The 71,010-nt window shown below is 42.0% G+C and overlaps 5 protein-coding genes across 5 annotated transcripts; all 5 read right to left on the bottom strand.

The window, feature by feature from the left end:
• Window positions 1–15,479: 15,479 nt before the first annotated feature.
• On the bottom strand, window positions 15,480–21,628 carry LOC119649454 (1,5-anhydro-D-fructose reductase). Its single transcript, XM_038051608.1, has 6 exons — window positions 21,436–21,628; window positions 21,113–21,280; window positions 17,505–17,677; window positions 17,294–17,438; window positions 17,043–17,240; window positions 15,480–15,700 (listed from the first exon to the last, which is right to left on the bottom strand). Exons 1-6 carry the CDS (start codon window positions 21,511–21,513, stop codon window positions 15,509–15,511), a joined length of 954 nt encoding a protein of 317 aa, XP_037907536.1. The 5' UTR covers window positions 21,514–21,628; the 3' UTR covers window positions 15,480–15,508.
• A 9,617-nt stretch (window positions 21,629–31,245) lies between these two features.
• Window positions 31,246–46,797, bottom strand: LOC119648600 (neurofilament heavy polypeptide-like). Its single transcript, XM_038050370.1, has 6 exons — window positions 45,027–46,797; window positions 44,736–44,972; window positions 32,632–32,759; window positions 32,217–32,574; window positions 31,862–32,162; window positions 31,246–31,802 (listed from the first exon to the last, which is right to left on the bottom strand). Exons 1-6 carry the CDS (start codon window positions 46,795–46,797, stop codon window positions 31,622–31,624), a joined length of 2,976 nt encoding a protein of 991 aa, XP_037906298.1. The 3' UTR covers window positions 31,246–31,621.
• LOC119649392 lies at window positions 46,770–49,777 on the bottom strand. The gene is made up of 2 exons (XM_038051514.1): window positions 46,944–49,777; window positions 46,770–46,891 (listed from the first exon to the last, which is right to left on the bottom strand). The coding sequence occupies exon 1, from the start codon at window positions 49,739–49,741 to the stop codon at window positions 46,982–46,984; it is 2,760 nt and encodes a 919-aa protein (XP_037907442.1). The 5' UTR covers window positions 49,742–49,777; the 3' UTR covers window positions 46,770–46,891; window positions 46,944–46,981.
• A 29-nt stretch (window positions 49,778–49,806) lies between these two features.
• Window positions 49,807–51,845, bottom strand: LOC119648601. Its single transcript, XM_038050371.1, has 3 exons — window positions 51,659–51,845; window positions 49,891–51,589; window positions 49,807–49,826 (listed from the first exon to the last, which is right to left on the bottom strand). The coding sequence occupies exons 1-3, from the start codon at window positions 51,692–51,694 to the stop codon at window positions 49,807–49,809; spliced, it is 1,755 nt and encodes a 584-aa protein (XP_037906299.1). The 5' UTR covers window positions 51,695–51,845.
• An 8,693-nt stretch (window positions 51,846–60,538) lies between these two features.
• LOC119649822 (serine/threonine-protein kinase rio2) lies at window positions 60,539–62,616 on the bottom strand. The gene is made up of 6 exons (XM_038052157.1): window positions 62,551–62,616; window positions 62,341–62,482; window positions 61,832–62,210; window positions 61,581–61,772; window positions 61,352–61,523; window positions 60,539–61,281 (listed from the first exon to the last, which is right to left on the bottom strand). The coding sequence occupies exons 1-6, from the start codon at window positions 62,614–62,616 to the stop codon at window positions 60,598–60,600; spliced, it is 1,635 nt and encodes a 544-aa protein (XP_037908085.1). The 3' UTR covers window positions 60,539–60,597.
• Between the last annotated feature and the right edge of the window lie 8,394 nt (window positions 62,617–71,010).

Here is a 71,010-nt window from a genome sequence, read left to right on the forward strand (position 1 = left end):
TAATCATTGTACACTTCACACTTGAAACATTCAAAAAAGTTAGAAGCAAAGTTAAATTTTTTAATTAATTCTACGATTTTAATTAACTGCATGTGGAGGTGTCTAAAGTTCTGAGGAATCCTGCAAGTTTGTTTTATTCATTATGTTTCCTGCAATCAAATCACTACAAATGGAAGTTCAGTGTAAAATGCAAGATAAGCATACAAGTATAATAAAGGCTGACAATCCTATGAAAGTCTGAACTGGTAGGAATGCTTGAATTCTATGCAGATTTGGGAGCCCACTAAGTATACATGTTCTAGCTGAGTGTCGAGCAGTTTGCCTTTCATATTTGGGATTCCTCGTGTTCACATTGTATGCAAACTTTCCACGATAACGAACATATGCATGTGTGAATATATGTCAAAGTTCCTTTGCATATTTTCCAGCATTTCATATTTTTCCAACAAAATAGAATGAATTCCGTACAGAGTTCGTTACTTTAATCCTTGCCCTGTTTAGAATATACTCGTATATAAGCCGATAGTAATAGGGAACTTTGTGTTCAAATTGTGTAAGGCTGTATACGGAGCAGAAAAGGTTACATCATAACATAGAATAGCGTATAGCAGTAGTAGTACTCAGTATTCCTAAATCCTGTGGGAACATGACATTATCTGGTCTAAATTAAGGGCAATATTGAGCTTTTAGCGACATTTGCATTTTGCTATTCAGTTAGTTTGTACGATTGTGACCTAGTTGTTGGTTTTTCTATAATAATTATGCCAATTAAATTGGATTTTATGAAAAGGTTGGTTTTGCCAGTTACCATTTGAATCTTCTGTTGATATCTAAGTATGTCTTTTTTTGGTCAAACGTTTCTTCCAGGATTCCATATAATAAACAGAGTGTAGTTGCAGTGATGTGTTGATTTTGCGGAAAGAGCTCGCGTCCTTCGGGCCTTAGATGAAGTTCAAGTTTTTGCCCTCCCGGTGTGTGGTCGATGGCTTGGTTACATGTTAAGAGAGTGAGGATGAGATCTCAGTTGATTTCAGCCCCAATGACGAAATTGGCTTTTTCGGGAGCTGAACTTACCATGCTTCCACGAGCCAATTGCACATCGAATTCAAGATGACAGGCCGCAGGTCGTAAGGAAAAGCATCTGGAGATTGGAAAAAGCATTGAACAGGCTAGTGAGGAAAAAAAAATCAAGAGTGCAATCCAAGTGATTTCTGGTGATGTTAAATTGAAGAGCGAAAAAGGTTTTCATGAAGATGCATAACGTACGAGAAAGGCAAGAGGAAGGGGTGGAGAGTCAGGTGAACATAGGTCATATTCTCATAAGATGCCGACATTTTATCACCGTCATTGACTGCAACGACTTTCCTTCAATATCGGCCTGAATTGCGGTCTCGCGAATCAAGCCATCGATAAAACAGGCACTGGCACGCCGCGTATTACATTTTGGTCATTTCGTGGGAAAAAGGAGAAATATTCTCACTTACGCGATTACTAACCATTACGAATGTCGAAAATCGGGGAACGAAGGTGAAAATTCGATTCATATACCCTCGGGGTCACCAAACCAGGTAAGCAGTTCATCAATCCATACCCTTGGCTTTGGAATGACAAATGAAGGTTCGCCAAAAGAAACCCCTCTATCATAAATTTCTCGAGGATAAAACGCTGGCCAATTGACAAATTTATAAGAATGCTAATTCTGAAGCAAAGAACGCGATTGTTGTTACCCGAGCGGTTCATTAAGAAGATCTTTACGATAAACTGGACACTCGGAACAGCGAGAGAGATCGGTACCCACTTACCGTTTGATTTGGTTGCTGATCCACACCGTGAACATTTTTGAACGCATTCTTGACAACCGTATTCGCAACATTGTTGAAATAACGTTAATCAAGCCGGGTTTGTCAAGAACTGTGAACCTACTGACGCAATACAATCTGCGTGGTTACTTATGGAGAAACACTGTGAGAAGCATTGCCCACTGCATATTACATTTTTGGATTTGAAGAAAGCGTTTGACCGTGTGCCATACGAACTTATCTGGTAATTTCTACGACAACACTTAGTGCCAGAAGAACTCGTACGATGGGTTCAATTGTTCTACCACGATCTGAAAAGTAAAACTCGAAGTGTGGTGGGTGAACCTAAACTGCTTCGTGTCTCTGTTGGTGTTCAATAAGGAAGCGCCCTCTCAGCACTCCTCTTTGTTCTTCTTATGGACACTGTTACACGGAACATCCAACGTCCACTGCTTTATGTAGATAATGATTTCCTAGCGGCTCAAAGCAAAACTGATCACAACTGGTGGTTTTGACATATTAACGAGCGTCTCAAATCTAAAATTTACCGCAATTTCATTCGCCCAGTCGACCTCTTTGGTTCTGAGTTTTGGCCGACTTTAAAAGTGAATGGACGGCGCCTTCCAATAATAGAAACGAAAATGTTGCGTTGAACCAGTGACGTGACATGTCATGATCACATCCGAATTGAGGATATCCGCGATCGATATGGGATTGCACCGATCGGGAAAAAAATGAGAGAGGCATCTTCGATGATATGGTCAAGTAATTCGCGGTAATGAGAATTCACTTAGCAAGATTCATTTGAACATCAAAGTCGATGGTAAGCGACGGCTGGTCAGTCGAAGCAACGGTGGATGGTGATTTGAAAGCCTCATGACTTTAGATCAGGGAAATGACAGAGTAAAATGAAGCAACCGATCAAGACGAACCAACTCGACTTCTGAAAGGAACAAAGGCTGAAAAAGGAGAAGAAGATTGGTCTGCAATATCTAGGTGTTGAGGGTGTTGGGTTTTGCTAAATCACTTTCTTATCATCTTCACCACAATGTACTCCAAGTGGTACAAACGAGGTCAGAAATATGAGTGTATCAGAGGCAGTCCCATTGTCAAATTTTTGTTTATATTTGGCTTGCTAGGGTCTGCCACCGCCCCCTTTTGCAGATAATTTTCCAAGAATTTCTTTCTTTGTCTTTAGAGAATGAAGGATTTCTAATTCTAGTGTCTTTTAAACTTTGTAGACTGTTTTGTGCGCAGGTGGTTGTCCCCTTCACACAATATTTGGAGAGGAGGATATCATTCTTTTTTCATTTAACGATAGTTCGCTGCAGGGTAAAAGGATTTACTAGTACTCCTAATAATTACATATTGCCATGCTTGCAACGGTGTAGAAGAAAAGAAGATCTGTTCTAGAACAGATTTTTCTGTGGTTTTTTTCTGTATCTCTCTACGAGAGTTGAAGATTTTCTTCTTATATTTCGTGAGCATCCTTTTTATTTTGAGCCGGCAGTGTTGTTTGCGGTGTATGCACGATTAATTCGTCACCCAGTAAAGAACAGATTTCTCTTGTTTTTCTTCTTTGGCCCTCTCACTGGAATTGGAAAGTTGACTTTCCTTCTAACCAGACTGCATTACTTTATTAACAGTATTCCCTGTTTTTTTTTCTATGGGTTCTAGCCTATTTTTCTTTTAGAGAATAAATCGTTGTTTCAAACTGCTTGAATTATTTGGGGTATTATCGTAACAGAACAGCAAATGATTTTCCAGATATTCAGGTTTTTCCTCAAAACTAGTCAAGTCTTGCTCGTGCATTAAAGTTAGAATACAAAATCATATTTTATTCACATGTTATGAAATTCACACAATTAAATGCCACTAAGAATGCACATACCTCCGGTTTAAATTCAATTTTTAAGGTTTTGTGTAAACACAAAAAAAAGTGTAAAATCTTTTTCGTCAAATATAGTCATGTGGGGTATCAAACTGAAGGTCTCGATTAGTACTTTTCAAAGTTTTTTTTAGTTTTGACATTGGTTGGAAGGGTGGGGAACGCGGGGGGTTGAAAATGATTGCTTTTTTAAGGGGGCCATTCTCAGAAACTACCAAACCGAAAAATCTGAAAAAAATCAGGAGGCTGCCACTATATGGTGCCTGGGCTCCGAAATACCTTTCATGCCGATATCTATTTAAATAAAGTTAATAATAGTATATTACTACAATTTTTTGTAATTGGTTAGAAACCCCCCTTAAGTTCATCCTAGTACCATGAAATGCAGTGATATAGGCTATAATATAGAGCATGATCTTACCAAGTTTGGTGAAAATCGCACTATTACTAACAAAGTTATAATACATCAAATTTGTTGCTTCGTTGAAAATTGAAGACTATGAGTGTCAATATCACTCGAAAGTGGATACTCTCACATAATGTATGGATATATTACGTGCTACGTACTAAGAAATACACAAAACCTTTCGTACCTGAAGCGTGACTTGTTCTATAATAATTATGCCAAGCAAATTGGATTTTATGAGAAAGGCTGTTTCTGCCTGTTACCACTTGAATCTTCTGTCGATATCTAAGTCTGTCTTTTTTTTGGTTAAACGTTTCTTCCAGGATTTCATATAATAAACAGAGTGTAGTTGCAGTGATGTGTTGATTTTGCGAAAGAGCTTGCGTCCTTCGGGCCTTAGATGAAGTTCAAGTTTTTGCGCTTCCGGTGTGTGGTCGATGGCTTGGTTACATGTTAAGAGAGTGAGGATGAGATCTCAGTTGATTTCAGCCCCAATAACGAAATTGACTTTTCGGGAGCTGAACTTACCATGCTTCCACGAGCCAATTGCGCATCGAATTCAAGATGATAGGCCGCAGGTCCTAAGGAATAGCATCTTCAGATTGGGCAAAGCATTGAACAGTTTAGTGAGGAAAAAAAATCAAGAGTGCAATCCAAGTGATTTCTGAAGATGTTAAATTGGAGAGCGAAATAGGTTTTCATGAATGTGCATAACGTACGAGAAAGGCCTGAGGAAGGGGTGGAGAGTCAGGTGAACATAAGTTCATTTAAGTCACCACTAGAATTAAACAAACGAGAAGAGAAAATTACAGCTAACATTTTTGACGAAAAAAAAACAAATGGACTGGCGTTTTGGGGTAAAATAAGATCTCGATGTCAAAAGCATATTGTTAGTAGTTGGCACTATTTCTTTTAGGGTGATTCTGCCAGCCTGTAATTCCTCAGTGAGTCTCCTCTTATCCGAATTTCATGTCGACGCCTTCTAGAACGATTTTATATCATTTCCGGGCAGTTCACCATAAGAAAATCTACTTACATATGTATGTTGCTCACAATGAAGGCAACTTCAAATTCCTTACTTCCAGTGTTTTTTTGGCTGGTGAAAAAATATGCGATCCCCCGTAACTTTAAAACCGTTTCATTTCTTGGGTTGCCATACTAGAATGTTAATGATATATTCCGAGATTAGTCGCAGAAATTTCTGAATTGCTCCCGTGTGGTTTAGCCACCTCCCGATCCATGTTTGTGGTAGGTCCGTAGTCTCTGATCTATGTCTGAAATATCGGATTTGTTATTTGGGTCAGCTGGAAGTAACATTGATTGATCCTTTTCTCTCTTTGCTTCATGTTACTCCAAAGCGGATCTAAACTTAAAAATAAATTGCATACATCAAGATTACATTCGTTTTGCACCATGCCATCGACCACCGTCATCTTAAAGACAGGTTCAAAAAAGAATGTTCTCCCATATAAAACTACTTCAGTAGGTCTTACCTCCTTGACAGACTTTTCAAAGCGACTACTTTCGTATCATGCTGAAAACAAACCCAGATAAAGGAAGAGGGTTTGGGGCAACATACTTCATACTATCCTCAGTAAAACAAAACTAAAATGCTGAAGGGAAAGTAATAAATAAAGTATAATTGGAGCTCCTCCACTACGCTGAATCCTATCTGACCTCACTAAAGTAATTAAAAACCAAAAATGATCGCTTTGATTAAAAAGCCTCGGAAAAAATCCTAGAGTGAGGTGAGTGAACCACCTCACTCGACGCGATTGGATGGGCCCCGGGGATGTCGAAAAATGGAAAAGAGTTCTTGACGCATGGACGGCGTCAAGACGTAAGTAAAATAGTCTGAGCTAAATAAATACCTTTCTGCACGCTAAATATTGGTACCCTTACCGGAAAGACAGAGGAACACGTAAGAGTCTTTCGGAAAAAGCACATTAATATTTGCGCTGGATGGTGTGGTGCCAAAAACTGCGACGTAGAACGCAAAAGCGGTAAAAATGACTACAAACTTCTTTATTGTGGTAGTGGTAGCCCGGGTATTAAATATGGTGTGGGCATTGCCGTCTCTGAGCTCATGACCTTGTACTTATGAGTGTATGATTCATCAAACGATTGTCTCATCTTCCTTAGTGAGAATAGTAAAACGCAAATTGACTATATTCTCATAAGACGCCGACATTTTATTACCGTCACTGACTGCAAAGACTTTCCCTCAACATTGGTCCTAATTGCTGTCTTACGAACACCGATAAAACAGCAACTGGCACGCCTATTAAATAGTGGTGATTCTGTGAAAAAAAAGGAGAAATGATCTGACTTACGCGATTACCCACCATTACGAATGTTGAAACTGGGAGAACCAAGGTGAAAACCCGATTCGTAAAGTGTCCTCTGCAACCCTCGGGATCACCAAACCAGGTAAGCAATTCATCAACCGATACACTTGATTTTTTTCATTTTTTTTTATGTTGGACCGGACCAAATGGAGAGCAACTTGCTCCCACTCTTTATGCTCTATGGACTCTTCTTTTTGGGTTTAATACTCAAAGTTCAAAAATTAAAAAAGGGATGAAGATGGCTACGGTTTCTTACCAGGGCAAAGGCCTCATCTCCGCCGTAGGGGCAGCGTGACCGAAGCGGTTCACAGATGTTACACGCTCGCTTTTATAATTCGCAAAACACGATAAGGGTGCGAATTATATATACTTGGCTTTTGGACAACAAGTGAAGGTCCGTGAAAAGAAACGCCTCTACCATAAGTTTCTCGAGGATAAAACAATGGCTAATTGGCAAATTTTAAGAATGCCAATCGTGAAGCAAAGAAAGCAATCGTTATTATCCGAGCGATTCATTGTGAAGAACTTTACGATAAACTGGACACACGCATACAGGATATTGAGTACTTTGTTCGAATCACGTCGAATAGATGGCAAGAATATTTTGAGCAGCTCAATTGCTCTACCTCGATCCGAAAAGTAAAATTCGAAATGTGGCGAGTGTAACAAAACCGCTTCCTGCCTTTGATGGTGTTCATCCAGGAAGCGCCCTCTTACCACTCCTTTTTGTTTTTATTATGGACACTGTCACATGGGACATCCAAATCCAAATCCAAATGTCACTAAGAATGCATACCTTCGGCTTATATTCAATTTTTATGAATGGAAGTGACGGGACTAATGCAAGTGACATTAATAATTAGCACTTGCAACGCAAATAGTGCCTTCCCAAGTTCTCAAAACGAATTCATTCAAATTAATTACATTCAAAAGTAACAGCCGAAAACGAAAAGCGCCGCCATATTGTAAATGACGTGTACTGTCAACAAATGTATTATCGTTAGCGTTATCCAGACAGTTTTTTTTTATAAAAAAGGGATCGAATTTGAATGCAACCTAGTTTATAGCAGTTAAACAAACCCGAAATTTACGAATTGGCAGTCGTAATATAGAAGGGGCAAAGATTGCTTGCTGACTACTCAAGCAAACATCTTTTTAAATTTAATATTGCCATTACCATTCACCACCACGGTTCCGAAATAACTTAACTGTCTTCCTTCCAATTCGTTTTTCCTCTTAACGACTTTAGTGTTATTTTCTCTCAGTCCGGAAGATATATTATAACGAAATGAAAACCATCTTTTTAATTTTTAAAACGGTCTTTTAGAAAATCATGGACTCGAATATTGGTCCATGATTTTCCAAGACATTCTTTATGGATTCCCTGGAAAGTGACCATTCAGAAAATTGCTCCTTCGCACGAGAAATTGCGGACTGAAAGGCATACATAGAGAAAATGGAAGAAAACTAAACAGGACAGCGGTTGTATAGTTCCCTTTTTTTCAAAGTGCATCCTTTGCTCAATTTAATAGAAGCTCAGCAATAAAATTGCATAGGGTGAGATGCCCCTTGGTCATGTAATCTTGCTTAAGATTCATCTCCTTTCGCTGTTATTTATTAGCAGCACATATTATACTCGTAGCGCGGTATATTGAATCCGGAAGGACTACTTTTGTACTATTATATAAGAAAAATGGTTTCAGCTGTGGGAGAAGAAGTGCTGTTTAAAATGGTGTCGTTTAACAGATGATGGATCTGGTAATATTGCTGGAAAAGATGATTGCTCTATCCACGTAAAAGAAAATTGGAAAGAAATTTATTTTGAAGGGTGAAAATTATAAGATAAAGTTTCAATCGAAAATATTACTTTGGAAATTATATTCTTTTTAGAAATCAGCAAAATTATTTCTGAGTCCCTGAAGATTAAACCATTCTTATAGAATTAATTAGAATAGCCGGTCAGGGGGATATGATCTCCTTTCACCTATAATATTCGGAACAGGCTATTAGTCTCCCTTAATTTCATTTTAGTATATACGAGCGTTACTGAGTACCATCTATAAGATATTCTCCGCTATCTTGCTAGACCGGATAGCCCCATACGCCCAGAACATCATTGGCCCATACCAAAGAGGCTTCACTCCAGGCAAATCAGCAATAGATCAGATTTTCTCTCTGCGGCAAGCGATGGAAAAACTGTTGGAATATGGCCATCAGTTGCACCATCTCTTCATCGACTTTAAAGCCGCCTATGATAGCACAGCCAGGGTAAAACTGTACACGGCCATGAGAGAATTCGGTATCCCGACTAAATTAATAAGACTGACTAGGCTGACCCTGACCAATGTGCGAGACCAGATAAAAGCAGCAGCATCACTCTCAAGACCATTCGACATCAACAACGGTCTACGACAAGGGGATGCTCTATCATGCGTCCTCTTTACCCTGGCCCTCGAGAAAGTAATCCGTGATGTTGAGGTAAAAGCCAGAGGTACCATCCTCTTTAAGTCCACCCAACTACTGGACTATGCTGACGATATCGACATCATGGGAAGAACCACCCGAGACTTGCAAACTGCCTTCATCCAGATCGAGCAGGCGGCGCGAGATCTCGGGCGGCACATCAATGAAGGCAAAACAAAATATATAGTGGCAACGTCAGCACCGAAAACGAACCAATCAACAACATCAAACCGCACTGGTCAAATGGGAAGAATAAGGATAGGAGAATACAACTTTGAGACCGTTGATAATTTCTCCTATCTAGGGTTGAAAATCACAACCGATAACAACTACGATGAGGAAATCCGCACACGGTTGTTGGCAGCCAACAGAGCCTATTTCAGCTTCCAAAACCTATTCCGCTCGAAACGTCTCACCATAGGGTCAAAGCTCTTACTGTACAAGACTATGATTCTGCCAGTCTCATGCATTCCTCGGAAACTTCTTATCAAGAAAAATTGCGAACTCTTGGCCGCGTTCGAGAGAAGAATCCTCGGAAGAATTTTTGGCCCCCTACATGAGGATGGACAATTCCGTAGCCTACATAACGACGAAATCTATGAGCGATACCATGACCGTCAGATTGTGGATGAAATCCGGCTCAATAGTTTACGGTGGACGGGTCACTTAATCCGTATGGATGAGGATGATCCAGCCCGGAAAGTCTATAAGGGCAATATCTATGATAGAAAAAGAAGACGAGGCAGACCCTGCCTAAGATGGAGCGATGGCGTAGGCCAGGACGCCAGACAGCTTTTAGGGATATCGAATTGGTGGACCTCGGGGCAAAACCGATACCCGTTGTTGCGCCGTTGATGATGATGATGATGATATACGAGCGCAAGCATAAAATTAATTCACAACCAATTTCCAGCAGAATGAAAACAATCACGTCTGAGTTGCTCGTCTCACTCGTAATTGTTGAACTTTTTCAATTATTTCCCACCTTAAACATTTCAAGACTATAAAAGATATTCCTCGCCAAACAGACAACATTATCCTTTTAAATTTGTGCTAATGAATTCCAAAGAGTGAGACGAAAAACAAAAACAATTTGAGGACGAGTATTCTTCCATGCCCCAGGAAAATAGTCGTAATTTTTGGTGGTTTTCTCCAGATGTATCTTTTTTGGTTAGAATTTTCCTGTATTTCAACGTGCTTGGAGTGTTGCAATACCAAAAAGCGTTCGTAATTGTGCCGCACAAAACCTGCAAGGCATAAACTTTACGAATAACCAACCTCGCAAAGGATAGAGGCTGTATGTAGTCTCTTTCAGGAGTAATAGGAAGTAGCTAGTTTCCTTCCTCGCGAGCTATTGCAGTGTTCATGGAATGCACCTTGGTTCGATAGAAATGCTACATGAATTTACGTTGTGTGTTTCAAGAATGCTTTCAAAGGTTGATTGTTAATTTCGCCATGTACCGAGTAGGCTTGCGGTTATTTAACTCTTTTGTCATTCAAATTGATAGATTTGGAACCAGCGGAAATTCTTCTAAAATGAGCGTGAAGCGAAAAGTTCTGGAGGACAAACGAGTTTAAACATTTTTGAGTATCTCAATTTTATATCGGCCATTTTTGGCTAAAAAATTGTAGGTTTGTTTATATGTTATGCATTATTCGTATGAGCAAGGATACTTTTTTTCACTGATTCTGTACTGCAAATGCTGGGGATATAAATATCCTTGTAAAACAAGAACATATTTTACCAGTGTCGGGAAAGCCCCATGATTTAGCCTTTTCCCCAGCGTTATCCTAGGACTGTGCACAGTGGTATGTCGGCAATGCATGCCTCTTTTCGGTCTAGTTTGTAGGATGTTACTTTGATGGAGGAAAACTATGTAAGTGCATGTTACATGTGTAGAGCATTATATTATAAACTAGAAAATTCCCTGAATTTATGTTATCATTATTATAAACCCTACAGTAGGTGCAGTGCTTTCAACAAGACAGTTCAGAAATGTGTTGAAATAAATTTGTTCTTTTAACGAGTAGACATACATATATATGTATTCCTGTTATGCCCACCTACCATGTAGCTCGTGACAATGATAACATACATATATTTCAAAATAATGAGAAATGGGAAACACACACTTGTTGATAGTGGATGGAATGAACTACTCTGCATTAGATACATTCCAATAATAGGAAATAACAGACTATTTAAAGTTTCTTAATAATTATTGGAATATTTCTTTTGGAAGATAAAGCAAAAGCAGTATGTCTCCGATTCTTTCAATATTTTAGTTACGGTAATGATAGATGATGAACACTCGGAATGGAAGTCCGACGGGATTCCCACAAGACCTTTGGCCAAAATTTGGCTACCGGGCGTCAATGTTCAGAGAACTAAGTTCATTCAATGTCTTCTTATTTTCTCGGGAGATTAGACAGTCGTCAAGAAGAGAAGCTCCGAGTAAATAATGTAACTTCCCTCATTTGCATTGGAGGGGAGTACCTATGATCTTTGGGAAAAGGCGAATTATACCAGTAAACCAAGGTTCGTCATTAGGCATGCTAAAGTCAAGATATTCTGACTATAAAACTCCGCCGATGACGTGATTGACTTTTTGGAAGAGATGTCGATAAGGGAAGACGTTCCGACGAGAAGGTTAGCCCTTCCTGCAGAAACAACAGCTCAAGCATTCAAAGGTTTCATTTTAAATTTAATTTATGCATTCATCGGTATAACACAGGTAGGAAGGACATGCATTCTAGCGAGGGAGCACTTAAAGTTTATTTCCGTAATTTGATCGTTTCACTGTTGACGACCAAACCCCGATGCTATCAAGCTAGAATCCGATTCTTGGAAAGTCTGGTGACTTGTCCTCTACCTGCAGAAGGAGGGCCAACTTTCTAGTTGTTCAGTGCAAGGGGTACGTTACGGTCGAGTTTCAAATATAATGAACGAGGTGAATCTCTTTTAAATCTAATTATTATTGGTAATTTTCCATTCTGTTGAACCGGCTGGGGTTCTGCCTTTCATTTATTAAGGTTTTGTGTATAACAAAACCTTATTAAAATCAGTTTACTGTCTGTCTGTCTGTCACACGTATTTTTCTCGGAAACGGTTGTAACAATTCGGAACGGTGGGAACTGTGAACGCCTACGCATACAGTGAATTATAATACATAGTTCTAGGTCGAAATTAAAGGGGGTCTCCATATATGTACAAGGGGGTGCAAACTTTTTTTTTATCAGATATGGTCATGCGGGGTATCAAATAAAAGGTCTCGATTAGTATTTTTCAAAGCCTAGCATCTCCAAATTTTGTAACTGTTTGGAAGTTTGGTGGAAATCGCACTATTATTAACAAAGTTATAATAGCCAAAGTGGTCGCTTCTGTGCAAATTTGGCTTTGAATGTCAGTATCAGTAGGTATTTTCACATAATATGTGTATATATTACGTGCTAGGTTCTAATGGGGCAAATGTCCATTCAAATATATTTATATAAGAAATACACAAAACCTTTCATGCCTGAAACTTCTGCTTCCCGGTATAAGTTTAGACTGATGTAATCGTGGTCAGAGGGTAGTATAGGTCCCAGAGCGAAACGTGGATTGGTACTCACGATGGAGCTTAAAACCCTGGAACTGTCTGCTGAATCAATACCAACTACCCTATCTCTACCTCCGCGTGGTAAGCGCTGGGAGTTCTTTCTTAATGGAAAGCTGTAGACGGAGAACGATGAAGGCGAGTCTCCCGCGCCTAAAAGCGGGACGAATTGTACCAACTAGTATTCCAGGTTGCAAGTTGAGTAGGACTGAAAACTTGACACGCGAACAACTTGATACGAAGCCATAAAAGGAGCCTTGGACTAGATGACACACAACGATGAACTCGGTAACGAAAACGGACGAACGCTGCCCAGCAACTAGCCGATACCCTGTTCCAATATAAGGCTGATGTAACTGTGTTACAAGAGATGCGTTTGGCAGGCTCCGTTTTCAAGAAGAAGAGCCACTACACCATATATTACAGTGGTCATCCAGTAAACCATGCGTCCGGGGTAGTACAGGAGTAGAGTTTCTTAGTCAGCCAAAAATGAAACCTGCTGTTAGCGGTTTTGAAAATATAAGCGAAAGGTTATACACTCTGCGCTTGCGAGGCAAATTTAGAAATATAAATCTCATTAACGTTCACGGCCTCACAGAGGAGACAGCAGAGTCGGAGAAGGATATCTTCTACGAGGTAGTAGAACGAACCCTCAAAGCCTGCCCGAGATAGGATATCAAAATCATACTTGGAGATTTTAACAATCAAGTAGGAACGGAACTCATATTCAAGTCATTCGTTGGCTTCCATAGCTTACATAAAGATACTAATGCAATTAGCTGTGCCGCATGAAATGTTTGTTGGAAGTACCTGGTTTGCGTGAAAAGCTGTTCACAAACATACGTCGGCCTCTCCAGATGGAACTACTTTCAACCAAATTGAGCACGTGTTGATTGTACGCCGTCACCTTTCAGCCTTGATGAATGTCCAAACCAAGAAGAATATACACAGGGGGTGCAACTTGTCAAAAAAAAACGGAAGAAAAAATGCGTTCTGCGCAAATGCCTAGGCAATTTCACCTTCTGTGTATAGTTTTCTTGGTCCAAACATATTGAGGGGACAATATAGGCTCGAATCAATATCTCGTTGATATGGTGCGTCGGGCTCGAATAACAACACCACCCAAAATCCCCTCCCACAATCAGGCGAGAGTTAACACTGAAGTCATCTACAAGACAACCTTCTGCAACATCTATAAGGGGAAATGGGTCCCGCAACAACCGCAGTCAAAGATGAAAAATCGACAAATGATCTTCACAACCACCTGAAGAACGTTATCGTTGATACGGCCGCAAACCTACTTGGTCCCAGTCGCAAAAAAAGTCGGAACGACTGGTTCGACGATGAGTGTAAGCTAGCAATGGAACGAAAGAATGCTGCTACTGAGTAATGTTACGTAAAGGAAAGCTTGAGGAGGGGAAGATGAGTTTGAGTAACTCAATTCCTCCTCGGAGACTTGGGTTCTTTTCAAGAAAAATTGCGAACTCTTGGCCGCGTTCGAGAGAAGAATCCTCCGATGAATTTTCGGCGCACTACAAAAGGATGGATGATTCCGTAGCCTAAATAACGACGAAATCTATGAGCAATACCATGACCGTCTGGTTGTGGATAAAATCCGTATGGATGAGGATGATCCAGCCGGGAAAGTTTAAAAGTGCAATATCTATGGTAGAACATGAAGACGAGGCAGACCCTGGGTAAGATGGAGCGATGGCGTAGGCTAGGACACCAGACAGCTGGTGGAGATATCGAATTGGTGAACCTCGGCGCAAAATCGGGATGTTGGGAGTTCCTAATTAAGGCAGGCCTAGACGGGTTACCGGTTGTTGCACTGTTGATGATAATGATGACAGATGCAATCGCTTGGAGGATTTCCTATACGCTACTCTTATAACACGTGGCATGAATTACATAACGGAGGTTTCAAAGCTTTTCAGGAGTTCTAGAAGTATCGACAAGACCAGATTTAACCAGATCTTTACATCAAAATTAGGTCTAGGTTCCCTAATGGGAGGAAGTTGGGCGGGGGACACGAAGAACAATACAATTCAAAAGGAAAGCTTAAGGAGGAGAAGATGTTGGCGCCGATGGACTTTCGAGATGCATCCCGGTCGCTATCACAGCAGAAAGTGGAGTATCCATCGGGGAACTTGGAGTTTAATATGGCATCGTCCGGCTAGCTTTCAGAGATATAGATGCCATGGTGTTGCTTCTTCACGAACATTGAAATGCTTGCGCTATCACAGTATTGTGACGGCAAAACTAAGCCGGGGTGTTGGATTTTAGCTCTTTACTTTCTAGAGTTGAACTACAACAATTTAGGGTGCGTTCTTCGAAGAATCTGTAGAAGCAGCGTTTTCATCCGTAGTTTGGTGGGCAGGGCAGTAATAAATGGTGTTGTCGATGGTGATGAGAATTTACCGGCATCCGATGAGAATATAACAGAAACGCGTCCTTGAGTTATCGCCAGAAGATTGCAGACAGAAAATTCTTCTCTCGGCGCATTGCTTGAATTTGTATGGTGAAAGAAAAGTATCGCACATGTACGACGTTCTTCAATACAGGAAAAAATCATCTAGACGCTATTGACCAATACATCAAAAACATGCACACAACCCAGTTTACAGAGTATTTCTAACTACTCTGTGCCGCCTGAAAACTCGATTTGTTTTTTCTGTATATAGTCCCCTTGGGTTACCGTCATAAGGTGGAAGAAGACGTGATAACAGTTTAATAAATGATGCATAAACAAGTACAAGGCACGCATTGCAGCAAATCGATGTTACGCTTGTTGCCTTCGTTACATAGCCCCTTTATCCCCAAAACCTCCGATATGTCAAGGGGACATATGGTAAGGACTCCTTCGTGAATGAAATGAAAAAAAAATAAATTATGTCACATATGTACATATATATATATATAAACACATTTTTATTTCAATAAAAAAATAGCAATATTGAATTCGAAATATGCATTCGAGCAAGACCATCGCAAAGAAGATTTTGTTTTTAATATTCTGCCTTGAAAGGGTAATACTTGTGATCCTGCATCAGCGGGAATTGATATAATCTGTTCCCCGTATTTAGGCTGTCTATAAGTTCGATTTCGTCATTGTTCAACTTGAAATCAAAAAGCTTAATATTTTCTTCTATCCTTTCCGGGTTGGTGGATTTGGGTATTGGAATCGTGTTTATGTCAATCTAAAATACAAATTAATATATGAAATTATTACAAAATAGTTATTATATGTATATATAATTAACAGCTGCTCAAGGTTGAAGGGTCATATAAATTGAATATGGCGCAATAATACAATTTTTATTTTTGGAAAGTGTAGCACCAAAACAAATTCATGGACGATTGTCAAAAGTTTATTTATGTACCTTTATTTAGAACAGTGGTAAAATGGGTTTCTGAGCGTAGTTGTATGAGTGTCAAAGGTTGATCTACATGAAGGACATCCAGAAAGTGCATTAACACCAGCAATCATAGTAAAAATGCAGGATATAGTTTTGTAAGGTTGTGAGAGATTATTTTGTTTGAAGCTTGAAGGAGTCCTAAGTCCGCATTCAATTGATGTCGGACCGGACCAATTGGGGAGAAACTTTCTTTCTCTTCTACTTTGTGGTCCACGTACCCCTCTTTTTTGAGCTAATTATCCAAATTTTCAAAAACAGTGACTGAAGGTCTTTCCAAACGCTGCCTCTGCCCTGGGAACAGTGTTGTGAGTATTTAGCTCCAAAAACAGGGCCCCGTGGACCACAAATGTGGGAAGCTACCTCAATTAAAAAAAAACCTATTTCAGCTTCAGCTAGCTTAGGCGTTTTCTCCTATGGATCGCAACCATGACGTGTTTCTGGATTATTAAAACGAAGCGAACAACATCTGATAACCACTTCGGTGACGCTGTTCCCAGGGCAGAGGCAGAGACAGCGTCTGAGGATGGCTCTACCTTAGACGAAAATGTAGTCATCTATCAATTTTTTTTTGAACTTTGGGTGTTAGCCCAAAAAGAGGAGGTTCCCTTAATTCCAAGCAAATGTTATGTGTCGTCATCATTATGAATGAGACTTCGGTTTATTACCGCATTCAATTTAAGGCAAGCAATAACGTGCAAGCAATTGCACCAAAGAAGAATATAGAAATTCTGAAAAAATACATCCTGAACCAAATTTTACAATTTTTTTACTTTTGTAAAAATACCTCAAATTTTGGGCGTGCAAAACGGAATTAAGGCTACAACTTATCATTGAGGAACCTTTAGCCATCATCACCGCCAAGCTTGCCAAACAAAACTGGCCGTGGTTGGTTGTATAATTCGACGTCAATCACATGACAATTGGTAAGAATTTCGAGGAAAAAAAACTCAAATATCGTGGGAAGAAAGGACCTCCAACTACTACCAAAAATTATATGATTTCAGGAACCTTATCTTATTCAAAATAGGTCCTCAAACCTTCTTACATTCGCTCGTTTTTGGTACATTTTTTTGCATGCTACCCTACCGTAATGTAAAATGTATTGTCACACACGCCTACATACCAGATATCGCAGAATGACTTGAGCCGGTGTTTTCTTATGTTTGTTTGCAATTGAAAGGATTATGTCGTCAAATAGAAATGTTGGAATTTTTTCTTTAGCAATAGGTCGTCCCAAAGGTGCATAGGCAGTCACAGTTATTCCGTGATCTCTGCAGTATTTGATTAATTTCTTTTGGTTTATTCCAGGATTGCATTCTACCTGAAAAAAGATTGACGAACAATTTTTAAAAAAATCTATAATGAAGTCTATACCTGATTTGTTACTGGTCGTATTTTGCAAAACTGTATAATCCTTTCGAGCTGTTCCTTATTGAAATTCGAAACGCCAATACTTTTGGTTAAACCCTTTTTGACGAGTTTCTCCATGGCTTTGTATGTGTCTAAATAGTCCACATCGCTAGATTGTATTTGATAACCATAGTAAAGTTGGAAGTTGCAACAAGAGCTTATCCAATCAACTTACTTTAGCATGAGTTTCTCATCACTGTACGTGGGTCGTAAGTTGTTATCGTCTACATAAATATATCCAACTGGATGATGCATAAGGTACAAATCTATGTAATCAAGTCCTAAATTTTCTAATGACTTACGGCATGCGTATTCAACCCTTTCTGGGTCATGGTAACTGTTCCAAAGCTGAAATGAAAAGAGATGGGCTCAGCGGCGTACAAATTAAAATTTTTAAAGAGGAGAAGGAAAGACTAATTCCTCCCGGGGTAGGAGTTTTCTCGGAGGACCGAAACAGAGTGTGTGTCTTTGGGGTGGTGGAGGGACATAGTCTCCGAACATTCAAACCGTAGTCAACCCGAAATTGATAGACCAGGAGCTTCCTCCAAACTACGATAGTTTTGTACTGATGAAGGGGGTAAGTTGCTCCCGAAATATATATCTACATTCAAAAATAAAAATTGTAGTTTGGAGGAAGGTACTGGTCTATCAATTTTAGGTTAGACTACAAATAGCAGATAATATCTAATCCGGTAGTCAACCATTGTACTCGACTTCCCCGTCTAACGAAATATTCCAGATACGAATATCTATATTGCATGATTTCCGCTAGTGCAACTGGAGCGCATCAGCACCAAAAATATGATATCTGGTGCGCTTATAGGCGAGCCATTCGCAAAGGAAATGTTCCGTAAGTCCCGCTTGCTCATTACAGGATGGACACGTATCATATTGGAGAATCCTTATTTTGAACATATGTAGAGCTAATAAAAGATAGTCCATCGAATGCAAACAGAAATTCTACAAGTCTTTTTGCTTTTCGACACCAAAAACTTTAAAGTATGTTTGTTAGGTTCTGACAGGAAACCTTTAGTGTATTTAACATCATCAGGACTTTGCCACCTACTTTTATGGGAACAACTTTTCCTAGTTTTTGATAGCACAATTAACTAGTGCTAGTACGAGCAACATTCCAATCGTTGGTTCCGGGTTGGATGTGGGGGAAATCGGACCCTCTTTTGCTAAGGCATCCGAGATTTCATGTCCTTTTCTATACCACGGTGACCAGGTATCTAGAGTAGTTTCACCGTACTCAATATAGCAATAGAGTTCAATTAAAAGATTAAAGGATTATTTAATGCTCTCAGTGCAGCCTGAGTATCGCTGCACCCAGGTTGCTGCCCTTAGGATCGCATACACTGCAGCTTGAAATAACATTGCATATTGTCTCACTGGAAAGACGTACTTCTCGTTTTTACCAGAGAATTTGATTTCTATTTCAGAAACCTGTTCTGCTTTTGGGCCATCGGTGTTACTTCTTTATGGTTTAACATAAGTACCTGCCTCGAAGACTTAATCCCACGGTCTTCTTAAGACGCGGCTTGATTTTGTGACCGCAATCAGAGCCCGGCTCAGTTTATTTATATTGGTGGATGCAAGTCCTACCTAAATCTCCAACGAACTTTGGAGTACTGCAGCCGCGTTGAAACGCAATACCACATTTGAGTTTTGGAGGTCTTGTAAGTAACCACAACCCTCATGAAACTCTTACTAGGGGGCCAATTGAGCTGAACGCACATGAGACAGAAATTTCCTGAAACATGTGAATTCAGGAGATATCCCGGTTCCCATGGTTCCAGTATAACCCTGGTAAGCTTTTTTGACCTACTGTTATTTCAGATGGTTCCCAGTGCAGACTCTAGTCTGATCGCCCTTTTAAGTCTTTGGAGCATTCACAAACCAAAGTGAATGCAACGTTTCCCGATGCCAGCACTGTAGAGGTTCCGGGGGTCCCTTAAAAAATGATCACTTTCGACCTCTCGCACTCCCCACCTTTTCACTAAATGTTAAAACTAAGACTGGCTTCGGAACGACTAACCGAGATTTTTTGCTTGTATGGGGACCTCCTCCCCCTTAAATTCGACATAGAATGATATAATTCACTGTATGCATGAGGGTTCACAGTTCCCACCTTTAAACCAAATTTGATGTCAATCACCATAACTGTTTCCGAGAAAAATACGTGTAACGGACAGACGGACGGTCTGTTCTGGGTTCTCTGCTATGCAGCTTAATGTATGGTGGCGTTTTACGGCCCCCAGTAGTTAAGCAAGCCTTTGTCGTCGGATTCGCAGATGATGTTGGAGTGGTCATAAGATCCAATTACCCCGACGAAGTAGAGATATATGCGAACGAAACTATACGGACGATCAAGTCCTGGCTTAAAGGCTACGGGCTGGAGCTTGCCGAATACAAGACGGAGTTGGTGCTCTTTACAAAGCGGCGGAAACAGAAGACTGTTGAAATTTGCATCGGGGCGCATGTTGGAGGGAAAATTGCTTCAACCTACATATGGGCTAAGAGTTCACCGAACATGTTGCGCCTATCGAAGAACATCTCATTAGGCAGCATGCGTGATTGCGGAGATGATCCCAGTGGATAGTGTAGCCGATTAAGCGCTCTCCGAACATGTTGCGCCTACCGAACAACATCTTATGAGGCGGCATGCGTGATTGCGGGCATGATCCCGGTAGATATTCTAACCGATGAGGCAAGTTGTCTGTACGAGAATCAGGAATCGAGTCTAAACAAGCAAAGTAAGCGTATGAGGTCATTGCCTTTATGACAAACAGCATGGAACCAGACGAAGAACGGCCGGTTGGCACACAGGCTTATCTCAAACATAAGTATGTGGATTATGCCAAACCACGGTGAAATTAGGTACGATCTGACTCAGTTCTTAACCGGACACGGTAGGCACAAGAAATATTTGGATCGCCTGATTGTTCTACATGTGAAGGGGCAGCCGAAGATGCAGAACAAGTTGTTTTCGCCTGGCCAATTGTCTCTATAACAAACTGTGATTTCCAGCACGGAATGGGTGTGAGTTTAGTTTCTTTCAAGACATAAGTAACTAGCCAGGCGCCGGGTTACCTCTTCCTTGGGAACAGCGTAACTGTAAGTGGTAGCCACGTGCTAGTGGCTCCTTTATTATCAACTCACAAGCATCACTCTTCGGAATTTCTTTGAATGAATTCCCTGCTTCGGGGCCTAAACACACTCAATTTCTTTCTATTAATAAGCGAATGAAAGGCAACATATGATATGTTCTTTTGGAAGAAACAATAATCAGTATTTTGAATCTTTCCAAAATTAATTATTAGGAATTTGTTTTGCAAATATTACTTTTATTAGTACAGTCCGAATCAGTTGCATAGGGATTGAGGTATCCGTCTTCCATTAGAATGACATAGCTTGCTATAAGAAAGAAACACTCCTGTTATTTTTTAGACAAAAGTTAAGCATATCCCAAGAATATAATAATTTTTATCGTGTTCTAAGTCAAACTTAGCTGGAAGCTGGGTTACATAGCTTAGGTGGCAAATACAGGGAAGGTCAGGTGCATTATCACGATCACATTCGGAAGATGCTATCTAGCAACAACTTTCCAGTTTCTTCCATCACATTTTGTTTTTAAACACCCTCACAACAGGTACGACTTTTTACAATTAATATACATAACTTTAACATCAATTTTAGTGCTGCACTAGAACTTACTCAAGAGTTATCTGTATACCGCTTTTCAAGCCCTCATTTTAAAAATAAGAGAAAGCCTTCACTTACTTTCGTCACAATGAAAAGATCCTCCCGCTTTACAACCCCCTGTTTTATCTTCTCTCTAATAACCTCGCCGATATCGGCTTCATTCCGATAATACAATGCGGTGTCTATATGACGATACCCAACATCAATAGCATGGCTTACAGCTTTCTGAACCTCATCGTCCTTTGCCTACAATAAAATAAAAGGCATTTTTACTATTTCAACTACATATCTTCAGATAGATGATTGTGTAACGAATTAAATCATTAAATTTGAATAAGAAACCTTTGATGAATTTACATTTCTGTATTTGAATAGTCCTGAACTGGAAGCTGAGTACTTACCAAGTATGTTCCTAGTCCCAAGACTGGCATCTCGGATCCATCGTTGAGTTTAACTTTTGGAACTACGGCTAGAACCATATTTCGTACTTATCAATTCAAATTGCGAATAAAACTAAAGCAATTAATTGAGCTTTTATCTTTGTTATTGTTCTAAAGAGATTTTTGGATATCATCCAATAGTTCTTGCGCGGTATTGATTATGTCAAATTGTACTAAAGTTTTATTTAAAATCACGGCCTTGTTATCTAAAACATGTGATTAAGAATGAAAGTGAAAGTACGGGTATATATTGAGAAATACAGTGAATTTATGTGCTGAAACGTGGTGCACTCGTAGATGAATGTATTATGTGAATCTAGAATATTTTAGAGCATATACTGAGCATATTCCATTATTGCAACTTTATTTTTATTTATTTATTTCTAATAAATTCATTTAAAGGTTCTAAGTAGGTTTATTGGTTCTCCAATGTTATTGGCGTTGTATATTTAGCGATTAAGGAGTTCTAAGTCCGACTCCAGCGGATGTCTCGAACCGGACTAATTGGAGAGCAATTTATTCCCAAGTTCGTGGTCGACAGATCGTTCTTTTTAGGATAAATACCCAGGTTTTCCAAATAAAGTGAAGGCAACTTGAGGTCTTATGCAGATCAGAGGCAACTCATCAGGCGCTGTGTCACTTCTGTCCTTGGAGCACCGTCAAGGACGTGGTCTCCAAATGTAGATCGCTCCTTTATATAGATTTTTAAACTCAACATGGTCCTGAGCCGTATCCACTGGATATAGCTATTATTAGAGGTATTAAAATGTAATAGCAAACATCTACCTACCACTTGGCATTATGGTTAACATATGTATGTAGATTGCCGGATTACTTTCTAGTTTGGTACATTGTTGAGGTGGAGTGGATAGAGTGTCATCAGCAGTGCTTACTGTAACTTTATCACTAGAACCCTATTTCTTTTACATAGGTTGCTGTACTATACAGATCGAGTTATGCCCAGATTCTTGATAATTTCATGCGTCCACTACGCTTGACTGTTTTTTAATAACAAACTTGCCGGTAAAAGTTAGTTACTGGACTCTTGGACTATTTTTGTCTCCTAAAATTGCAATGCTGCGACAAGGGCAGAGAAAGGAGTTAATTAAACGGTAATTATACCGAACTAAAAATTTATTTAGAGGTCAATGGGAAGCAACTGGTGGTGCATAGAGATTGGGTACCATTGTTTTGAAAAGAGACCAATCGTGCGATCGTGCCTCTATTTGGAAATATATGAACAAGCATGTCTGCAGAGACCAGACGCTTCAAATATGGAAAGTTTTGTGTATTTCTTTTATAAAAATATTTGTGGGGACATTTGCCCCATTAGTACCTAGCACGTAATATATGAATATATTATATGAGAATATCCACTTTCGCGTGATAATGACAGTTAAAGTTTCAACTTTGCACAGAAGTGCCAACTTTGACCTATTATAACTTCAAAGAAGTTTGCTGTGTGCGATCAAAAGAATTTTGTAACTTAACGTGAACACATTATCGCCTACGTCATTTTTCAAAAACAAATATCGAAGATATTCCAATCATTTCCTAGCATCGCTTGATGTTAGAAATGGTATGGGCCCAGTATCCTCAACATCGTCTTCCTCATTTTCTTTAGCGCCGGCCAATATGTCGGTATCAGACAATAAGCCGCAAACGGTCGCATCATCGTAAAAGGTATGTACTCATCGAAAGTCAAATCCGTGGGTAGGCCGGCTGTTACGCCGACATATTTTTTCTGGCCGCTTCCGAAGTTTGAGTATTCCAATTTGGGAATCCAACACCACTTCTGCCAAGTCGGCTTTACCTTTTGCCAGAAATGGTGAAGGCTGCTGGCGAGTTGAAGTCGCGGTTCGCGGCCCTTGGAGACTGCGTACACAGCGCCCCAGTCAATATCATGGTATTTCTCGTCGCTTAGCTACTTGCTTTTGTCGAGTTTGGTTGGTTTGTCGGCCGCCGCCAGTGGTAGCGTCAACGCGTTGCTGCTTGAAGCCACCTAAGTGGGACGCAACCATTTGGTGGAATAATTATTAATCAAGAATCTCAAAATGCAGCTTTAACACCGATCAGTTACTTGTGGGGTATCAAATGAAAGATCTTAATTAGTACTTTTCGAAGCCGGTCTTAGTTTTGAGATTTGTTAAAAAGGCGGGGAGTGGGAGGGGTGGAAAGTGATGATTTCTTTAACGGACCCATTCTCAGAAACTATCTAACCGAAAAATCTGAAAAAAAAATCATGAAGCTGCCTTTATATGGTGCCCAGGCCTCAAAATACTCTCCATATCGATATCTGTTCATATTAAGTTAATAATAGTATATTACCATATTTTTGGGAAAATTGAGTAAAACCCCCCTTAAGTTTATGTCAGAGTTATAAAAGTTGGTAGTAGTATAAAATATAATATGAAGCATATTATCTCCAAGTTTGATCGAAATCATACTATTAGTAACAAATTTACAGTAGCTCAAAGTAGTCTTTACCGTGTAAATTTACAATCCGAAGTACTAAATCTGACATACTAAATGCATATTCTTAACGGGCTACGTAAAAATGGGTTTCCCGACTTGTTTGAATAAAGTGGGCGCTTAACTCAAAAAGAGAGGTCTGTTGACTACAACCGTGGAAGTAAGTTACTCCCCAATCAGTCCGGTGCGTCATCAAGTCCAGGACTCTCTCAATCCTCCAAAAATGACGCTTAAATTTCGAGAGATTTTTAGTAACACTCGCCGGTAATATTTCAATCAAGATATTATATTGTAAGTATTTTCCAAATTTACTAGAAAGCTGAAGTAGATCAGACTATTCAAGGATATGATGAAGTTAAATTTGAATTCTATTAGTAATTATACAAATACACCGAATTTTCTGCACCAGAAATGAAGGAATAAGACATAATTATCTCAAACTATTTAGACTTTCTTCTTCTCTTTTACGAAACAATCTTTGACAACCGCTACTCCTCTAAAGCTTACAAAGGAGTCGCGATATTAAGATAATAGATGATTCATTAAAGCTGATAGTATCTACTTATTATAAAGAGCTAAGATGCTTAGATCCTCCTCAACGATTCAATGCAGCTTGGAATCATTTCTGGTAGAGTTCATAATAAAAGATAAACGTCAGGATATAGAGGTTTTAAATAAAATTCACCTCATTTTCAGTAGAAAACGCTATACATAGTGTTGATGTTAAAGCAAACTTTGTCTGGTTTCCATTGTTTACCCTGAAAACTTTCTCTTTTTCAATTACCTCTACTTTTTCTGAATTTTAATAAATTATACCGAAGTTTTCACCTCTGTTGGAGTGAAAATTGTATAAAGTTTATATTATATGGAAAATATGCAAATTTTAGCGGAATCGTTGCATAAACACTTTCAACACTTTCCCCACTATACAAAGTCTTCTCTGATGAGGAAAGTATAATACATGATTTTATGAAAACTGAGTGAACAATGAAGTTTATAGGAATAACTAGTGGGTGTTTATATTGAAATTGAATTTCTTTAATCAATTCTCTCCTTTTTGCGTTTATTTATTGGCGTTATAATCATGAAATTATCAAAATATTTAATTAAGAAGATGGTATACTGAAATTGACAAGTTTCACACTTCAGCGTTTCTGACATTTTGAATTATACCCTTTACGGGTTTTTTTTCTTAATTTGTAAAACAACCAGGACTCGGGACTCGAAAAATATCTCCCGAATGAGGCTTCCATGATATCTGGTCCGCTATGCTACGGCAGACTCTTTGACTCTCGCTGTCGTGGAATTTAAGCGAATACCACAAACAACGACAGAAATAACAACGACAAATAAGAGGTACATCAACCTTGATGCAACATGTGGGGCTATTATGTGCTTTTCCAGAATATTATAATCGGATGCCAGCATTAAAAAAGGAGAAGTTATGAAATCAGCCAGCGGAGTCACCGCCAACATTGCCTTGCTGCGAAGATCGCAATCAACAAAGATCAATGATCAGAAGGTTGAAACCAGCAGAGATCCTCAGTAGATGACACGACGGAATGTCGCGAGACCATAGTCAATGAATTGCTAAACAGGAAAGAAGCAGATCTATTCACACCTGTTGGGAATGGTACCCCAAGGGCATACATATTGACAGTCCACCTTACCGAAACTACAACATTCCAATCTCTAAACGCTCAAAATGAGGGCTTCTATGAACGGAGGCAGTTCGGAGGGAAATTGCATATGACCGGGATGGATGACCAATTTCTGGAAGCAATCAAGACCAACAAATGCTGTATCAATTACAGATTCGGCAATATGCCGTTGCAAGTGTAAATGGACAAACCGAAGAATCTACTTAGATTCTTCAAGTAATCGTGAAGATAATGGAAGTCGAAAGGGTAGGTAGATTTGCTGCCTGTTGACGAGGAGAGGCTGGACGATCTCGCCTTGGATTTGCTAAGACCCAGGAGGAGAAGCACTCTCTGACAGTGGAAACAGCTCCAATTGTTAATGGAGTGAATGGATAGTACTCAGATGGTCTAGGTAAACCTCTACCATGCAAAAGCTGCATCTACAATAATTACGACAACAATTTGCATGAATGACATTAGAATAGAATTTGTTTAAGAACCCTGGGTGTACTGGGAGCAGATCCATGACTCGCAAGAAAGAGATATGCAGGGTATTCGGGGCGCTTCTTGTGGAAAACCAACAGTTTCTATACTTGTTTTCAGTTCACTTTTTTGTATGAGGATGCTGGCGCCCAGCAGTCTATTCGTTGTTTTTTTTGTTATTTTTTCCACATTTTATTCTCAATGAGACTGTGCTTCAGTTTCATTATCATCACACTTAATGCTATGTAAGTGATTATTACAGAAACGAAGCCAAACACAAAGACAAATACAACACATCCATAATGACTGGGATCCGAACCTGTAGCAACGAGATCGAAAGGCTCACACTCTGCCGTCTCAATCATCGCGTCATACTTTTAAAAGTTCCCTCTCTACTTGAAATCTCGTGACTATTTAACTCGTAAGGCAATCGGGTTGAGGTTACTTCACAGCAGACGATCCTCGAAATTCACTGGAACAGGTCGTTAGATTGCCAAATTATGCTTCTGGGATGTGAGGAGGGGGGGGGGGGGGGATTTGAGGAAGCGAAGACTCCCATCGAAAAGGTGAATAGCTTCTTTTTTCTACACAATTACATAATCGAGAACTACGTCAACATTTATCACTAGCACCAAGTAAAGGGTCCTAAACGTGACCCTAGGAAATACTCCTATGATTCAGCTAGTTAAACCTGGATAGTTTGGAAGAACCGTCTACGCCAGATCACAGCATAATCAGATTTGGTATGAGAAACAAATTCTTAACTGGATCGAATAAAAAAGAATTCCAGGAGAACAGTTTGGGGTGCCTATGTAAGACACTAGAGCAATGATACTGCTCATTTAAAGGTGGGGGGAAATGGAATTGGAAACAGTAATGGAAGACTTCAACAGAGGAAATGAGCCAGAGTGAGAACAACAGTCCGAAAAATCTACAACGGGGCACAGCAAATCGGGAACTGGCTAAAATACGAAAACTCATTGACAATGTAAGGCAATGGAATCAGAAAAGCAAAGCGAATTAACTTTGGCAGACTTTGGGAAGGATTCGAACAAATCACAAAAGAATCCAAGCTATACCAATATTTTAGTTGAGTATAGAGAAATATGTGGCATATTTCTGTTTAAAAAATGAAGAGGACGAGGGAAACAGGATGTACCTATTTCTCAAATTCATTTCCCGAAATCACATTCCACAGTGGAGGGCACTGTGCTTTGTTTAACTATCGACATAGGAAAGTATAAAGTGCACAGGGGACTTTTGAACCATTAGAATTATCCGGAGCGGAGGATACCTTGCAAGCAACACTCCAATGGGGCCTAAAAGCGGCTCTGGGTTCCTTCCTGAGGGAGAGAAAAGAAGCCTTAGAACTAATAACAAAGCAATGAAAGTAGTCAAACGTAGGTTTGGATCCGTCCTCCTCTGAAGTCTGGGTGTCTGGTCATTGAAGTCTCCTCTAACCAATATCCGTTGATCCGTAGGATGCAGATCTTGTTAGCCGCGTCGTAGATCTTTCCAATTCTGCTTTCAAGAGTGGGCAATGTCTAGAGCCCCCAATATATGTACCGCTTTCCTCAGACGCGCCACGATCCCTACATAGAACGCAACTCTCCTTTTCGTTGCAGGTGTTTGCCTGCCACACCTGCGACATGTTTCCCTCCTGTCAGGTTCCCCGGCAGGTTGCAGACGTTTACCCATAATCTAAGCATATCTAATACTAGGTGGGGACGGTCCGAATTCGTATCCTACATACTACTAATCAATGCTGATTTTCCCGCTGTTAGGAAACTTCCTCGCGTATACTTTTATTGGAATGGAGACTATTGAAACATTTATTAAAATGTCATCGGAATGTAGCCATGAGCTGACTGTAGTTCTCTTGAGGAATTGGATATGAGTGCTGTAAAGGACCAGGAGAGCTGCATCCATAATTTTAGGTCTCCACTTCTCGTATTTGAATCTTATAGTGTTGGATTTATTACACAAACCTACAAGTTGAATAGTTTTTGTTGTTATCTGTTAATTGTAGTGTAGCAATCTGTGGGAAGTTTATGCAAATCCAAGTAGCCTTTTAGATAGTTCAAGTAACCTATTCATAGGATAGGCTGGGCGAGAGGCAAATGGCTGCTACATGAAACTTTTAATATTTCTTGGAAACATAAATGTACTTCCTCTAAGCATAGCTTTATTTTGGAAAACATCCAGAATCCGCTAGGAAATGGTGAAGGCAGTCTTTGAGTATTATCTTAAGGGTTTTGGCCGATATGTTAAGCAGAGAGTGATTATCATTCCTTTTGGAGACCGGTACTATATGAATGGTCCTTCATCCTGGCGTCGCCAGCTTCCGCACAAATAGGGGTTTTTACCATTGAGCTCTTGCTGAGGCATTGTACCAGGTCGTAGGTGTTGTCATCAAACCTAGGGTAATTGGTTTGGAGTTGGGCTCGACAAGAGAGGTATTGGAGGTATTTAGGCTCGAGAATATCAAGGAATCGAACGTTATACTCATCATTCCAGGAGAATCTTGGCTGAGTTTCCTGCGAAGAGTTTCGATTTGGATTTATGGAAGTCCAGTAGTTGAAGAAATTGGAAGAACCGTGCATATCCTCAATTTTGCAACTCCAGTGCTAGTCCTTGTTTTCATGGAATTATTGATGATATCAGAGTTGCTTTATATAATCCAAAGCGGTGGTTGTTGAGATGGTACAAGAAGTTTTGTAGAAACGCCGCTTTTCAACAAAAACTGGGGTCAAGGTAGATTCCACCAACCTTTTGGTTTCCAGGAGTTATTGTTTGTACGAAAAGTGGGTTTCGGTACTTCTGCCAGGAGGCATTGATTTAGTCAATTTGAGTGACGATTGTTATGTTCTGTACGTTTATTTTAACTTCGCGTCAAAAAAGACAGTTCTTTGGATTAAATAAGAAGCGGCAATTAGGATTTTATTTTGTGGCTTTTGCTGTCTCACAACTGTCCTTTGTTTGTGCCCTTTATAATGGTTAAATGTGGGACTGAGATTAGGGTTCATGTATTGTCGGTGAGGTTGTCATTAAGTTCAGTAAAGTTCGAAATGTGGCGGGGGTGTGTATCAGGACCGCTTCGTTTCTCAGTTCGTGTTCATCAAGGAAGCGCCCTCTCACCACTCCTCTTTGTTCTTCTTATAGACATTGTCACACAGGACATCCACTGTCCAGCGCCCTATACACTGCTTCATGCGATGATTTTTCCTAGCGCCTAATAGCAAAAATGATTTCGGGCAACTTGTCCAAAAATGGAATGATCGCCTCATGAAACACGGTCTCAGATTGAATCTGAATAAAACTTTTTGACGACCGATCCCTATGAAACGGGCACAATCACTGTCAGCGGCAGTGACCTGCTCAGAATTAAACGATTTAAATATCTCGGGTCAATGCAATCAGTCAATTGAGAACTGCGTTATGAAATTGCTTCACGCATTAATGAAAGCTGGCGTTCCACAACTGGTGCTATGTGATGGACGTTGGCCGACCATAAAAGACAATGAACGACGTCTTGCGGTAATGGAGATGAAGATTTTGCATTAGACCAGTGGCGTGGAGGTGATTATGATCCAATGATTGGGGGGCGGAAACATTCTATTTTGTATCTGACAGGTAGTATGCCTTCCATACAGGTAGGTCTACCATTAACACCTTAATGGATATGAAAAACTTTGTTGATCATTGTGATAGCGAATATATCATTTGAATCTTGATCATCTGTATTGTCGAAACTTCGTAATTGTGGCTGCCACTAATTAACTCTGTGCAAGAGTTTTTTCCTATCGTCCAAAGTGTGAACGAGTGTGGTTGGGTGTATGTGGAGCCAGGCTTTATCGCTGGTCTATTTACACGGAACCTGATGGAGAGGTTACGTGGGTGGTTGGGTGCGTTGCATACGCGGATGATTTCTTCATTTCTGTCGACATTTCAACGGATAAAACCATCGTGATGCTAATATGTAGGACTCTTTGCTGCGAGTTTTACCTGTGTGTCCCCTGTGTTGTATGACTTTGCGTTGACAGTGCAGGGCAAGAAACTGCTCTCCGCTTGTCTGCGGGTGGCATTGTTAACCTGTCCTCTTGTGTGTCGCACAGTTTCGATCGCCGCAATGTAGCTTTTGCAGGATGTTCCTGCTCTTGATTTTGAGGTAGCCTGGCGTGCCACGGTGTAGGCGGTCATGAGGGGTGTACCTTAGTTGCAACCGGATTTTGTGAAGATACAGTGATGCAGAGGGTATAGGGGAGGAGTACGTAAAATGTCAGTCTACCAGAGGGAGCTTCATTGTGGACTTTGGGCCTGATTAGGTTTCCTGAGTGAATGAGTTTTTCTTCTCGAAGAACTTTGCCTCCAGTCGGGGTGGTATTCTTTGTGGAACAGATTCAGGGGGCTGATTTCATGTCCTCTGTATCTATCCAGCGTGCTGTAATATCCATAATTTGGATGACACGGGCATCCACGTAGTGAACGGTATCTACGGTTTTGTTCAGTGCCTTGCTAGCAGTAATACGCTTCGATGTGCTTATGTATACGCGCGTGCTGCCTTCCCACGACGGAGGGAGGTCCTCGACGATGCTTCATTTGCATTATGAGAGGGGAATGGCTATAGTATGTTTCCTGTTAGTGTTATCCTGTGATGTCCTATATGTTGTGTTGAACGCAGAGCGGTAGTTAACAAGTGGAAAGTTCTCGTTGCGATTCTCCCCACCGAGCTGATTGCAGTCAACCCATAGGGGAGTGATACCCCACGTACTCGAGAAGGGTGATTAAATTGGAATCTGCAAGGACCATCAAGCCTCACCGCATTATCTGGTACCATGGGGCCAGGAGTTCCTCCTAGACTCGGCTATACAAATCGAGCACCGCACCCCTTTGTTGTGGCAGAGGTGTTAGATCTCATCCACTGGTACGAATGCTGAGTATAAACCAGTACCACTGTGACAATCATGGCGGGGCTCTGATTGTGGTCTCCTTGGACCATTTGATTATATCTACACGGCAGGTACACCCGTCACCCCCAAGACCTTCAGAGTAAAGATTGGTTAGAACTGAAAAGGCTTTTTTTTTAAAAGGATGTGGCCGAAGAGTGAGTTGTTCTCTGGGATCTTTTCAAGTTCTTCTTTATAGCCGATATACTGCTTAAAATAAGACATTTCGGTTTTATAAATTTGCTGCTACCCAACAAAATGTATACATTTTTCTACATTTTACATAGAAATAAATAAAACCGTTCAAAAATTGCTCCTTGAAATTTCACATTATCTACATTACGTAGCAGTCTCGGTCAAGTTCAAAAGTGAGTCACCAGTTCCAGTTCATTACACATTTGGATCCTTAACACTCCCGGTACAATTTGACATAAATTTTGAACCATCATCATAACCGCCACGTAAACAAATTTGGAGCCTTATAAACTAAAAATTAGAATCTAAATTCAATCACAAAAAAATATCGAAAACCTGGTAACAGTTTTTCAATATTGAAGGATTTTTTTTTGCTATTTGAATCTTCGCCGTTTCCTTGGGGATGGAGCGTTATCCTTTATTTTTTGATTGTGGTTCAGGCCAAACCACCATGACCTTGATTGCACCGTTTTTAGTTTCATTGAGCGCTATGTCGAATGCCTTTCGAGCTTCGCAAAAGTTCTGACGATGCGTTATCATTTTCTCAACCGGAGCCCTACCAGTGTCGATCATGTTTAAAGCTGTGGGAAACCTATTAAAATAGGATTGAAAAATGAAAGGATAACGAAAAAGAGAGAGTGGTTTACTTACATGTTTAACGAACGGAAGCTTGTATGAAGGCGCAGTTCTTTGGCCAATATCGCTAAAATCGGAATATTTGCACGTTTTGCTTGACATCCGGCCAGGACAAAATCGCCTCCCTCTTCGATGGTCGTCACTGAAATATTAATTGTTTTCGAACATCCACAGCAATCAATCACGACGTTCGGACGATATTTCATTTCACGTAAAAGAGCCAATGCCACTTCAGCCGGTGAGGAGGTGTCATTTACCAAGATTGCAGCATCGGCGCATAGGTCACAGGCCACTTTGAGATTTTTCTCCAGGTCATCTTTATCAGAAATGATTACAATCAGATAAATTCTCAATAGTATTCGAAATTTACCAATTATAGCTACCCTTCCCGCCCCCATTGCTTTGGCTGCCATGACGCACGAAAGACCAAGAGGAGAAGCACCTAAGATAAGGACTCGCGACCCAAGAGTAACACGACCTCGATGACAAGCATGTAATCCCAATGACAGAGGGTGTGCCAAGGCGGCTTTCTCGAATTCCATAGTCTTGGGTATTTTGTGGCATAGACCTTCTGGATGGCTACAGTAATTACTTAATAGTCCTTTGAACTTCATATTTGGGCATAAATTATAGCGTCCAACTTTACAGAACTTGCAAAAGCCACATGTTATTCCAGGTTCAATACAAACACGGTCATCTCTCCTAAGGTGCTTGACTCGGGGGCCAACCTATAGAAAGGATATGAATTGAAGCATTTATCCAACTTATATGCAAAGTGAGCGTACTTCAACCACTTCTCCAGCTCCTTCGTGCCCAAGGCTAACATCGTTTGAATCTAGCTCTTTGATACCATTGTCGAACATATAAACATCAGAACCACAAAGACCAACTGCTCTCATTTTGACGATGACATCTGGAAAGATTAAGATTAATCATATGAAAATATATTGTCTGTTAAAATGAAAGAAAGTTCTTCGTTTTTTTACTACAAAGTAATTTTTTAAACGAGTGCTGGGGTGAGGGGAGGGAGAATCGCTTCTTCCCTTCAAATTAGACATTTTTAGAATGAGTTTGCTCGCCAGTTTTTTTTGTGAAACAACTCCCATATTAGAAGAGTATGGAAACCCTACAACGGGTGGTTTATCCATAGCATTGTTGCCTAAATCTTCCAAATCGACAGAAGGAAGCTCCAGTCATAAAAGAAAAGTAAAATTACAGACCAAATCTTGTCTGTAAGAATCTTCTGCACCACCTCTGCTCTGGATGCTGGTGAACGCAACTGCTCTAATACCAATGCAATGTCCAAGGAAATCATATGCGAAACTTTCGGCGGAAGGACCTACACTGGAAGTAGCAAATTCTTCCTCTGCGGTAATGTGCCTAAAGATCGTAAAATTAACACGTCTGTGGTGGTCAACGGAGTCTAGAGCTTCAAGGCTGCTTCATTTGGGTTGCACTGATGAGACTACCTTAAAGTAGCTAATCATCAATCAATAATCATCGTGAACACTGAGCTAAATGGAATACACCATGGTGGACCTTGGGTATTCGGCCCTCGTAGAAAGGTAGAGGACATCATTCTCATGTTTGACGAACCGAACCACTGTATCCATCTCCGATACTAAAGGCTAAAGTACACGAATGCCAAGAAGGATAAATGAACACATGTAAAGGGTTTCACCTTGGTGGTCTAGCTGAAGGCGCTCAGGGGCAAAATAGTCTGAAGGAGCTTGTCCTTTTCTTGTTAAGAACTGAATTCAAATACCAGGGAAATGTAGAGTGTCATTTTTATTTAGAGAGTAAAGGACGATAATTGTCTTTGACTCAAAGAAAATAGAGCAGAATGCAAAATTTTTAGTTCGCTTCCCCACAGCGGATCTGTGTGCGGAGAATAGAGAATTACTAGAACCTTGTATGGAGGTTGGCATTGGTGAAGAAACCACAGGCTAAATCCTACGTCATATAACTTCAACGGAAGAAGCAAAGGAAAAGGGAGTTTGGTGTGGCTCCGTATCCATTCGTGGAATCAGATCTGTCTAACCGGACACCGTAAACTAGAAAAGGGGCTAAATCGAAAAAAAAAATGATTTCCGTGAAAAAAATGAGATCCTTTTTGAATGAGTACTTCACTGCGGCAATTTCCAGAGAAATTGATTGTAAGGACACCGAGTCTTTGACGGTAAAATATGAGGGAAACCTGGTGACACTGATGGAATTCAAACTGACTGCATACTCTTCTTGCTGCTTTCTATAGCATTTAAGACTACGTTTAAGTAAAAAAGGTGGGTCATATGAACTTGCTGTTTTCTGGTAAAAGAATCATAAAGCTTCTACTGTGAAAAATTTACGAGATAAAGAGCATGTACCTTTTTTTTTTTGGGGTATGCATTTACGCACACAGTGTTGGACTTCCGATTCGGTACGTCGTCGGACTACCAACTAAACACCTCCCCATCGTCAGAGAGCTAGCCTGGAACCGTTTGTCACATTACTTCGGGGTAGTCCCCGAACTCTCCCGCTTTGCGGAGCCTTCAAATCAGGGAATTCCTTTCACCAACGGGAAGGGAGAGGAGGAAGGGAACTGTCAGTTCAAGGAACCCCCTGCCATCCGGCTCCTCCACCGGTCGAGTTCTATCTTCTTAGCAACGAGAAGGGCCCCAACGCAATGGGCAACACGGTTCCACCTGTCAGCAGTCCTCAGCATCTCTTCGACAATCTTGTCTGGAGAGAGATCCCCTGTGTTTAAATAGAGCTGCTGAGGAACCCCATCCCACCTTCCACAAGAAAAAAAAGTGTGGTGGGCGTCGTCCACAACTCCATTGCAAAACACACAATCCGGAGAACACGCCTTTCCAATCTTGTGCAGGTAAGACTGAAAACCTCCATGCCCACTTAAAATTTGGGTAAGGAAATAGTCAGTCTCACCATGCTTCCGATTCAGCCACGCACCTAAGTTGCCGATGAGCCGCGCAGTCCATCTGCCTCTAGTTTCATTTTGCCAAGAGAGCTGCCACTCGTCTAGAGTGTGTTGCCGTTCTTCGCGAGCAATCACCTCCCTTGGCTCATCTTCCTTGCGCTTGTATATGGCCTGACGCTTCCTAGCAAGAAGGGCAACGGGGATAACTCCCGCGATAACCATCACGGCCGGTTCAGAGACAGTGCGGTACGCAGACGCCACCCGTAAAGCTCCCCGTCTCTGTACTTGCGCGAGGCGTTTACGACATACCTCGTTTTTAAGAACGCCAGCCCATACCTCTGCGCCGTAGAGCAGGACAGACTGCGTTGAGCTCATCAGGAGACGTCGCCTACTAGACGTAGGACCCCCAATGTTTGCCATTAGCCTACTTAACGCCGAAACTCCAGCCGCAGCCTTGTTCGCTGCTGCTTGGATTTGCTCAGAAAAGCTCATCTTTGAGTCAAGAGTCAACCCGAGGTACATTACCGCTGATTTTGACTCGATGATCGACTCGCCGAACGATATGGGACGCAGGGTCGGAATTCTCTTTTTAGTCAGGATGACTACTTCGGTTTTTTCCAGTGCAAGGTTGAAACCATGAGTAGTCAACCATCCGCTTACCCGTCGCATCAATATACCGAGTCTGCTTTGCGCCTGTTCGACGGTGCGTCCAGCAACAAGCGCTGCGACATCATCTGCATAGCCGACCAGGCGCGACTCCTCTGGCATGTCGAGTTTAAGCAGACTGTCATAGGTAGCGTTCCAGAGGTCCGGCCCTAGGATGGATCCCTGTGCTACCCCCAACGTGACCCTCTAGTGATTCATAGAGCAGGGAGCTGTTCCTCAGATAGTCCCCCAAAATCCGTAAGAGATAGTTCGGCACGTAGAGCGAGCATGTACCTTGATGTCAACATGCTGAAACCATTCTCCACCCAGGATCTAGCTGCGGCACCTTACAATACCAGGTTAATGCTAAGCGGTAAACTCAAATCTGACTACCTACCCTATGATCTCTGTCTTTCGCTAGCAAAACAACTGGGGAATCTGATATTTCCGTATTCAGAATCAAGTGGTCCTAAATTTTTAATAGGCTGTGATGCGAACGTTCCAAATTACAACTGGATTCCTAAAGGGAAAAGGCTCACGGTGTCTAGAAGTCTCACGTCGGGCAACTTAGCGTATGCCTCAACGTTTGTTGAGCCAAAGAGAAGTAAAGTAATTGACCAAATAATTTGTACTTCAAAGATGTGAGAGTTGATTAGAGATTGAGACGAAGTCTCATTATTACACGATCGTTACTTTGTAATTGGATTGACTAACACGGACGAACTGCCTGCTACTTGCTAAACCAAGATAAATATAACAGCTTTGGTATCAACCCTCCACCTCCACATGGTGATCGTTGGGAGTTCTTTCTTGACGAAAAACTGCAAACAGCGAAAGATGAAAGTGAGTCTCCCACGCAGAAGAACGGGTCAAGCTTTACTAAGTGGTCCTCTACTTTGTGGGTCGGGTAGGACTGACTGACGGACCCGGCCAAGATAAAAGACAAACAATATGCGCTATTTCTCGAGGAACGTGCGCTCCCTATACAGACCGAAAGCTGCTCGCAGCTAGCTAATACCTTGTCCCAATATAAGGCTGATGTCACAGCGTAACAAAATATACCCTGGACAGGGACCGGTTTCCTGGAGAAGAGCCATATATTATTGTAGCCATCCAGTACAACATGAGGTTTCCATGCCAGCTAAGAAAATGAGCCAACTCCGTCCTTGTGAGGCAAAATTTTGAAATATTAATGGCAACGACTGCGGATTATTCAACTAATAGTGTCACACAGAAACGGCCGAAGTACCTGGTTTACACGGACAGAGGTCCACCACATCCAAACAAATTAAACTGAAGCTATCCATAACAAAAGGAGCCGTATTAGCCGACAGCGACCAGATATACTGGAGGTGAAGCATCGACAAATGGTCTTCACAACCACTTGAAGAACTTAACCATTCGTACTTCTACGACTGGGGGCTACATTCCAGGCAACTTATTACAAACTCGTCCTAGCGATTAAGCGATTTCACAGACAAAAGAAGAAAGCCTGGAAAAACTGAATAAGTCTGCCGCTTGAGAAGTACAAGGGCAACCGAATCAGGCGCGGAAAGTTTACCAATAAGTCAGCAGTAGGCGGCCTGAAACGATATCATATGGAGGACTTAATTGGTGGACGGGTCAGCGTTACCGTGTTGATCAAGAAGTGGAAATGACAGTAGGTAGAGGTCATAAATTGAGAAATCCTGGAGGAGAGAAGCAACTTGATTTTATCACAACATTTCAGTATGTTTTCTACACCCGTCGAATTCAGGCAATGTGGTTTGCGCTTTAAAGATGGCAGAATTTTTTAGAAACTGGCGTCACTGTCACTGCGTTCAGCTTGACTATTATTGCGAATGTACTGTAATTCAAAGACGGAATCCAAAGAAAACGAGTAGATAAAGTTCAGTTAACTTCTTGGCCGTAAAATTTTGTGAGCCCAACTAGAAACTCTGACTAGCACATTTTTAGGCTTACCCTAATACCCGAGTTAAAGGTAGTAAGTTTCTTGGTAGAATAGAGAACTGACAAAACTCTAAAAATCAGCCAGGCGACTTTTGCAGTTATTAGTTATTAATTCCTCCCCCTCGGACACCACCTTGTCGTGGTGGGGGAGCCTGTAGTAGTTTACTACTACACTAAGGGTGTCCAAAAATATGAATATGGAAACGATGGATTTAAACTCTCCAAGTGGTAAGAAGTCACAGACTTCGAATCCACCCGCGACCATGAGCAATCATGTCGCGGCCGAGGCGCGGATTTTGGAGGCCTCACCACATTCATATTCGCCTACAGATCAATCTGTAGAAGGCATGCTTTCCGACTCAGTGGAAAGTTTGCACTTGGTGCCTACGGCGAAGTTAGCCAGAAAGGAAAGTACGGAAACTTTCAAAATGGGAGAAACTAGAAATCCGACTACGGCTGAATTCTGCCTGTCAGAACCTTCTCCTTCATCCTTACCAGGAAGAGCGGAAGAACGGGAAGCTGGTGACGTGGACGCTACTGGTTTAACGCCGGTGTGTGGAAATGAACCTGGAAAGGCCCGAAGCCGACGGCAGAAGAGAGCACGGCGAAGGAAGATGAAGCACCTTGGGAATGAGGACATGGACGTGGCTGTACCACTAGGCGCGGTAGCGCCCAGAGAAATCGGACACAAGGAAGCGGAATCTCCGACGGAAGGTGGGGATAAACTGGAAACCCCGGTAAGATCCACACTGGACGCACCAGACTCTTCTGTCAGCGACAATAGACTAAGTTTATGTCGAAAAACATAAAAATTGGTCAAATCAACCTGCAGCATGCCAAAGCTCCCTCCTACCTGTTGGCAGCGAGAATGACAAAGCTGCAGGATTTCCCCTATATCTTTCTGGTGCAAGAACCGTGGGTTCGATTTAACAGAATCTGTGGCATTGGATCAGTAAAGGGGGCTAGGATCTTCTATGACGAAAGATCCATAAGACCCAGAGCTTGCGTCCTGATGTCAAGACGGTTAGAGGCAACTATGCTGAGACTATATTGTTCCCAGGACTTAGCTACGGTCATCATACAATACCAAATAAATGGCGAGAGGAAAAACATCATAGTTGCCTCCGCTTATTTACCCTATGATTCTTTGTATCTTCCACCGACGCAAGAACTTAGGGATCTGGTGGCGTATGCAGAATCAAGTAGTCTCGAACTCTTAATAGTTTGCGATGCGAATGCTCAACATATTTGTTGGGGCAGTAGCAAATGCAATCCAAGAGGAGAGAAGCTATTTGATTTCATCACTTCAGCTGGTCTTATGATTGCAAACGTAGGGTGCGCCCTTACGTTCGTGGGACCGAGAAGAAGCGAAGTAATTGACCTAACAATCTGTACCCCAAAATTGTTAGAGTTGATTACACACTGGCGAGTGTTAGACGAGGTCTCACTGTCAGATCACCGATATCTAGAATTCAATCTGACTATTGCGGGCGAACAGTCTGCAATACAAAGACGGAACCCTAGGAAAACGGATTGGGCAAAGTTCAATGAACTTCTTGGCAATAAAGTACAGTTCCCTAGGCGACTAAAGACTCCTTTGGTGCTGGAAGATGAATTGAAAGCTCTGAACGGCACACTTTTAGAGTGCTATGAAGAGGCTTGTCCTATTTCCCGAGGCCAAAGCGGTAAAACGGTTCCTTGGTGGAACCGAGAACTGCAAAAACTCAGGAAATCAACCAGACGACTTCTAAATCGTGCTTGCAAAAGTAACAAGGACGAAGACTGGTTTAATTTCAGGAACTCACAACGTGAATATAAGAGGCTCCTGAGGTGCTCGAAACGAGACTCCTTTAGAGCGTACTGTGAGGAACTGGAAGGCGAAAGGGAGACTTCAAGGCTGTGCAGAGTCCTCAAAAGGAATGAGTCGGCCAAGTTGGATTCTCTTAGAAAACCCGACGGTACTTTCACGAGCTCCAGACTGGACTCAGTACAGACCCTCCTGGAAGTACACCACCCGGGAGAACGGGTGAGAGAAGTGGTAGGGGGAGAGTTGACGGTTCTTGCAACCCCTTCAACACGCAAGCGTTGCAAGGGGAACTGGAACACTGCGAAAGCGGTTGTTACCCATGAAAAGGTGAGAGCTGCTATACTGTCCTTTGAACATTTCAAAGCACCTGGCATGGATGGCATCTATCCGGCAATGCTAAAGGAGGGTATGGAGCATTTAGAGCGGCCTCTAAGAAATATTTTTCGAGGATGTCTTGCTCTGGGCTACGTGCCTTCTTCTTGGCAACAGGTTAAGGTAGTTTTCATACCGAAACCTGGGAAAGATGACTATTCTAATCCAAAGAACTTCAGACAGATCAGCTTGACTTCATTCTTGCTGAAAGGTTTGGAGAGACTGGTGGAGTGTCATATTCGTGGAAACGCACTTAGGTCACACCCACTTAGTGAAAACCAACATGCTTACCAACGTGGAAAGTCCTGTGAGTCTGCTCTTCATTCTTTGGTAACAAAGATAGAGGATGCAACTTTGAATGGTGAGTACGCGATGGGGGTGTTCGTGGACATTGAAGGGGCTTTTGACTGTGCGCCTTTTCAAAAACTTTGTGATGCCGCCAGAGCGCATGGTGTTGATGATGCTTTAATTAAGTGGATCCATGCTATGCTAACGCAAAGGTTGTTGTGCGCTGAGGTAGGGGTCGATCGCTACCTGACTACAGAAGCGACGAAGGGCTGCCCCCAAGGAGGTGTGCTTTCGCCACTTCTGTGGAGTATGCTGATCGACTCACTGCTTTGCGAACTGCAAAATTTGCCAATACACGCTCAAGCTTATGCTGATGACGTGGCTGTACTTGCTGTTGATCGGGATCTTGGAACGGTGTGTAGGAACATACAGCGTGCCGTTGATTTGATAGACAGCTGGTGCCTTAGACATGGTTTGTCAGTTAATCCAAATAAAACCACAATGGTTTTATTCACACGAAGGAGAAAACTGGATGGACTTTGTCTCCCTGAGATGAGGGGTACTACCCTTCAACTCTCCGAAGAAGTGAAATATCTGGGAGTCACTCTAGATAAAAAACTTCTTTGGAACAAACATGTAGAGGTAAAGATGAAACGAGCTCTCACAGCTTATGGGCTGTGCAGACGGACCTTTGCCTCGACATGGGGACTCAGGCCTCATGTGGTAATGTGGATATACGTTGCCATCATTAGGCCGATGTTCGTATATGCATCCGTAGTGTGTTGGGTTAAGGTGAGACAAAAAGGTTTTCACCGTAAACTAGACGCACTGCAAAGAACTGTTTGTCTGGGTATCACTGGTGCCATGAGCACGACATCCCGCGCAGCTCTGAATGCACTACTCAATTTGCAGCCCCTGGATATATTTATTCAAAGCACTGCAATGAGAGCAGCTCATATGCTAATTCGATTAGATCTATGGGAAAACAACGGATGTGGGGGGCACAGAGCATTGGAAGAGTTACTGGGAGGACTGAATCCAGTTCTAACAATGCCTTCCGATTCTCGTGTCCCCATACATCTGTTTGGTAGAAGATATGAAGTTACCCTGAAGCGTAGAGAGGACTGGGAAAACCCAGAGGAATGCGTGGCGGGATATGCGGAAGTCTTCTACACCGATGGCTCAAAAACAGAAGAGGGGTCTGGAGCCGGAGTCTACCTCTCGAATAAAAACGAGATGTGGGCTTTTCCTTTGGGACAATATGCAACGGTTTTTCAAGCCAAAGTTTATGTGATCCTAAGGGTGGCAAACTGAGTGATTGACGAGCGGTTGAAGGGCAGGCGCATCGCAATCTGCAGTGACAGTCAAGCTGCACTGAGGGCATTGAGCAATCCTTTGATCACCTCGAAAATCGTTCAGGAATGCAGAAACCGTTTGAACTCTATGTCTAGATTCAATACGGTGAAACTACTCTGGGTACCTGGTCACTGTGGCATAGAAGGAAATGAAATCTCGGACGCTTTAGCGAAAGAGGGGTCAATCTCCCCAATGCCGGGACCGGAGCCAGCAATTGGGGTATCAGTAGCATTGGCTAAATCTGTTTTCAAAAACTGGGAACAAGTTTCCCATAACGACAGGTGGCAGAGCTTAAATGGAATATTCCGTTAGACGGGGGAGGCGAGTACAATGGGCCAACGCGGCCTGAGTGCTCAGAAGCTGTAGCTTCTCCCCCACCATACACACACACACCCACACACAGTTATTAATTCAGGAACTTCTAGCGTGAATATAAGAGACTTGTAAGAAGTTCGGAGAGAGACCCTTTTGGGAACATACAGTGAAGAACTGGAGGGCATGAGAGGGACTTCAAAACTGTGCAGGACTATTAAACGGGGCTATTTAGTCAAGCTGGAGTCTTAAAACATGGTTGTACTTTCAGAAAAACCATAGAGTTGAACCAGTATAGATTCTTTTTAAAGCAGTCATTTGGAAATTGGAAGAGAGAGAATGTGCGGTTTCAGCAAACCTTTCGACACAAAAATGTTATAAGGGAAACTGGAACATTGCATGGGAAATAGTTATCGATCAAAAAGCGAGAGCTACTATACTACCCTTTGAGCATGGATGACACTTAACATGAATGGCATTTATTCAGCAATTCTAAAGAAGGGTCCAGAGCACCTTGTGCGACTTCAATGAAATATCTTTCTGGCAAATCTTGTTTTAAACTACGTTAAGGTTAAGGCTCTGTTTTACGCTAAGGTTAAGGTTGTCCTTACACGAAAACCTGAGAAGAACGACTATTCAAACCCAAAAAATTTAGACAAATCGGCTTTATATTAAGCTCACGGAAATGTCTAGGGAAACTGATTAGGCATCACACATTTAAGAGAAATTGCGAAGATAGTATCGATTGAGTGAAATCCAACATGCTTACCAGCGTGGACACCCCTGTCAGGCTTCTGTCTATTCCTTGGGCTCCAAGATACAAGGGACAACTCTGAAAGGTGAGCACGCGATGGGGATGGTGATAGATATTAAGGAGGTCCTTTAAGTATTCACATCCAAAAACTTTGTGACGATGCCAGAAAAAATTGTCTCGTAGATACTTTAATTGAGAGGATCTACGCTATACTAATGCCGAATCTGCTGTGTGGTGAAGTAGATATACATAGATAGTTGCCTGATGACAGTGGCTGGCTGCTTCAAGGAGTAGCGCTATTCTGTGGAGCATGCTGCCAATACACAACCACGTACACGTTATACTACATGATCGAAATCTCGCAACGGCATGTAATAATATATAATGTGTCATCGACTTGACAGTTTGTGCCTCAGGCATCGACAATCGTTTATCCAAACAAAGTCCCATGCATTATTTATAGTGATTGAATGAGTAGATATGTTCCGTGAATGTTAAAGAAGTCCGAACGGAAGGCGGAATGGTCCCCGTAGTCTCTCGCCTGAGGAAGGGATTCCAACGGGCGTATCCTCGTTGGGAAGTTAATCCCCCAGTTGACATCGACGGGTTAGGCCCACCTTCAGGCGAGGTGTATAGTTTTACTAGGATCTGTTGAGCGAGTGGAAAGAAGAAGATTGGAGGCGATTCGTTGGTAAACATACCAATGACCCTTGAGGGGATCTGCGAGATATGAACCTTTTTGGTCTCTTGGCGATCGCGCTAAAGGAAAAGAAAAAAAATTTCCCTCTGCAGTGTTGCGACATAGAGGAGAGCATGGTAAGACTGATGCTGGGATGGGATGACTGGCAAGACGTGAAAAGTCATCTGGCGGGCCGTCCCATCTCATGTCCAGTGACTGTACGAGTGCTGTCTGCGGGAGGGCTATTTCCCTGCTTTCTGGAAGAATACCAGGGATGTTGTGTTCCTAAAGTCACCAGAGAATCGCGATGCTTCTCAAAGGCGTCTATAATACAATCTAGACGACTGGGTGTTCAGTTAGGGAACAGTATCTATGATCTCAGCCAATGCCTTGCTAGCAGTGATAAGCTTTGATGCGCTAATGTATACACGCGTGGTGCCTTCTGAAGACGGAGGGAGTTCCTCGCCGCTGCTTTATCTGCAGTGTTATGGCCCAGTCGCCATAGGAGCCGTGAGGGACAGTCATCCGTGTATTTTTTGTTTGTGTTGTCCTGTGACGTGTTATGCGTTGTATTGTACGCAGAGTGGTAGCTTGTTGAAAGGCTTCGATGCACTTCTCCGCACGGAACTGGTTTCATTCTTGCCATTGGAGGGCACCGTCCCGACGGACACGAGCATATTGTTCGGAAGAAATCCTGAGAGATGTGCGCAACAAACGGTATTCGGTTTAGGCCTCCCTTAATAAGGAACTGCAGACATCCCGGTGTTGAGCCGAGGTCCACCAATTCGATATCCCTAAAAGCTGTCTGGCGTACTGACCTACGCCATCGCTTCATCTCAAGTAGGGTCTGCCTCGTCTTCTTTTTCTACGATGTGTTTACATAATTTACAAAAAGAGATGAGAGGACTAGTTCTTCAACTGAAGAAAATTGGAACAAGCGGGAAGAACGGGTAGCAGGATATACCCGACCCCATAGATAGAAAGAAGTGGGCTTTTTTGGGGCAATATATAGCCAGCTTTCTAAGGTATATGCGACCATAAGAGCGAAAGGTTGAATGATTGACGAGCGATTGAAGAATGGGCGTATTTCAATCTGCGGCAAACAGCTTTGAGAGCGTTGAGCAGTTCTCTGATCACTTTAAAAATTCTCCAGGAATGGAAGAACTCGTTTGTAATTTATATCCAGATTCAATACAGTCTGGGACACCTGATCAGATAGAAATCAAATCTAGGATGTCTTAGCAAGAAGATGTTCACTTTCATCCATGCCGCCGAGACCGAAACCAATAATTGGTGTGTTAGTGGCATTGGCAAATACTAATATTAAAAATGAGGACAGGTTTACTATAAGGACAAGTTTCAGAGCTGAAATTTTTTTTCCTGTTAGAACCAAGCAAATATATTGCCAAGTTTGTCCTGTCAAAAAGAAGAAAGAGGTGCAAAGGTATGTGGGCACTTTGACCGCCCATGCCTCACTACCTGGACATACTATATGTTCAGAATAGGAGTATTCCAAGATGATATATGTCCATCATGTATCGAAGAAACTGAATTTATGGAATAGTTCCTTCACTTATGAACCCATGAAACGCCAGATTTCTAATATCGATGTCTATCATTTGTGACAAGCAGCATCACTTTCTCTGAAGAAAATTCTTCCGTTCGTAAACCGATCTTCTTCCAGCAGCATTTTCTGAGAAGCTTACATTTTTTTTCTGGTGGTGTCATGACCGTTAATATGATCCTCGCGTCTTCCTTCATATACATATAGAAGAAAGTAGTTTGGCAAAACGAACAACTTCTACTTACAATCATCACAAGCCTGAGGCATGTTACACTCATCGATGACTACTTTACGTGCTTCAGCAATTTTCAAACAACAATTGAAAGGAACCGGCTTCTGTTCTGCAACAATACGTTTCGCAGGTCGCCTAACAATTTCTTCAAAAGGCTGTGGTCTTCTACACTCTCTCGGTTCATCACACTGTTTCGGCCTTTGGGACTTTACGCTGAACTTTTCTGGCCCTGATGAAATAGACTCGGTCTCTGCAAAGAAGATTTATTGCACCTGAGATTGTTGAAATAAAAAGGATTCCTGACCTTTACATAATGATGCGTTTTTTGCTGAAGTATTTTGGTTACGGTTTGGTTGATACGTTTTCCGAGGTTCAGTCGGTGTGCCGCCTCCTTTGATAGTATTGACTGTAGTCGATTTACCTAAGGATGACTGGCTATCAGGGCGAATTGAGGAATTCGTCTTGCTGCAATCTATGATTTTTTCAGATTGAGCATTGTTGTCTTTTCGGCTTAGGGTTGCGCCACAGTCTATCGGGGATTCCCTTTCTACTTTTGATGTAGTTGAAGGATGGGAGCCAGCAACTATTCCAAACTTCACAGCTTGCTCTGGAATTTTAGATTGTTTGCTATCAGTCGGAACTGATTTCTTAGTCTGCACAGCAGGAGTCTTGACAGGCAAGTTCGCTGTTCCTTTTCCTAATTTTTTCGCATCGTTGGTTGCTTCATCCATCTTTTGTACAAACTTGGTACAATCGAATGCTTGAGGAGCAATCATCACAGAATTTGTAGTTGTACCGCTGGCCTGTGTTGATATGATTCCAGTTTTATTACAATGAGCGACGCTTGATGATCGTTTCTCCAGTTTACCATGGTTAACTTTTGTAGGTTGATCTTTCTGGGAGGTGCTTCCTGTCGAACCACTACTCTTAGAGGTTTTGTATTTACTACAATCAACTTCTTTCACTGCTACCCCACAAGATCTCGTATTTTGAAAAACAGGGCTGGTCGGGTCCTTGGTTTCAGAAGGCCCATGCATATTGTGCACTGATTTAGGAGTTTCTGTTCCAGGCTTCAGTTTGTCGGGCCCAGTCTGTTGAATTGTTGCTGGTTTGCAGCTTTCCTGGACTGCCGATTTTCTTATGCCTGTATTTGCTGATGTGAAATCTTTAATTTTTGGAGTTTGAGATTTCGAACTTTCATTTGGCGACCTTTCAGGAGGGTTAATCTTATTGCCACCTTTCGCCGTAGATATTTCTTCTGGAAGGGTAGTCTTAGGCGAGCCCTTAGTTTCCGCCGTTTTATATTTGTTGCAGTCAATTTTATTGGGGTTTTCTGTTTCAGGTCTAGGCTTATTGGGTTGAGTTTGTTGGGTAGGTATAAGCTTCACGGCCTTGCTTTCCGTGGCTGTGTATTTGCTGCAATCAATACCTTTCACTGACCTCGTTTCAGATTTCTGAGGTCCAAGTTCTGATTTTCCGGCAAGCGTAACTTTACTGTCATTCATTTTATTAGATAGTCCTTTTTGTGGAGGGGCTTTAGTTGGATCCTTCGCTTCTGAGCTTTTATATTTGCTGCAGTCAATTGTCTTCACCGTTTCTGGTTTAGATTTCACCTCACCAGACCCAATTGGCACGGTGGATGCTGGCCTACCACATTCTTGAGGGGTAGCATTCTTCGTATCCTTGCTTTGTGAACTCAAGTATTTGCTGCAGTCAATATTACCATTCTTCGTCGCTTCTGTTTTAGATTCCGACCTGGCCGACTCAGCTGCAGATATTGGTCTAACACAATCATTTGTGGTTGTCGCGGGTTTCTGCAAGGCAGCCTTTCTTGTGTCCTTTTCTCCTTGAGATGAGTTCAACATTAGATATTTACTGCAATCAATTCCTTTCAATGATCCTGTTTCAGACTTTTGTGATCCAACTTTTGATTTTTGAGAAAGCGAAGGAAGTTTACCATCACTAAATTTATCAGATGGTTCCGTTTGTGTGGTAGCCTTGGTCGAATCCTTTATTTGTGCATTGTTATATTTACTGCAATCAATTGACTTTAGGGTTTCCGTTCTAGTCTTCATTTCATCGGATCCAATTTTTTGAGTGGATGTTGGTTTACCACATTCCTGGAGGGTGGAATTCTTGGTATCCTTGTTTGGTAGAGTCAAATATTTGCTGCAATCAAAATTTTTAGAAGATTTGGTTTCTAAGGCTTCAGCGTTGCTACCCTTTATTGCTTCTGTTCTAGATTTCGGACTGCCTGACTCAGCTTTTTTTTGCAGATACTGGTCTAGCACAGCGATTTATGGACGCCGGCCTTTTCTGTAAGGTGGCTTTGTTTGCGTCTTTTCCTTCTTGGGACGTATTGAACGTTGGGTATTTATTGCAATCAATACCTTTAACTGATCTTGTTTCAGATTTTCTCTCTGGGTTGGCATTGCTTGAATCTTTAAGTTCTTTAACTTTATATTTGCTACAATCTATGATATTTGCCATAGGTTTGAACTTATCGGGTCCAGTTTGGTGTACAGATCCCGGTTTACTACTTTCTTCAGGCAAAGATTTATTTTTGTCCTTGCTTCCTAGTGTGTATTTACTGCAATCAATGTTCTTGATTTCTTCCATTTTAGGTCTTGAAGTTTGAACTCCCGGCCCCACTGCATGGGTAGCCTTAGCGAAATTTTTGACCTCTGAGACCTTATGTTTGCAGTAATCAGTTCCGCCGGGTGTTTTTGAAACACAATTAGGACTCGTCGATGTATTTTGTTCTACCTGTGCCAGCTTATTGTAGTTGATTGCCGACGATGATCCTTGCTGAAGGTCTGGCTTATTCGTATCTTTATTATATGAAATCTTGTATTTACTACAATCAATACCTGTTTCAGGCTTCGAACTTTCCCTCCCTGATCCCTCGGTAGGAGTAAGTTTTTTATGAGTGGCATTAATTCGATTCTTAGTTTCGGGAGTCTGGTACTTGTTGTCAGCGGATTTAGGCTTATTAATTCCGCACCGTGAATATCCCATCGAGGTAGACTTGTCTTTCTGAAAACTATCCTTTTTTGACACTCGCGCTTCCGGAACTTTGCAGAGGTTTTCTTCATGAAGAACATTCACGGCCGTCATGAATTCATTACCCAAGGGTATAGGCTTTTCAAAACCCTTTCCAAACTTCGTTGATGTTCTATCAAATTGCGATAGGGCCTCTGATTTCTCCTTTTGCGAATCGATAATTGGAGTCATAAATGTGCTACACGAAATTATAGGCTTATTCCTGAGATCCTTTTGGAGAGTTTCAAATTTAGTCGGGCTGCAGCTTCTTGCCTTATCTGGCGCTTCTGTTTTACCTTTAGCAAATGTTCCCTTCTTTTCCGCCTTTTTACAAGCTAATGAAGGCTGCTTTTGGTTCGGAGAAGCAGTCGGTGCCTCTGATTTCGGTGTGTCTCTAGCTTTCAGGTCCCCTCTTTCGGGTTTAGCACATACGGAACCCGTTCTACTTACTTGGCTCCCCGTAGATTTGACCATACTGCAATCACTGAACCCAGCTCTCGATCCTTGCATCTGGCATTTATCAACCTCTTTTGGGTTATCAGATCCTTTACTTACTAGATCGGATTTTATGCAATCTCTTTCTGCAAATCGGGTTTCCTGGGAGGTAGACTTCCCTGAATCTTTAATATTTACCTTTGGTTCAGGCTCGTCCTTTGGTTTGGTCTCCTTTCCGGATGTTCGCTTTTTGCAAACTGTTTTGAAATCAGTTTCGTTAATCGCCTCCAGTATTTCCCTGGCAGCTTTTGAATCGACAGAGCTTTGGGATTTAAAGTCAACAGGAGGACTATCTTTACTTTCTTTGCTTCTATATTTACTGCAATCAATGGGCTTAGAAATTTCTGATTGTTGAGCTAATTCAGGTTTTCCACGGTCTATTGCGGTATTCCTGGCACCTTCAGTGCTAGTTCTCTTTTCTGAAATATTGTATTTACTACAATCAATGCCACTCACTCCTTCACTGTTAGCTTTCGATTTTTTATCGCTGGATGTTGCCGATCCCAATTGATGTGCAGAACTAAGCTTACCACAGCTTGCTGCAATGGGCTTCTCTTGTGAAGTAGCCTTTTTCGAATCATCAATTCCTAAAATACGATATTTGCTACAATTAATTTTTGTATCAGCTTCATTGGCAGACTCTAGCTTATCAGATATGGTTGGCTTGCCATAATCTATCTTCGTAGAACTTCCTATTCGAGAGGAGGGAGTTTTCTCTGAACCTTTGCTATCTAGAGGCCTACATTTGCTGACATCAATGTTCTGGTCGGCTTTTAGAGCATGTTTGTTACTGTAACCTTGTGTTGAGCCCATCGTATCTGGCGTTCTAGTGTCATCACCCGAATAAGCTGCTTTCTTGTCTGACTTCGCCTTCTTTGAACTATGCAGTATTTCGGCTAGTTTTTTGCAATTTATTGTTTTACGAGTTTTCAACCTTGATTTTGCAGACTCTTTCTGTAATCTAGCGAAAATTTCTTGACAATCTATTTCTGTGTGTTCCTCATCTGATTTGACTCTTGTCGAACTTCTCTTTCCTAAAGGTTTACTTTTAGTGGAGTCAGGCTTGGTTGAATTTGCTTGAGGTCTGAATGATTCAGAGTGCTGTTTTCCCTTTTGAAATTCCTCTTTAGATCCTTTGCTTTCTTCGGTTTTGTACTTGCTACAATCAATGGTACTTAATTTGCTAGGTCCTTTCCCGTCTGTGTGCGAGGATTTGCCTATGTCAGGTGTAGTGCATTTCTCAGCCTGAGGTGCTACTTTTCCAGAAGTTTTGTCGTCACTAGAATCGGACCCCAGTTTTCCTCCTTTCGAAGCTTTACTTTTGATATCGGATTTCAAAAGTTTGTTCTCAATATTTGCTGATTTGATATTTTTCTTCGAACTTCTTCTTTTAAGTTTATCTTCTCTCATCCTTTTTATGCAAAGTTCAACAGCAGATTGGAGCTTCTTGCGTGGAGAGCTCTGTAATTTTCTCTGTCCCATTTCCTCTGCTCCACTCAGTTTATTTCCAATGGAAAGGTTTGCCTTGGTGGCATTCCAACTGACACCTAAGTCGTCGGTCCCCGCACTGATTTCAGATTTGGATTGCATTCCCTTCGAGGACTCTTTATTTTCCTCGGACTTAGTAGTACCTGTAATACCCGGGCGGCCTTCGCACCGAGGGAAGGTTGGAGCATTAGATTTACACTCTGCATATTTGGAATTCTTTTCAACTGTCGGAGAATTCTTATTGTCTTGATCACTAGAGTCTTTCGAAGGAGAAAGGAAGTTGGAGAGAGCGATTTGCCAAGCGGATGCGCCTTTAGAAAGTTGTCGTAGTTTCTCTGGATTTGGTGTTTCGACCGGAATTTGTTTTGACTTTGTTCTTATGGGGGAGGTTATTTTAGGTTTCTGGTTATATGCTATAGGGTCTGTAAGCTCATTTTCCCCCTCACGGCTACCCAATGGTAGACCAGTTTCACTTTCCTTGTTACCTTCAGGTTCAATGGGATCAGAGTTCTCGAACTTTTTCGGAATGGAATGGATCAGTTCCTTGTTTTCTGACTCCTTCAGACCAGAAACTTTATTACCCTCCTCCGCTTTGCCAGCATCTTTCTCACTAATACTTTCCCGTTCCTTTATCTTGGTCAAGATATGATAAAAGGGTGGAATATCTTTTCCAATAACGACGGCACCCTTTTTTGAATATTGACGGGGCAAACTTAGATTGATATGTTGATTTGCTAATCCAAATGTACTCTCAGCGAACTGCTTGAGAAATTTGTAATTTGGCGTAAAAGCATTTTGACTTGGGTCGCTGAAAAACGATTTTGTTTTCGCTGCACTTTTGTTGGTAACTTGAATCGAACATTCCTCTACTTTCACAGAGAAAGGACCTTCTTTTTCACTAAGTTTGGTAGCAGAAGCCAAATGATCCCTTTTTTCCTTGGAGACCTTCGCACTGCTGCTCAGAGTGCGTCTTCTTATATCACGTCGAAAAGTCGGGATGTCTCTAGTATGTTCCGAAAAAACATCCAACGTCTTCTCCAATGTCCTCTTTTCTCTCTCATTGCGAACCATTTGTGCCCCTTGTCGAAGACTTTCAGAAATATTTCTATGTCGTCTATAACGTCGGTCAGGGGTAGCCTTGAATTTCATGCCACGTTTCGATAATCCGAAGGGCATTGAATTTGACTTGTTTATCATAGTCAACAATCCACCAGACGATTTTTGTTTCTGGACTTTCTGCACTATAGTCCTGAATGAATTGGCTATTGCACTTGTTGCAATCGCTTGTATTGTGTCATTGATCTGCGTTGGGCTTAGCTGGTTGACATTCAAGCCTACCCTCCCAGATACTTTTGCGTTGTATCTCAATGCACCTGGCTTTGCTGAGTCTGTCAAATCAATACTATTTTCATGATTCTTTTCTGGATCCTCAAAAGTAAAAAGTGGTGAAGCCTTATTCTTTTCATTTGATAACTCTCCAACACTTGGACCAGATACTAATGGGTCTAAATGACGAGCATTAAATCCCACTATATCTCTAAGTCGGCTTTGTGCATCTTTAGTCCTGTGGTAGCTTTCCATTCCACTAACGGATGGAGGTGAAATCTCTGGTATCTCCCGAAAAGAATATTTCAAATTCACATCTAAAACTAGACCGGTACTAGGCTCCTCAATACGCATTTTTGAATACACTCGTGAATTGGCCTTGAATTCTTCCTGATGTCCTTTTTCCAGAGCATCACCCCCAGGCGAAGTTTTACGTGGACTGGCAAGTCGTACCGCCGGTCGTGATGATTTGTAACGTTCGAAGATTCGCATGGCTGGTCGTAATTTTCGCGTGTTCTGCAAATAAGTTAGAAACTTATCAAATTAGGAACTTCGAACTCTACCTCAAAGCAAGCTGCAACTTACTTTGTACACATAATGAATTTTGTTTAAAATTGGCATGATCACAGAGTCGAAAAATATCCTGTGATTCTACGCAAATTACAAAAAAGAATTTAACATCCAAAATCTACCATGTAAAAAAATCCGCCTCAAACTTGAAATTTTGGAATGGTTAAGTTTTAATGTGGTATTTTTGAAATATACTCCGAGGTTGTCTGTTCCTCCAAAAATTTTGTTTTGAAATGTGAATAGAAGTAAGTGGGCATGCTTGGGTTTTTCAGCTGTCTAGTATGAAACTTCACAGTGAACCGATTCGAAATGCTCACGACTTAATAATGGTAAATAGTTTTCAAGTTATTGAACGATCTGTATAAACTTACATAAGAAGCAATCAGGCTTATAAAATCCTAGACTGCATCCCGAGCAGACTTTTCTTCATTAGTCTTTATTCCGTTTGATAGCGGAATCGGCCCAGCTGGGTCAGGTTCACTATCTTTTCCTTGTCAGGTTGATATCCTTATTGGTTCTTAAATCACCGCCAGGTCTATCACGCGGTCGCTGTTTTGGTCAGCCTTTGCGTCGTTTCCTATCTACTTTAATATTCAGGCCAACAATAGCTAGCGGAACATTATCATAGCAGATACCATGATTGTTCTTTCTAAGGCGCTTCTCCGGCAATTTCTTGACGCCGTATCGATTGCGAATACTTATCGCAGCGGATAAAGCCGCTGACCCTTTTTTATTAGTTATGCTTGCGGACTGTCTGGCACATGGGAGCCCCTGGACTCCTATACTTCAGGAAAATTCCTGTCGTATCTGAGTACAGCTCGGTTAGTTGCGGTTGGCCCCCTAGTGGGAGTTTCATGGGGGTTGTGGTGATGCTCAAGCGAGAAGAGACCTTCGGGCCTCGACGTGGTGTTGCGTACCAACACGGGTACCGTACTCCATAGTTCGGTAGAGATTTAGGTGATGCTCGCATCCACCAGTATGAATGCCAAGCCATGCACTTGACATAGACTGGTACCGTTCTGCTTGTCTAACGGGGCTCTGATTGTGGTCACAAAATCAATGCGCGTCTTAAGAAGAGCGTAGGATTAATCCTACGTTAAACCATGCTATCCCCTCAGGGGGGGGGGGAGGTTTCGGCCGCAAGGCTTAGGCATCTCTAAGGCAACGTTGAGTAGAACATTAGGTCCTGTCTGGCACATGGGATCATACCAGTTAGATCATATGAACACCATGTGTTTGGGCAATCTACATGCCCCCGATTCTCAATAGCAGGTCGAAACTTCCTATTTTACCCTGGATAGAAGGATGTTTCGGTTGCTTGTGTAGGATCAAGTCTGGGGCATTATATTGCAGTCTGATGGTTTATTGTATGTTTTATAAAGGGTCGCTTGAGAGAACAGTTCCACTCTATGCGCTGGTTCTAGCCAATATTCGACTAGGTGCACTTGGTCAAGCCCCTTTTTGAGGGTTTCTCATTTCTATATAGGAATAAAATAAATTATCATCATTAACGTCGCAATAACCGGTATCCGGTGAAGGCCTGCCTTAATAAGGAACTCCAGACATCCCGGTTTCGCAACGAAGTCCGCCAATTCGAAAGCGATCCTGCTTTTTTATCTGGTCTCGCACATTGGTCAAGGTCAGCCTAATCAGTCTTATCAGTTTTGTCGGAATACTGAATTCTCTCATGGCCGTATACAGTTTTACCCAGACTTGTTGGTTCTCTCAGGTTTCTTTTTTCCATCTGTAAAGTCGTTTCTCCGCTCGCCGGAGTTCGTGATAAGTCTCTGCGCGTGCCCGCGTCCATTGAGAATGCAGCATTACTCGGTATGCATCATTTTTCCGTTCCGTTACTAGTTTACATTCATTGTCGAACCAGCGGTTCCGATTCTTTTTGCGGCTGGGTACGTACTTGAACCGTGTGGCCGTATTTATAATAACGTTCTTCAACTGATTGTGAAGATCATTTGTTGATGCTTCACTTCCAGGATCTCTGTTGACTGCGATTATTGCGGCATCCATTCCTCTGTTATATGTGTTGGTGAGGACTGTGTTGTGAATGGCTTCAGTGTTAACTGTCACCTGATGGTGTTGTTATTCGAGTTCGGAGCACCGTGCCAACGAGATAGTGATCCGAGTCCATATTGGCTTCCCTATATGTTCTGACATTCATCAAAGCTGAGAAATGGCGATGTTCGATCGACACGTGGTCAATTTGGTTGAAAGTGGTCTCATCTGGAGAGGCCCAAGTTTGTGGTGCGCTTTCTGGGCAAACCAGGTACTTTCGACAACCATTTCGTGTGACACTGCTAATTGAATAATCCGCAGTCCGTTATCATTTGTATTTTGATGTAAGCTATGGGAACATCCGTTCCTACTTGACGGTCAAAATCCCCACAGGCTTCCAAGGGTTCATTCTACTGCCTCTCCTCTGTAGGAGCGTGAACATTTATGAGGCTATTTTTTCTAAATTTGAATTGTGTGTGTGTCTATAGTCGTTCGCTTATGTTTTCAAAGCCGATAACAGCAGGTTTCATTTTTTGGCTGACTAAGAAACCTAATCCGCACATGGATTACTGAATGTTCACTATAATATTATATATGGTGTAGTGACTCTTCTCCAGGAAACTGGTCCCTGTCCAACGCATCTCCTGCAACACTATTACATCAGCTCTATATTGGGACAGGGTATCGGCTAGCTGCTTGGTAGCTCCATCTCTATACAGGGAGCACACGTTCCATGAGAAAATACGCAAATCGTTATTCCGTCTTCATTGCCGAGTTCGTCGTTGTGTAGTCAGTCCAGTCTGAGGTTGCTTTTGTGGTTTTGTAAACATTCCGTGTAGGGTTGCAGCCCTACCCAACCCCAAACTGGAGGACCAGTTGGTACAATTTGTCCCGTTTTTAGGCGGGGGAGACTCACCTTCACTCTTCTCCGTCTTCAGCTTTTCGTTAAAAAGGAGCTCCCAGCGGTCACCACGTGCATGTGGAGATAGGGTTTGGTAGTAGAGCTGTTGGTGTTTGTTTAGCAGACGTTTCCCGGATTTTATGCTCCATTGTAGCTACCAATCCACGTTTCTCCCGGGGACCTATATTACCCTTTGACTATAATGCCCAGTTTATATCACTGGCTATCGTACGGAAGGTCGCGGTTCAAACCTGACTGGAGGCAGTGGAATTTGTATCGTGATTTGATCTCGGATACCAGTCGACTCGGCTGTGAATGAGTACCTGAGTCAAATCAGGGTAATATTCTCGGGCGAGCGCAACACTGTTCACAATGCCTCCTACAGTGGACTGTAGTGTACCGTGACGGTATTGAATGAAGGGCTCTAACACACTTCAATCCAAGTGGATTGATGCGCCAACGATTATTATATCGCTGGAACTACCGCTCGATTTCTAGAAAGTGAGCATTCCCGGGACCCCCGATACCGTTGTTGAGGAGCGTGTGCACATTTCGGAAACCAATCATAGTCCCTTTTCGATAGTGGAAGGTCTTGAGCGTGCGGTCAGTCCCTATCCGAGGGCGTTTTTGACATCTCGGTGGCAGTAAAGTTTTGAAAATTGAAAGCTACTAGCCCACAAATTTCCTTTTAGTCGCCTGTTATGACAAGCAGGGAAAGTTTCGAGTGTACTTTGAAGCGCCAACTCATAGGACTACGTCCGTCCTTGTCCAAAACGCGAATAACACTTCATTAGCAAGACAATTTCGTAGTTTGACTCAAAAGACTGTTTTAACAACTTTCGTAGACAATGTGTTTTGGGCTATGGTTAGGGAAAAATTGTTAAACAGAACAGACAGGATAAGGTGCATAAGTTCGCAACTATCATCATCATCATCAACGGCGCAACAACCGGTATCCGGTCTAGGCCTGCTTTAATAAGGAACTCCAGACATCCCGGTTTTGCGCCGAGGTCCACCAATTCGATATCCCTAAAAGCTGTCTGGCGTCCTGGCCCACGCCATCGCTCCATCTTAGGCAGGGTCTGCCTCGTCTTCTTTTCCTACCATAGATATTGCCCTTATAGACTTTCCGGGTGGGATCATCTTCATCCATACGGATTAAGTGACCCGCCCACCGTAACCTATTGAGCCGGATTTTATCCACAACCGGACGGTCATGGTATCGCTCATAGATTTCGTCATTGTGTAGGCTACGGAATCGTCCATCCTCATGTAAAAAAAATTCTTCTGGAGGATTCTTCTCTCGAACGCGGCCAAGAGTTCGCAATTTTTCTTGCTAAGAACCCAAGTTTCCGAGGAATACATGAGGACTGGAGGTCTTGTACAGTAAGAGCTTTGACCCTATGGTGAGACGTTTTGAGCGGAACAGTCTTTGTAAGCTGAAATAGGCTCTGTTGGCTGACAACAACCGTGCGCGGATTTCATCATCGTAGTTGTTATCGCTTGTGATTTTCGACCCTAGATAGGAGAAATTGTCAACGGTCTCAAAGTTGTATTCCCCTATCCTTATTCTTGTTCGTGTTTGTGTTTGACCAGTGCGGTTTGATGTTGTTGGTTGATTCGTCTTCGGTGCTGACGTTGCCACCATATATTTTGTCTTGCCTTCATTGATGTGCAGCCCAAGATCTCGCGCCGCCCGCTCGATCTGGATGAAGGCAGTTTGTACGTCTCGGGTAGTTCTTCCCATGATGTCGATATCGTCAGCATAGGCCAGTAGTTGGGTGGACTTGAAGAGGATCGTACCTCTTGCATTCACCTCAGCATCACGGATCACTTTCTCGAGGGCCAGGTTAAAGAGGACGCATGATAGCGCATCCCCTTGTCGTAGACCGTTGTTGATGTCGAATGGTCTTGATAGTGATGCTGCTGCTTTTATCTGGCCTCGCACATTGGTCAGGGTCAGCCTAGTCAGTCTTATTAATTTCGTCGGGATACCGAATTCTCTCATGGCCCTGTACAGTTTTACCCTGGCTATGCTATGATACGCGGCTTCAAAGTCGATGAACAGGTGGTGCAACTGTTGTCCATATTCCAACAGTTTTTCCATCGCCTGCCGCAGAGAGAAAATCTGATCTGTTGCTGATTTGCCTGGAGTGAAGCCTCTTTGGTATGGGCCAATGATGTTCTGGGCGTATGGGGCTATCCGGCCTAACAAGATAGTGGAGAATATCTTATAGATGGTACTCAGCAACGTGATACCTCTATAATTGCTGCACTGTGTGATATCTCCCTTTTTATGTATGAGACAGATTATGCCTCGTTGCCAATCGTCAGGCATTGATTCGCTGTCCCATACCTTGAGCACAAGTTGATGAACTACTTGGTGTAACTGGTCGCCTCCATATTTAACCAATTCGGCTGTAATTCCATCGGCTCCTGGCGACTTATGATTTTTTAGCCGATGAATTGCACGGACTGTTTCTCCTAAACTTGGTGGTGGCAGTATTTGTCCGTCGTCTTCAGTTGGCGGGACCTCCAACTCGCCGATGTTCTGGTTGTTCAGTAGCTCATCAAAGTGCTCAACCCATCGCTCTAATATGCCCATTCTGTCGGAAATCAGATTTCCCTCTTTGTCTCGGCAGGATGAGCATCGAGGTGTATAAGGCTTGATATCCTTATTGGTTCTTAAATCACCGCCAGGTCTATCATGCGCTCGCTGTTTTGCTCAGCCTTTGCGTCGTTTCCTATCTACTTTAATATTCAGGCCAACAATAGCTAGCGGAATATCATCATAGCAGATGCCATGATTGTTCCTTCCAAGGCGCTTCTCCGGCAACTTCTTGACGCCGTATCGATAGCGAATACTTATCGCAACGGATAAAGCCGCTGACCCTTTTTCATTAGTTATGCTTGCGGACTGTCTGGCACATGGCATCATATCAATCAGATCATATGAACACCATATGTTTGGGCAATCTACACACCCCCGATTCTCAATAGCAGGTCGAAACTTCCTATTTTACCCTGGATGGAAGGATGTTTCGGTTGCTTGTGTAGGATGAAGTCTGGGGCATTATATTGCAGTCTGATGGTTTATTGTATGTTTTACAAAGGGTCGCTTGAGTGAACAGTTCCACTCTATGCGCTGGTTCTAGCCAATATTCGACTAGGTGCACTTGGTCAAGCCCCTTTTTGAGGGTTTCTCATTTTTATATAGGAATAAAATAAATCATCATCATTAACGTCGCAATAACCGGTATCCGGTGAAGGCCTGCCTTAATAAGAAACTCCAGACATCCCGGTTTCGCGACGAAGTCCGCCGATTCGAAAGCGATCTTGCTTTTTTATCTGGTCTCGCACATTAGTCAAGGTCAGCCTAGTCAGTCTTATCAGTTTTGTCGGGATACTGAATTCTCTCATGGCCGTGTACGGTTTTACCCTGGCTATGCTATCATAGGCGGCGTTAAAGTCGTTGAAAAGATGGTGCAACTGATGTCCATATTCCAACAGTTTTTCCATTGCTTGCCGTACAGAGAAAATTTGATATCTTACTGATTTGCCTGGAGAGGCCAAAGAGGCTTCCTCTTTGGTACGGGCCAATGATGTTCTGGACGTATGATGCTTTCCGGCCTAGCAAGATGGCGGACAATATCTTATAGATGGTACTCAGCAACGTGATACCTCTATAGCTGCTGCACTGTGTGATTTCTCCCTTTTTATGTATGAGACAGATAATGCATCTTTGCCAGTGTAGGCAGGATGAGCATCGAGGTGTGTAAGGCTTCATCCTGCTGACCTGTTGGTAAAACTTTCGCGGCTGGTACGGTCACACCCTGTACTTTTCGAGTTCACAGGCTTGTTGGTTCTCTCAGGTTTCTGTTTTCCGTCTGTAAAGTCACTTCTTCGCTCGCCGGAGTTCGTGATAAGTCTCTGCGCGTGCCCGCGTCCTTTGAGAATGCAACATTACTCGGCATGCAGCATTCATCCGTTCCGTTGCTAGTTTACATTCATTGTCGAACCAGTGGTTCCGATTCTTTTTGCGGCTGGGTACATACTTGGATCGTGTGGCCGTATTTATAATAACGTTCTTCAAGTGATTGTGAAGATCATTTGTTGATGCTTCACTTCCAGGATCTCTGTTGACTGCGATTATTGCGGCATCCATCCCTCTTTTATATGTGTTGGTGAGGGCTGTGTTGTGAATGGCTTTAGTGTTAACTGTCACCTGATGGTGTTATAATTCGAGCTCCATGAGACCATGCCAACGAGATAGTGATCCGAGTCCATATTGGCCTCCCTATATGTTCTGAAATTCATCAAGGCTGAGAAATGGCGATGTTCGATCAACACGTGGTCAATTTGGCTGAAAGTTGTCTCGTCTGGAGAGGTCCACGTTTGTGGTGCGCTTTCTGCACAAACCAGGTACTTTCGACAACCATTTCGTGTGACACTGCTAATTGAATAATCCGCAGTCCGTTATCATTTGTATTTTGATGTAAGCTATGGGAACCTCCGTTCCTACTTGACGGTCAAAATCCCCACAGGCTTCGAGGGTTTGTTCTACTGCCTCTCCTCTGTAGGAGCGTGAACATTTATGAGGTTAATTTTTCTAAATTTGAATTCACAAGAGCAGAGTCTATAGCCGTTCGCTTATTTTTTCAAAGCCGATAACAGCAGGTTTCATTTTTTGGCTGACTAAGAAACCTACTCCGCACATGGATTATTGAATGGTCACTATAACATTATATATGGTGTAGTGACTCTTCTCCAGGAAAGTGGTCCCTGTCCAACGCATCCCCTGCAACGCTATTACATCAACCCTATATTGGGATAGGGTATCGGCTAGCTGGTTGGTAGCTCCATCTCTATACAGAGAGCACACGTTCCATGAGAAAATACGCAAATCGTTATTCCGTCTTCATTGCCGGGTTCGTCGTTGTGTAGTCAGTCCAGTCTGAGGTTGCTTTTGTGGTTTTGTAAACATTCCGTGTAGGATTGCAACCCTGGAGGACCAGTTGGTACAATTTGTCCCGTTTTTAGGCGGGGGAGACTCACCTTCACTCTTCTCCGTCTGCAGCTTTTCGTTAAAAAGGAGCTCCCAGCGGTCACCACGGGCATGTGGAGATAGGGTTTGGTAGTAGAGCTGTTGGTGTTGGTTTAGCAGACGTTTCCCTTTGACTATAATGCCCAGTTTATACCACTGGCTGTCGTACGGAAGGTCGCGGTTCAAACCTCACTGGAGGCAGTGGAATTTTTATCGTGATTTGATCTCGGATATCAGTCGACTGAGCTGTGAACGAGTACCTGAGTCAAATCAGGGTAATATTCTCGGGCGAGCGCAACACTGTTCACAATGTTTCCTACAGTGTACTGTAGTGTACCGTGACGGTATTGAATGAAGGGCTCTAACACACTTCAATCCAAGTGGATTGATGCGCCAACGATTATTATATCGCTGGAACTATCGCTCGATTTCTAGAAAGTGAGCATTCCCGGGACCCCCGATACCGTTGTTGAGGAGCGTGTTCACATTTCGGAAACCAATCATAGTTCTTTTTCGATAGTCGAAGGTCTTCAGCGTGCGGTCAGTCCTTATCCGAGGGCGTTTTTGACATCTCGGTGGCAGTAAAGTTTTGAAAATTGAAAGTTGCTAGCCCACAAATTTCCTTTTAGTCGCCTGTTATGACAAGCAGGGAAGGTTTCGAGTGTACTTTGAAGCTCCAACTCATAGGACTACGTCCGTCCTTATTCAAAACGCGAATAACACTTCATTAGCAAGACAATTTCGTAGTTTGACTCAAAAGACTGTTTTAACAATTTTCGTAGACAATGTGTTTTGGACTATGTTTAGGGAAAAATTGTTAAACAGGACAGACAGGATAAGGAGCATAAGTTCTTCGTCGCAACTATCCATTCGCCTATTCTATTCACAACCGAGTACGTAATGTCAAAATGCCAGCTCTATACCATTGAAATGGACACAAGAATTGCTCAATGAAAATGTTATTTTATTCAATGTCATCTAAAAACTTGTATACACAGAAACCTAAAATTCCCAACCGGCATATTCTTTCACCACATCCTTATTCTCACGGCGATGCCGTGTAGTAGCATTCGCTTCGCCTTTCGCAACGCATTTTTTCCTCATGTCCTGCTTCTCCCGTAAATCCATGTTTTTCTTAACACGATCCTTTATCACACTTGGAGCGATTGTGCTTGCATTCGTAGAAAATGAACGCATACTGCGAGCATCGGAAAGAATCTTCTCGACCATCTTAAAACGGTAAAGACGCGAATTCGGATCTACGTTAACCAGTTCCGGACAAGCGTCAGTTTCTAGGTCGTTAGAGCTGACTGTGTGCTCAGACTGGTTGTCATCCTCATTTTGAGTTAGCTGCGTATTATTTAGGGTTGTATTTGTTTCAGGTGGAAGTTCAACTTTATCCTGAGTGATTTCGATGTTGGCTTGCTCGGGGGTGGATTCATTTTCGGCATTTTCAGCTAAGGAAACTGTTCCTAGATACTGCGAGCACGATTCAATATATTTCCTGATTGAATAATCAGATTTTTCCTTAGCTGTTTTCGCTTTTTCCTCGGCAAATTTCATTTCACTTTCCATTTGTTGTCGATACTGAATTAAGTCTTCCTTGGTGTCCTGCCGTACATCTGGCTCTTTATGTGCATCGTTTTCAGAATCCGATTCAGAGTCTGGATCTACCATGCCATATTCCTAGAACACAAACGAAATCGGTCAGAAATTTCAGGGTAACAGACAATTATGCATATTATGACATTCTTACCTGCAGCAGATCCTTTTCCATTTCCTTTGTGAATGCGTAACCAGTGCAATGGACCTCAGCATCCAGGTCGTCCTCGCGAACTAAATCCTTGAAGGTTGGATAGGTGCTGCTCTCATAGCCGAATTTACGGCGGCAAAGTTCACGGACACAATTAACATCTCGATCAAAGAAACTGTAAGAAAAATGAGTTTATGATTTTCTAAAATATTCTGCCGATTTAAGAACCTACTATTCTGCATTGGGGTGAGATGTAGACATCATTTGCGGGAAATCAATGAGAATGGGCTTTCCTTCTTCTGTGATCATCAAATTGAATTCGTTGAAATCTCCATGTATGACCCCAGAGTTACCTAACCGTACAATGAGGTCCATAAGCTCGTCATAAAGGGCCTCGGGGTCATCAACTTCACTTACTTGGGTCCTGTATGAGACAAATACTAGTTCAAAAAACGTTTCAAATGGGATGAGTGGATTTCTTACAGTGGATACCCGTTGACGAGCTCCATGATAACACAATGCCTATTGAAATCGATCGGTTTGGGTACTGGGAAGCCTCTGTCGTGCAAGGCGGTCATATATGCGAATTCGCGCGTTGCTGAAATACGTGACAAGTATAACCAGGAAGCCTTGTGCCGCTTGCCGTGATAATCCCGTTTTGATTTGATGTTTCGGAAGCAGGTTCGGCCCAGTCGATGCAGCTTCAAGCAAAGTGGGTTCTCCTCCTCATCTGCTACGATGTAGATGTTAGACTCTTTACCAATTCCGATTTGATTTCCGAAAGAAGCAACCGATCCGCGGAGTGATAAGGATTTCAGTGCCAAATAATCGTAGCCCATGTTCGTGAGGCGGTAACCATCATCTGTAAGGAATTTAATTAGCAAATTTAGTGACGGATCTTGGAAAAGCAGCAGATTCCATGGCAAACTTATTCTACAAGTTTTTGAGGACTATCCTCTGTTCAGAAAATCGTGATGACTTAAAAAACTTACATTTCTTCCCACGCTCGTACGTTAATAATTTATGCTTGCAAAGTTCTCGCAGCAATTTGTGTACACCACCTGCCTTTAAATTGGCAATAGCTGCTGCCAAAGCTCCTGGAACAAGTTCATGATTTTTCATTCCCATTTCAACCTGAAATTAGGAATATTTACTGTTTTCGTGCGGCATCATTTCTAAACTTCGCTAATAAAAGAACTTACCGCAGTTAATACGCGGAAATCTTCACGTGTGAGGTAGCGTAAGATTGTTACGTTGAGTTTTCCCATATTGTTTTCGTCTCTAGACAAGTAGTGAGCTTAATTTTATCAGGGAAAACGTAGAAAACTCTTTGCACGGTTCATGCAAAACAACACATGGCTGTCAGAAAGGCAGAGTTTGACGTTGACAAGTTAGTTCACAATTGAGAATTTATCTGTGTCTACTACAATGGCATCTCGTAGTCAATTCAGAAAAGAGAAAATTTGGATTGAGGGGGAAATCCCGGGTTTCACGGAATGACGGTTTATTTCGATATTCCCGAAAAGTAGGTGCTTGTCTTAATTTCATTAATGAATAAACTAAAAAAATGCGTGGTCTATTTGCATTGGGTGGTTTCACTTGGTTCCAATTAAACCCTTCTCATGTTGTGAGATAGATACACTTAGGAGTAAAAGTATACGTACATAAGTTTGCTTGCTTCAGTCAAATTGTAATGTTAAACAAGTCGGAAAACCGGAAGCTGGGCGCTTCAGGTACGAAAGGTTTTGTGTAATTGTGTATTACGTAGCACGTAATATATCCATATATTATGTGAGAGTATCCACTTTCGGGTGATATTGACATTCATAGTCATCAATCAAGAAGCAACAACTTTGAGGCGTTATACACTTGCTAGAAAAAATGTGCGTACACTAAGCAGTTCCTGGTTATTCGTTAGTAAAACACACGAATAAATTAGTTTTTTAAAAACATTTTATTGTTTGCATATTGCTTGTGGTCTTGTTGTTTTGATAAGGCCACTTTTACGAAATTAGAATTCAAGGAAACTGAAATAAAAAAAGGGAAATAAGAAAAGTCACAAATGTTCAGTAGAAAAAGTCTGCGTATAGCCACATAATTACATAGGTGATTCCCCGAAATATAAATCCTTGCCATTTGGAGTAAATTGATTGTGAGTTATTGGTTTATGGCTGTGTTTGAAGTGTGAAAAATAAGGACGTTTTTTCGTTATTTTGTGTGTATAATTGTTATTATAGAATTGAAGCGAAAAGAGATTTGTGTAAGTGAAAGAAAAGTTATAATAAAATTATGGGAAGAAGGAAAAAGTTTCCGCGAAATAGCCAGGATAGTAGGAAGGCGACATTCATCTGTTCAAAGGGTAGTTAACAACTTTAAATCGACGGGAATAATAACATCGAAGCCACGATCTGGTCGCCCATCGAAGTTGTCGATTAGGGAAAGGCGAAGTATTATAGGTTCGGTGAAAAAGAATCCACGAATAACTGCACCACAAATCGCGAAAGATATTGAACTTAAGTTCAACAAAAAAATTTGTGCTGATACTGCACGGAAAATACTCAAGAGAGCTGGTTACCATGGGCGAGTTGCACGTAAGAAACCATTTATTTCATTAACTAATAGGCGAAAACGAATAAAATTTGCGAATAAGTACGTAAACCAATCAAATGAATTCTGGGAAAATGTGCTTTTCTCAGATGAAAGTAAATACTGCATTTTTGGAATAAAAGGAAGACAAATAGTATGGAGAAAAGCATGTACAGCATTGAATAAAGAAAATTTGATGCCAACGGTAAAGCATGGTGGTGGCGGAATAATGATTTGGGGGTGTATGGCAAGTGGTGGCGTAGGAAATCTGCAATTTATAGAGTCTACCATGGACAAATATGACTACCTAAATATTTTAAAACGTAATTTAAAACAAAGCGCTGAAAATTTACGCCTGGGTGACGAATTTTATTTTATGCATGACAACGACCCTAAGCATACGGCTGAGGTTAATAAGCTGTGGCTATTATATAATGTTCCCAAACAGTTACATACACCCCCACAATCGCCAGATTTAAATCCCATAGAACATCTGTGGGATTTATTAGAACGCAGAATTCGCCAATACGATATAACTTCAAAGGATATGCTGAAAAATGTATTACAAGAAGAATGGAATAAAATAAGTGTTGAAGAAACATCTAAACTTGTATCTTCTATGCCGAAAAGATTAAAAGAGGTCATAAAAAGAAAAGGGTATCCTACAAGCTACTGATTTGCTTTTCATATTTACTCAAATATAATTTTTTTTTTAAATATTTGTTTACTGTACGCAGACTTTTTCTACTGAATTATTGCGATTCTTTTAATTTTTGGCTTTATAACCTGGTTTTTGTAAGACTTATAACTTAGTGAATTAAATACACTAAAACTACGGAACTATTTGTAATGTTTGGATAATAAATTCGCCACAAAAATTAGCTTAATTTTTTTGTTTTACTAAGGAAAAGTATCATACTACTGAGTGTACGCACACTTTTTCTGCCTAGTGTAACTTTGTTAGTAATAGTGCAATTTCGACCAAACTTGGTAAGATCATGCTCTACATTATAGCCTACATCACTGTAGAATTTCATGATGCTAGGATGAACTTAAGGAGGGTTTGCAGCCAATTACAAAAAATTATAGTAATATACTATTATTAACTTTGTTTAAACATATATCGGTATGGAAGGTATTTCGGAGCCCAGGCACCATCTAGTGGCAGCCTCCTGATTTTTTTCAGATTTTTCGGTTTGGTAGTTTCTGAGAATGACCCCCTTAAAGAAGTGATCACTTTCAACCCCCCGCAGTCCCCACCTTTCCAACAAATGTCAAAACTAAGATCGGCTTTGAAAAGTACTAATCGGGACTTTTAAGTTGAAACCCCACATGACTATATTTGATGAAAAAAAATTGTACACCCCCCTTTTGCATGTATGGGGACCCCCCCTTAAATTCAACGTAAAAGAATGTAATTCACTGTATGCGTGAGCGTTCACAGTTCCCACCTTTCTACCAAATTTGGTGTCAATCGCTATAACCGCCTCCGAAAAAAATGGGTGTGACGGACAGACAGACAGACATACGTCGTCTTATTACAAGGGTAGTTAGTTCCGTGCTACTCTACGCAGCTACAGTTTGGGCAACCGTTCTGGAAAACAAATCAAACTGCGGAAAACTAGGAATGGCGTATCGACTAAGTGCACTCCGGGTATGCAGTGCTTATCGAACGACATCAAGAGAAACAGCATATGTACTGGCAGGGACAATCCCCATAGACATCTTGGCGGATGAAGGTCGGCGTCTCTACGACAAAATGTACGCAATCAGGGAGTCTATTGTACTTCGGCGGCAACTAGCCCGGCGGGAATCCATCGCAAACTGGCAAAAGAGATGGAACGAGGCACTAACTGGCCGTTGGACCTACCTTATTATTCCACACATTCGAAGATGGATGGAAAGGAATCACGGGGAACTAAGCTACGAACTAACACAGTTTTTAAGTGGACATGGAGGTTATCGGGCTTATCTTTATCGATTTGGACACGGCGAGTCACCATGGTGCCCAAGATGTGGTAATGTGACTGAGAATGCGGAGCATGTTGTATTTGAGTGCTCAAGGTTTACAGCACACTGAACTAGGCTGGAGGCGATCGCAGACAGGTGCTTGACACCTGGAAATATAGCGGAGTTTATGTTGGAATCAACGGAGGCTTGGTATCAAGTGGTATTTGAGCTGAAAATGATTCATCAACAGCTAAGGCATGAAGAACTGCGAAGAAAGCAAGAAAGGGAGCGAACAAGAATGCGTCGCAGTTAAGAACTGATCCAGCCCCACGATGCAATGCTTATAGCAGTCCCGTGGGGAGAGTGGAAGATGAAGGAGGTGGTTTTAGTGAGTAGAAATCTCACATAATTGTATGGCAGGAGCCAGCAGTAGGTTTTGAACCTTTCCACCTTCCAACGATGAAAAAAAAAAAAGACAGACAGTAAACCGATTTTAATAAGGTTTTGTGTTTACACAAAACCTTAAAAACGATATAAATTATTTCTAGAATTAGGTTACCACGTTTATTTGTTATTTAGAGAATTGTCTTCAAATAGAATTTCATTCCGTCTGGGTGGAATTGGAAGGTGCTGAAATCACCATCAAGGCATTAGCCATAGTGTTTCCTGTTGATTTTGATGCTCAGATCAACCTTAGGAAATAAATTTTCGCCGGCGCGAATGACATGACATACAGTGGTGAAAAAAGTTTGTAAACAACGCCCAATAAGATGAATACGAGAGGAAATGTCGGAAAACAATTCGTTTGTTATGCTAGAATGGTTTGCAACATACAAAAGAAACATTATTCAATACGCATAGAAAAAATGAAGTGAAGTAACGAAAAACGGGATTTCAAAAAACCCCATAGAAAAAAATCACAAGGGGAGAGCGTGCCGGCCATTCCAAGTCGCCTCTGATTAAGATAAGGCGCTCTGGAAAGTGTTCCCTCAAAACAGCCATCGATGCTCTTGAAGTGTGTGCTGTTGCACCGTCTTGTTGGAACCAAGTGTCCCCCAAATCCAAATTTTCTAGCCGTGGGAAAAAAAAATTCTGTAGCATGTTTACATACCGGTCCGAATTCACTGTCACTGTAACCTCATTTTCCTCAAAAAACCAGGGACCAATAATTCCAGCTGAGGAAATTGCACACCACACTGTGACTTTGGGTGAATGCAAAGGCTTTTGATGCAATTCTCGAGGGTTGGTGTTAGCCCAGTAGCGCATGTTTTGCTTGTTAACCGACCCACACAAATGAAAATGGGCTTCATCGCTAAAAAAACAATAGCACCCTCGGGAACGACATCAAGAAGAAGTTCACACGCGTTCATCCGAGAATTGAAGTCACGTTCTGAAAGTTCCTGCACTATCGCCATCTTATAGGGATGAAAATAAAGATTATCACGAAGAATTCTTTTCACAGAACGATCGGATAGTCCAAGGGCAGATGCGGGTTTGCGCGCAGAACGCCGTGGCGATCGCATCATTGACGCTCTCACTGCTTCAATATTCTCAGGTGATTTAACGGGCCGAGGGACTCCAGTTCTTCCTTTTGTCGCACTTGCAGTTTGTCTGAATGTAGTGACCCATGTGACAATTGATTTGCGGTCTGGGACGGGAGCCAACGGGGCTAAATTAAAGCGACTCCGAAATGCACGCTGTGTTGCAATAACCGAACACCCGCTTGAAAAGTAAACCTCAACGGCAAAGGCACGCTCCTCACTATTCTAACGCATGATGGCGACTGAACCGTGTCGGGACAAAACTTTACAGTATCCCCTCTTGAACGAGACCACTAGCGCTCCGCTATGACATCAACTAACTGAGTGGCGCGCATTTTAAAAAAGGAAGTTATGCTGCCACACCCTGTATAATGAGATCTTATGCGCCCAAAAAACAGGATCAAAATAGTATTTAATACTTCGTGTATAGAAGCTCCATTAAAGACGGGTGGGCGATGACGAATATCTCGGTGCAATTGGTCCCATAGGTTTCGAAGGGGATTGACACCCCGATATTTAAGAAGCGTGGCTAATACTTTAGGACAGTTATAAAGAAAGCATTCCCCGGTTGCATGTGCTTTATGTTTTGGATCGTTATTCTGGTAAAGCTGGAACGAGTCTAATATGCCAAGTTTTTCAACACGTTGGGGCAGATTTTTTTTTGAAAATGTTGATATAATCATTGAGGGTCATCGTTCCTTCCATAAACTGTAGTGAGCCTACCTCCAACGCCGCAAAACAATTCCAAACCATGATATTTCCGCCACTTTGTTTAACGTTCGCATTTTCTTCATTAAATTCAGTGTCTGATTTTCGGCAGACTTTTAGTTTCCTGCCGTTACTGAATAAATTGAATTTGGACTCGTCACAGAAGATAACTGTTCTCTAAAAAATTTCGTCCTTCGAGATATACTCACTCACGAGATGTACAGTTTATTACGAGCAGATACACTCGCTGTTTACGCTCTCGAAACCGGCAAAGGCCAGGTGAAGCGAGGATCTAACCATCGTACGCTGTTCCAAAATGATACGTAGAGCGTGAATGTGTTCAGTACAGGAGGATGGGGACCAGATACTGCAAGCAAGGAAACACGAAATCAAGGCGGGTGGTCTTCTTGGGATCTTGATGAGCACCCCTTTTCTCCATTCTCTGGGAAAGATCTTGACTTTTCAGGGTTTACGAATGAGTGTTTAACTTAAATAGTCCATTTCTTTGCAAACCACAATTTTTAGGTACACCGGAACATAGACTAGGTTTTTACAATCAATACTCGATAGATTTAACAATCAGAATTAATTTTAATGAATCAGTAAGAGCAAACGACTATTTACACGTTAGGGGCAGAAGAGAATCATCTCGCTTCATGTGTTTCTTTCTGCCCCTAACTCATGGCACACTTTCCTCGCTAGTCTTCCACTCCCGTGGCGAGCTCTACAAAGTGGATAGTTCCGCGCCATCTATTTGTTCGCATTCGCAACATTCGAAATAAATTTCGAATGCTGCGAATCCTGCCGCGCCACATCACTCCGCCCCCAGATGAAACCTAGGGGTTTCGGCGACTGATCCCGGAACTTCGTTCACCGTCAATCCACAAAGCGGACACGACGCTGCTTCGGGGCGGACACGGGTTTCACCCTGGACAGAGAGACCGCCTTTTTGTGTCCACCGATCTCGAGCTGGAAGAAATGTTCTCCCCGCTCGATAACGCGGTACGGGCCCTCATATGGAGGCTGCAGCGGCTTCCGGACGGCATCCGTCCTGACTAGAACGTGCGTGCACGTGTCCAGTTCCTTGGGCGAACAGGCAGGTGTGGACGAGTGTCGGGAATTTGTCCATGAAGGAAAACAAAATTCTCATATCCCATTACTTGTGTAACTGAGAGCAATTCGTTTGCAGCGACTGAGGCCGCTCAACAAGTGGCGAATGTGAAAATTGAAAGTGTCGGCTATTCACACTGTCAGAATACTCCGCCACCGTTGTTGCAATTCTGACTCGCAGCAGCGAACCCATCATTTGCCACGTATCCAGAACCACTCGGAGAGCCGACGCATCAGAAGTTCAACGAGCGCGACCACTTTTCAACATTGGCAGCAGCAACCTAGAAAACGAACGATTATTTGGCAACCGCGGTCTTAAACTCAAATAAGGCCACAATTGACTTCATCTCAACAGCCACCGCTGGTCAGGCAGAAGCCGAAGACTTCGCCACCATCGCTGCCGCAGCCACCATCGTTGCCGCAGCCATCTATTTGTTCGCATTCGCAACATTCGAAATAAATTTCGAATGCTGCGAATCCTGCCACTCCATAAGTGAAAGTCGTCCCCCTACAACAACTGTAGGGGGTGCGATGAACAATTCTTTTACTTCGTTCGAGTGTATTTATGGTCGATATGATTTCTATTTGCAGGAGTAGTCCGTATCCACATGCTATAGTGGCTAGCAATTTCATCCACAAGAGGTAGAACTTCATCAGATGTTATGCAATTAAGAACCGTGGTGAAGTGCTCTTTTCACGTCTTCATTTGCTCATCGACCGTTAATCCCCCTGACCGGGTTATCGACTAGAAAGTCCTTTTGTGAAGCGGAATCGTGGTCATTTCTGACAGCTTCTGTTTCCCTCATCACCACAATAATACTTTAAACTTACCGACAATTTGTAAGGAGGTGGAGTGCTTCATGTGCGCTGTCATTCGCAGCAATCAATAGAGCTCTCAATCCCTTGTGTTCATCGAACTGTTTCCACAGTTGACCAAACCTAATTGACCTTCTGATAGATTGTGTGCTCGAACAAGGTACCACGCATAATGAGACGATGGGAGCTGGAGAATTCCACAAACCTTTCGCTATTACCATTGCGGTCACTAAGCCCGTGTTTCCCCATCATATGTCTGAGCAAAATCTTATTATGGTCCACCTTGGTATTCAGATCATCCATAACGATCATAATATCACCTTTAGAAAGTCTCTCCGGGACTGCATTCAATTACTCATAGAAAAGCTCCTCTCCTCTATATGGCAAGTCTCTGTTGGTGCGTAGTACTGTACTATTGAAATTGTCTTTTTTTACACTAGAATCTCGCATCTAAAACCCAAACAACCCAGCGCTCTGCGGAGTGCTCTCCAAAGTCCCACCATTTAACCTCACTTGAGCACAAATGTTCAGCTTCTATAATTCTCGCTGGAGTTGGAGAAACGAGCATTCTAAGGGCACGAGAGCCTACGCAAATACGAAAACCCAACTCGGATTTTAGTATAAAAGCTAAAGGTTGTCGTAGGTGGTTAGCCCACAAAATTATATTCCTTTTGGTCGCCTTTTACATGAAGCAGGGAGTACTTTGAGTGAATTCTCAATCCCCAACTCAAAGGAGTGTCACTATATGAGTGAGCTATAGACGCAAAATATTAGTAATACTATTAGGGTCCCACCCACCTGAGGCACCTAGACGTTACACGACCATTTAGACTATAATGATTTGTTCCTCCTTCTTTCTCCGATGGATATGTGACCGTTTTTAGCGACGTTAACCAGCCAAGATAAAAAGGGCTTTTTACACCGTTCCAAAGCGTACAAATTTGCGGGTGC

This window comes from Hermetia illucens, chromosome 2 (assembly GCF_905115235.1).
Source record: "Hermetia illucens chromosome 2, iHerIll2.2.curated.20191125, whole genome shotgun sequence".
Lineage (NCBI taxonomy): Eukaryota > Metazoa > Arthropoda > Insecta > Diptera > Stratiomyidae > Hermetia > Hermetia illucens.

What these genes read in the sequence shown, in the direction of transcription:
- LOC119649454 (XM_038051608.1), bottom strand. Translation starts at nt 21,513, where the DNA reads ATGGTTCTAGCCGTAGTTCCAAAAGTTAAACTCAACGATGGATCCGAG. An exon ending in TGGGACTAGGAACATACTTG is followed by an intron (nt 21,281 to 21,435) that starts GTAAGTACTCAG and finishes ATTTTATTGTAG; the next exon opens with GCAAAGGACGATGAGGTTCA. An exon ending in AAGTCATTCTGCGATATCTG is followed by an intron (nt 15,701 to 17,042) that starts GTATGTAGGCGT and finishes TTTGTATTTTAG; the next exon opens with ATTGACATAAACACGATTCC.
- LOC119648600 (XM_038050370.1), bottom strand. Translation starts at nt 46,797, where the DNA reads ATGAAGACTAGAACGGAAACCCTAAAGTCAATTGATTGCAGTAAATAT. An exon ending in GCCTCAGGCTTGTGATGATT is followed by an intron (nt 32,760 to 44,735) that starts GTAAGTAGAAGT and finishes TAATCTTTCCAG; the next exon opens with ATGTCATCGTCAAAATGAGA. An exon ending in GGGAAGGGTAGCTATAATTG is followed by an intron (nt 32,163 to 32,216) that starts GTAAATTTCGAA and finishes TTTCTGATAAAG; the next exon opens with ATGACCTGGAGAAAAATCTC.
- LOC119649392 (XM_038051514.1), bottom strand. Translation starts at nt 49,741, where the DNA reads ATGGGACAGAGAAAATTACAGAGCTCTCCACGCAAGAAGCTCCAATCT.
- LOC119648601 (XM_038050371.1), bottom strand. Translation starts at nt 51,694, where the DNA reads ATGCCAATTTTAAACAAAATTCATTATGTGTACAAA. An exon ending in AAATTCATTATGTGTACAAA is followed by an intron (nt 51,590 to 51,658) that starts GTAAGTTGCAGC and finishes ACTTATTTGCAG; the next exon opens with AACACGCGAAAATTACGACC. An exon ending in AGGCCGCCCGGGTATTACAG is followed by an intron (nt 49,827 to 49,890) that starts GTACTACTAAGT and finishes ATCTGAAATCAG; the next exon opens with TGCGGGGACCGACGACTTAG.
- LOC119649822 (XM_038052157.1), bottom strand. Translation starts at nt 62,616, where the DNA reads ATGGGAAAACTCAACGTAACAATCTTACGCTACCTCACACGTGAAGAT. An exon ending in CTCGTCAACGGGTATCCACT is followed by an intron (nt 61,773 to 61,831) that starts GTAAGAAATCCA and finishes TGTCTCATACAG; the next exon opens with GACCCAAGTAAGTGAAGTTG. An exon ending in TGGAAAAGGATCTGCTGCAG is followed by an intron (nt 61,282 to 61,351) that starts GTAAGAATGTCA and finishes TTTGTGTTCTAG; the next exon opens with GAATATGGCATGGTAGATCC.